The sequence below is a fragment of the Nymphalis io genome, chromosome Z (genome assembly GCF_905147045.1).
Source record: "Nymphalis io chromosome Z, ilAglIoxx1.1, whole genome shotgun sequence".
Classification (NCBI taxonomy): Eukaryota; Metazoa; Arthropoda; class Insecta; order Lepidoptera; family Nymphalidae; genus Nymphalis; species Nymphalis io.
Window position 1 is genome coordinate 4369391 of NC_065918.1, and position 58505 is coordinate 4427895.

Sequence of the window (58505 nt, forward strand, 5' to 3'; positions counted from 1 at the left end):
AAGTAAAACATTTGGGACACTTGGGCGTAACATAAATTAAATAAATGAATTAATTGAAATAAAAATAATCATTAATAAAATAGTTAATAAGCAATCCAAATTATATAATTCACGCAAATAAAATAGTTAAAAAGCAATTCAAATTATATAATTCACGAAAATTAAATTTAAAAATAGGCAAACATTAAGAATAATAAATATTGTAAATAAATGGCTAAGTGCTGAAGTAACATACCGCTCTTTACTTCGGCACTTAACTAAATACTTATTATCGAACAGAAACATACGCATACAAAGTTTAGATACATAATACAAGAATTTTTGTAAGGAAAATATATTTTTCGCCGAAATCTCAAATGTTATCTATCCCTAGCCTCAATTTATATATTGAATATTTAAACATTCAATATCTGGGTATACGAAACCAATAAAACTGAAGTAGTAGCAGAGTGTTTAACATGTATAACCCGTACGAATAAAGAAAAATTTTAAAAATGTCGAAAAGTAAAGTATAAACTGCCTACAAGTCTAAAATATATCTATTTACTATTATTAATTACGTAATAAACGAGATGGCCTAGTGGTTAGAACGCGTGAATCTTAACCGATGATCGTGGGTTCAAACCCGGGCAAGCATCACTGAATTTTTATGTGCTTAATTTGTGTTTATAATTCATCTCGCGCTTGACGGTGAAAGAAAACATCGTGAGGAAACCTGCATGTGTCTAATTTCATTGAAATTATGCCACATCTGTATTCTACCAATCCGCATTGGAGCAGCGTGATGGAATAAGCTCTCCAAACCTTCTCCTCAAAAGAGAGAGGAGGCCTTAGCCCAGCAGTGGGACATTAACAGTCTGTTACTGAAAATTAATTCGCACTCGTTTCAGGCGTTATTAAAATAGAAAATGCAAGGAAATAAAAGAATTTAATAATCAAATAATGTATTGTTACGACTGAGGTGTAATTTTTTTCTTCTTCAAATTATTTTTAAATCGTACTTTAACGCGTCACCGCCTAAATATTTAGCCTTCCTGCGAGAAATTGTATAATGATACCAATTAACGCTTAATTCAATTGCGCGCAACGTTTTTTGTTTACCCGTAAAGATTTAAGCAGAGATGCTAATAGTGTACGAATGAGATAGCAGAAATTGAGCCGCCATTTATAAAACTTTTCTTTATTGATGCCAATACAACCAAGCATACTTAACAGTTTGCACAAATAATAACTGCTAGTGGCATTGAAAAGTTAACACAGGAAACCGATTACATTCCTGTTGGTTAATTCTTAAATAATAAAACAGTAATTGGTATTAGATATAAATCGAATTTGCTTATTTCCTCCTGGTGTATGCACTTCAACTGTTGGAATAAATAGTCTAAATGATTGTGATTTAGGTCATTTAAGTCTAAATATGGCTACTAACAATTACAAGTAATGTGTCCGTATATGTGTATCTAAAAATGTCATTCTTTAAAAACGTTATAGGAGTGACGACAAAACGTAAACCTGCCTATATAAAATGAATATTAAGTATAAAAAATTAAAAGTACATATTTTTTAACTACTAAAAATATTAAATTATATATATCAATAATCCTAATACTAAATAGATTTGTACTCTGAGATTAAAAATTAAAATGAGAGGTATTTAAAATGTTATAATTACATTCATCAATTGTAATAATTATATAATTAATAAATATATAAATGTATTAAAAAAATATATTGTTTACTATGTAATAATTACTACTTACTATAAAGGAATATATCCTTAATAGTGAGTAGTAATAATATAACAATATGTCGATTTTCATTAAAATCCGTAGAGCCACTCGTGACTGAAAGTAGTCTGAAAAACTTCCATACTTCTATTATATTAGTAATTTAATGTCCATAAAAAACTTTATATTATAATTAAACACTTAAAAATTGGCGATAGATTACGATGAAATTATCTTTTAATACCCCCTTATAAATGTAAAATGGGTTTCAGAGATGTATTAATTTATAAAAAAAAAGAATTAATTATTAAGTATAAAATCTAATGTTATATCACAAACTATCGCCAGCATTGGTTTAATTATACTGAACTTTTTCCTGTTAATTGCTACTTTAAAACTTAAAAGAAAAATAACTATTCATCATCTACATTTTTACAGGACAAACACAGACCATCGTGAGAAACGCTACCTTGAATAAAAATATGAATTTCACCTATAAAAAAAGAAATAAGTAAATAGAATTTTAAGCCAAGCTAAAACGCTCCTTCATTTAAGTTAAATCGTATGGTGTAGTTATAGTTTTTCACGAAAGCATCTGAGGAGCCATGTCCATGGGTGAGTGTATCGCGGCGAATCTCGTCTTGCCCTCAGATTTAATAGAAACGAGAGAGAAAGATGGATACGTCACGGATTTTGGCGAACAAAATGTCACGGGTCCATCACGACTTGCGGCGATACGTTGTTGAAATCATTTGTGTGGTATAGCTTACTCAATATATAAAAAAGCGACCCGCCCGTTTGTCCAAATTAAAATAAATTTCCTACTTCTTGCCTGCATCATAACCGGTTAAAATTGCACGTAATGCTGTTTTTAAGTTTTCATTTGGTTGCAATTCCATTTTGGAAAGGTTATGTCGACAACAGGGACAGTTTTGTGATTCATTCGATTTGAATGCCAACTTCAAACAAGCCTGTAACAAAAATGGACAAAAAGTTAAATGACAATACATTGTAACATTATTAATTATTATAATATGTATGTCTATATCACATATACTAAATTCATTATATAATATATAAGAATCTATTTTGTAACTTACCATACAAAAGTTGTGCAAGCATGGCGTTGTCACCGGACTGACAGCCACTTCTTGACATATAATGCATAAGAAAACTTCTGTGACATGCTCTATAAACTCCTGTAACAAATTAATTGAAATTGAAATAACAAATTTAAATTTTCACGTAATAGTACAAATAAACAAAAAAACAAACATTTTAAATTATTTAAGACCTAAAAAAATGATCAAAAAGTTAAGTAACAGCCTGTCAATGTCCAACGTCTGGGCAAAACCCTCATCATCTCCTGAGGAGAGTTGGAGCTAATTCAAACAAACTGATGATACCCACACTTTAGTGGGTATACGTGTGACAAAATCTCATCCAACACGTAGATTTCAAAGCCGAGCATGAGATAATTTATAAACATAAATTAGTCAAAAGACAATTCAGTAATGCTTACCTGAATTGACCCCACAATCTTAGGTTAAGATCAAATTCTATTTAGTGAAATTGTCTGTATTTTTTCACCTTTTTATTGCACTACCATTATTAACAAAATAAGGCATTTACTGTTTGTTAATATAAAAAGAAAATTAATTAAAAGACAAAGCGATAAAGTCTTATGATCAATCTTGATCATGTTTTTCTATAACAACAATTTATAAATTAACAAGTATATATTATATATAAATAAATAAATGAATAAGTTACATAATAAACAGGTGTATAACATACCTTTTTGCCTTGCTTTTCGCAAATATCAAGACATTCTCCCCAGAGTTTAGCATTTAACATATCAGATTCAATAGCTTCCTTCTCGGCTGAAGTAAGACCAATTTCTTTTTTCTTTTTATTGGATTTTGGACTTATACTAAACATACTTGGTATTTTCATCTTTGGACTTATAGGCTTATTTTTTACTTCTGTAATACAAAATATATATAACATTAATATTTTCAATATATTACCAAAGTAATAATAACCTAAGATGTGAACAATGTAATAACATGAAATAAAAGTAATATGAGATTTTAAAACACAATGTAATCAATTTATTTAAAATATTATTCAGTCTACTCCTCTGCCTTACCCCAACTCTTTGGGAACAAGTGTATATGTGACTGAGATACTAAAGTGTTCGATTATATATATGGTGGATCACTAAATTAATTTCTCAAAGTCCGTTCTGACAATGCCCACTAGTTAAGATGGAATGACTCAATTCTAGTTTGCCAGAAGTGAAAATAATAATATAAGACATAAGAAGTACCTTTCTTTTTATTCTCCTGTGCCTTTTTACTATCCTGAGTCTTTCGTTTTTTATGAGGAGGAGATGGTTCTGATTCCGATGAACTCTGATTACTTTCCCTTAGAGCTCTTTTCTTATTGCCTCTACCCTTGCTACCTTTCTCCTTAAGAGCTTTCTTTTCAGCCTCAGCTTCCAAGTACCCATCAGGATACTTAAATTAAAAAACATGAAATAAATATAATTTTATAAGGCTCTTAACTAAAGATTAAATTAGCTAATTAAAATGGACTTAAAAAGCTTTCATAGTTTCGGAAGTTTTGCTCCTTGTAACAATTTTGAATTTTAAATTACGAAATCATTATAAGCTACAATACTCGATTTACCACAATAGGGAATTGCTTAGCGCCTGGCTCCCAAGGAGCTGGACTTGGGTCATCTCGCCGTAACAAGTATTTCCATACACGATAACCGGACAGACCCTTTTCTGGGTAATACTTCACTACTTTGTAGATACCATCATACCTGATACAAATGGAATAAAAAAGTTATAAATAAAAATAATTATTTGTATGCTTGTCCTCTATGTAAATCGTTCCTAAGCAATTAATCCAATTGTGATATAACTTTAGAGAGGTGTTTTACGTAAGAAAGGGAAATGCATTGGCCCAGAAAACAATTTTTTTTTTCGTATGTTTGTTCTTGGCTTATTGTTAAACAAGGAAGTGATTTTATGTATAGCTAAAAGGAGTTTATTGGCGTTAATTATAATGAATAAGACTAAGTTATATTTTACTTCTGTTCGGTAGATTAGCTAGTAAAAACAAACAGATTGATGTCATCATCATCATATGGAAGCTTTATTACAGCCAAAAATCTGAATTCAAAACTCCGTATGAAATAATGTCTTACTAATAATTTCTATACCACATATGATAGGTTTAGTAGTTTAGCCAATACACAAGTAAAATGAAATTATAAGAGGAATGTATAAAATAATTCAAGTTACCTTATGCCTTCTTTAGGAGCATACTTTGGGAAATGTTTAAGCATTTTATAAGATCGTACTACTCGCACAGGTTTGCCTTGCCGCCAAGCCCCTTGTGCATCTGCGCCTTTCTCACTCACATCTTTCACTGCACAGTTGCGTGCCAAGGCTCTGATAAATAAAACCAAAAATTTCATACTAAGAATGTTTGTTTGATGCCTTAATTTATTTATCTAAGATTTTATTGCACAACATTGAATATGAATTGTACAAAAGACGGGCCTAATGCTAAAAGCATTGTCAATCAGCCAAATTGTGCATAGTCTGAGGTACAGAGAAGGGACATACAGTATGTAACACCTGCCACTCCCTCAGACACGAACGAAACCGCGGGAGCGTTAGTTAATTATACAGCTAACTTACTTATTTTCTCTAGTAAGGGTTTGATCACAGGATTGTTCCGCTGTGCGCTTGTTTCCTGAGAGATCTCGGCCACCACTGCCCGTATATGTAAACTCATTCCCATAGTCCACGTCGTCTTCATAGCCACCTATAAAAAAGAGATGGTTGATTTGTTGATTGAAATCATTGCTGGCATGTCAATTTTGGTATATTGTATAAATACAATGTGAATTATAATCCAAACAAAACACATGAATGAAGTATGAACTAAGTTAAAATTATTATAAAAGTATATCATATAAGTTTTTACTAACCGGATAATACAATACTATAGGCACCCTCGACGTCACGACCATGTATACCAGATACGGGTGGCCTGTGTACACCGGATTCCGATAGCTAGAATAAGAAAATTTAACATAATTTAAATTGAACAATTTAATGTGATTATATATTAAAATTTATTTAGGAAAAAATACTACAAACTTTAAATTATACATTATGTCAATTGTGAAGTATCTCTGTAATTTATTCTTGTTCTTCTTAAAAGTAATTAAAATAACAGCAGCAAGAGCTTGTACTACTAGAAGTCATACAGATGACCCCGAAAATTTGTAAGTAAATCAAACTTATATTAGCTTAACAAACAAAATTCATAATAAACTTTTACAAATACTTTTGAATTCACAGAATATATATATATATATATATATATATAATTGAGTAAGTATACTCAGGAAACATACCTGTATACGAAATCTCCAGCACATTCCAACTTCTATACCAGGAATGGGGCCAAAATGGTTCGGTGGCATGGCACAAGTTTTAGTTTTACCTTGAAAATAAGACTCAAATAAATATTTGAATGTGGAACACCTTAACAGGAAGATATGTTAATCATAAGTGCTTTTGCATTCAAATCCACCAGCCTTTACATGCTTTATTTGTGTTAGTAATATATGGTCTTGTGCTCACTCTATAAGAAACTTAGATACAAACTTGCATTCAATTCTTATTAATAAAAAGAAAGTACTTTGCTTAGAGTGGGGCATGGATTGACAGTTATACCTTTTTACATATTTCTTAACTATTAATTGTAGTTACTTACCAACACAAGCCATCCCTCTTCCCCAATCACGATTGGTTTTAGAGGCATTACCCTTTTTTGTCTGTTTGGCTGCACCAGGGGCTATAACGTCATTGGGGTCACGTTTACAAGATGGACAGTACCAGTCCTCTTCAGGTAGCTCGGTAAGTGGAGGAGTAAGACACTTCATGTGGAAACCATTGTTACATTCATCACATAAAACTATCTGAAGGAAGTAATGGTAATTTTCTTTATTTATTAAAGTAGTCATATATTTAAAGATATATAAATAAATAAAAATTATTATTCTTTTCTGTAAAAGGATTATTTACGTCATAGAAATATTACTCAAGGTATAATTATAATAGTTTGATACAAAATGATATCATACATTGATTTCATTTATCTATTTTTTTTCATCTGAAGCATGTTTTTACAGCCACAGTACAGTATGTTATGTGAGTAACTGTTATTTGATAATGAAATTATATTTACTATTGTATAAATTGATATTTTTACCTTTTCCGGCGATTCTTTTCCTGAACACAGATAACATCCACATTCTTTACAAGGTGCATTCTCATTGTCCCGACATTTTAAGCAATTCAAAGGTTTTGATCCTAGTATTAAAAAAGGAATTCTTTATATTAAAAGAGTTTTTAGTCTCCAGAATAACCTCTTTAGTTCCTCCTTAATTCTCCAGAATAAAAGAACTAACTTAAGAGGCTTAATAGATAAAAAAAATCTTAAAACAAATAAGAAATAAATAATGCTTTAATATATCTAAGTTTTTTTTTTTGGAGAAATAATATAGAAGTGTATATCATAATCTTATTTTTAACACTTCATAATTTATTATAAGGTATTTATTTCAAATTGATTTTGAGATTTTTTATGATTATTCTTATTTATAATAGATAGGTAAGACTGGCCAAAAGCGCCACTTCATCATAAGTGGTAACCACCACCTATAGACCCATGTCCATGCACTGCAAGATATATTAACCATTCCTCACATTGCCACCAACCTTGGGAACTAAGATGTTATGTCGCTTGTAATTATGCTGGCTTAATAACTTCTCAAATTTCACAATAATACTAAGCAGTGCTGTATAGCAGTTACTTAGCAACTTACTTTTATTATATATATTTTAGCATCATAATATCATTTTTTAAAGTTTATTTAAGATTATATATATTGAGTTATCTTACTTTTTTCAGGAGGTTCTGATACAAGTTTTCTATATTCAATATTCCTTTCTGCAACAGGCACTGGTTGTTCTATAGCAAATATCTTGTCATGAACTCTAACTTTGGTGTCATTTTGAGGTACTGAATCTGGCCCTAAGTATAATGTTCCAACCAGTTCATAATTTAAACGTAGTTTCTTTACTTCATCTAATTTGAAGTCATACCTGAAAAGTTATAAATAAATAAATATGATGCAAGATCAATAATAAGAAAAATTGCATTTGAAAATATATATTCTCTATTTTTTTTTTATAGAATAGGATGGCGGATGAGCATATGGCCCACCTGATGGTAAGTGGTCACCGATGCCCATAGACATTGGCATTGGAAGAAATGTTAACTATTGCCTAAATCACCAATGCACCACCAACCTTGGGAACTAAGATGTTATGTCCCTTGTGCCTTTAATTACACTGGCTCACTTACCCTTCAAACCGGAACACAACAATACCAAGTACTGCTGTTTTGCGGTAGAATATCTGATGAGTGGGTGGTACCTACCCAGACAAGCTTGCACAAAGCTCTACTAGCAGTAATCAAAGCTCTACCACCAGTGACAAAGCTCTACTATGAGTATTTATTATCTCTATTTATTATTTTGATTAATTTGTGTCTTCTATTACTAAGATGATTTAGTACAAGTGGTCAGGTAATATTGTTAAATTATTTAATTATATGTGAGAATTTGTTACATACCAGTATCCCTTTTCTAAAGGATCATCAGTGTTATGATTTAACATAATTGTTTGTTCTGGTTTCAAATCTTTGATATTGATTTCTCGCCTAGCTCTTGGTCTTATTTCTTTTAATTTACAATATAAATCTGAGTCCTCTTCACTGTAAATATATGAAATATTTATTTTGAGATAGTATTAATTTTCAAAATATAAAATATATCTTATAAAAAATTTGAAATGTCTAAAAATAAAGTTTGATAATTTTGATTAATTGGTACTGCAAGACAGTCTAATTTCAAATTTGATATTCATTAAAAAAAACATTCAAGAAACACTGTAGCTTGATTTATTTCTATCATTTATTAATAATGTGATATTTAGAAAAGTAAAAATTAGTACTTAGTATATTTTTATATAGGTTATACAAAAATGGTTAATAGAAAATTATGTTTTGGTTTTTTCACCATAGTTATTGGTGCAATTCTAGATTACAGAATCCCCGACCCTACATGTAATGATTAATGTTTGTTGTTGTCTATGCGTTCAAACATCATTTATGCAGTTGGGTTGAAAATTGGTTATCATTGTTAGCACTTGCGTGTAGGGCTCTGATTTATTACTATCAAAGCCTAATAGACACAGGTCATATGCATTCATTCATACCATACCTACCATACCTTTTAGCTTATAGTAAATACAACTATGAAACAAAATTAATACATTTAATTGTAGGTTATCTTAGGTATAATGAAATATGGATGAAAAAAATTGTTTAAAATCTTCATACATACAGAAGTTTGAAATAAAAATACTAACTCATCATCTAATTGCACTTTATACAAGATATTGTCATCTGTAATTTTAACTGTTTCCACTTTTATTTCTTTTGTTAGTCGTCTTCCTTTTGCAGCTTTGGTGAAATATTTAGCAATACCTTTCTTCTTTGACTTTGTGTCTTCTTCAGAACTATCACTTGGTGGCTTGTTTTCAACATCACTTTCTTTATCATATTGTATATCACTACTGTTCAAACTTTCTTCTGTTTTTTCCTCACTCTCATAATTTATATCTGGATCTAGTACTATACGAGTGATTTTTCCTTCAAACCATGCTCCATGTTCTCTATCTTTCATATCTACTAGATCACCAACTAAATATAGTGTACTTCCCGTATCTAAAATTTTTTAGAATTGTTACTTAAATTTTTATTTTTTTTTATTCATATTAAGGTGTAATAGCACAATAAGATAATAATAATAACAATTTAACAAGCGTTGTTGTACAAACCTTTATAATTTTTTCCTTTACTTTCAATTTTGTCACTCGGTTTTTCATCATTTTCTTGTTGTTCAGGTGCTTTGTCATCATCTATACGTTCTTGTGGTTGAACTCTTATCATAAGTTGAATAACATCATTAAGTTTAATATTGTAGTCATGGAATGTGTACCCATCCTCTAACTAAAATAATAAAAATTTGAAAATCATATAACATGATTTTTATTTTGTTAATATATCTTTTATATGAATATAGACTTTTTTACATATTAAAGTCTGTTTAATTCGCAAAAGGCTTGAAATTTATCAGAAACAATAATAATTGAAAATAAAATTCACATAATAAATAATTTCACAAAAATACATTGCTAGCACGCTCCAGTAACACCTATCTATCATGCACATGTTTATCAAATAAAAATTCTAAGAATACCGTAAAGTACTTATATATTTCTTATTCTGGTATTCTTAGAATATACCAAAACCTACCTTACCATAAACCAAAACTTTACCATAATAAATAGTCAAAATAAATAGTAATAAATAGTCTTATTAACAAGCAATATGAACATTCACGCAAAATTGGATTTACTATATGATAAAAAATTTATTTTGAAGAGAAAAAGACTCAATTAAACATAAGCTTAAAGAAATGTTGTAGAAGTGCTAGAAATTATTCAAAAGAACATTAAGTATTTATGCTTAACTTCATGATAAAGAAAAACATAAAATAGGTTATGGATGACTTTTATATATATTAGACAAGCATTTAAATTACTACCTAGTTTAAATATTAACCAAACACAAATATCACACAACAGACAATAAATTATTATGCTAAGTTATGAGGATACTTTATATACACTTAATTCGATTCTTATATCAAAGTTATTTCATTACAGAAAAAAGACGCGAGCAAAAGTATTAAAAGAAGTTCTATAGTTGATGAAATTGTGGCGTAAAAATAAATTATACACTTAATTTAAATACTGAAAAACAAAACTTACCAACTTTCCCCCGTAGAACAACCGTTGTAACTTAGGTTCAACGTCGAATTTATTTCTTATTATGCGTCTAAATTGTTCTATTTTAGTAAGTTTTGATTCAACTACAACAATAGCATCTGGTTTGCCAAATATTCGTACTCGCACATGCATTTTAAATGTATTTAAATTGATTTATAAAAAAACAGCATGTTTATTTAAAATATGAACTTTTGAATGTGGCTTGTCGAAGACGACAGATATATGTTACTGACATTGACACAAAAAATAGCGCGAAATAGTAACAGAACAGATAGAAGTAATTTAATAATAATTAAAAAAATAAATACCCAAATATTTTTTTAAAGATTGGGTTGACTGTTCATTTATTGGCATAATAAGGTTATAGTAAAAAGCAAGGATGTTTTGAAAAATATTTGGTACCTTTGTCAATAATTGGTGCCGCGCACACCACGTATAAGCAAACGAATTTTATATATCAATATTAAATATACATTGAACAAAAAATATGCTTCACAAAACGAACTAATGTTAAGAAAATTAAAACATATATATGTCGGAGGAAGAGACGGAATGAATGACTGACCCTTATATTCTTAAATCCTTAATTTAATTTAATTTGATTTGTTTTAATTTTTGTACCTATTGTTTAAAATCTTACTTTTTTTCTACGTGACCGTGTCTTCGTCACGACCAATCAGAGTAGAGGTTAGCCTCGAGCGGGGTCGAGGTGCCATCGTAACGGTCTTTTGGCGGGAATTTTAATATGACGCGCATCGGGATCGGCATGCATTTGGTTTGGAAGATGGAATAATTGTTTTGAGTGGTGTTAGATTGGTGTCGCAAACCAGCTGCTAGATTATATTAATTGTTTATTTTATTAGTAACTTTAGGTTGATAAGAACTGTGAAGTGATAATTGGGAAAATTAATTAAATTATACGAAACAGTGTACCTTGAGTTTGTTTTGTGCTCGCATATAACCCAAATGAATTTAATTAAGTGCTCTTCAATCATATAATTAAAGTAAAAATCAATCTTCATCAGATTTAATATCACCGTTTTTATTACACCAAGCTCATTTTTTATATTATATCTTCCGAGTAATTCTATAAAGTAAATAAATTTATTTCGTGTTTCTCGGTAATGGCTTTAACGATTTGGCTCAAGTTTTGTGGTTAGATAACGTTTTGCTTTTTAAGTTTATCTATGTAGATGACTATCCTGAAACACGCAATTTTTCATAAAAAACGACAAAAAAGCCGAGCGAAACTCAAACACACCCGAATTACCTAATAAAATTAATATATACATAAAAACTGTATTTGTTTTTATACCTTCGCTTTCTTTTATTTCTTACTTTTTACTATTCTGCTGAAATTTGTTTTTCCTAGCACTTTAAGAGCACCAAATATCATTGTCATAAGCTCAGGATCTCTTTCATAGGAACATCATCAGCTATGCTATACTATGATTGAAATAATTTGGGGCATTGTAAAAATATTATATACCTACTCTTATGACACTAATCTGAAAAGTAATATTGACGTTTGTTGACATATGAACATATTTGAAAAAATAATAATAAACATTAATCGATAAAATTGCATATTATTAGTAAAAAAAAATATTTACCGCCACCTGTGAAATGCCGCCTCCGCCCAAGTGCCGCCCGGTGCGGACCGCACCTTCCGACCCCCAACCTTGCTACGGCACTGATGCTATAGTTTTACCTAATTCTTCGTTCAATGAACATTATTTGTTTGTAATTTTTTTAAGAAAAAATTATCAAGTGTCAACAATTCGATAGATAGCCTTAATTTAGAGCAATATAATATTTTAAAGTTCAACAGATACCTTTATGTATTAATAGACCGTATTGAAAACAAATAAAACCCATAATTTATTTTGAAAAGTGTATTCATACTATTAACGTTAACATATTATTATGTTTCCGACGAATTTTATATACTATTCTAATTCTAATAAGAATAATATATTTTTTCTGTGTGTGTTTTTATTTCTCTCCCTTTTTTGTTGCATTCAGCTTGTTCAAATGGTCAAAGGGAGGTCAAATATTACAATAATATACTAATACTATAACAATAATAGACAACGGCGTAAGGACCTGCCTGATTTTCACACCTCTAAACTAGTGAGCCTTTGACTACAAACAATATAACAAAATACATATATATTTTTAATTATTTTTTCATCTCGTTATGACTCAATTTTATTATTAAAAAAATATATATATTCCATGCAATAAAAAAATTAACGAAGCATTCAATTAACACTGAGGAATGAAAAATAATGACTTTACGTTTCAGTTATAGAAAATAAAAATCAGCAAGGTTATTTTAATTTGATTTTACAAAAATCCACAATGTTAACCAGTAAATTGTTTTTGTTATCTTTTGTTTTATACATAAAACAAATTAATGCAAGACAAGCATCAACTGTAAGTTGAAATAATATTAAATTAGATATACATTTATAGATACAATACTTATATTTGTTTGTTTTCTTCGATCACTAATAAGAACTTTTAAGTTTTTATTTGTGATCGAAGTTTGTTTTGTAAAAATAATACTTAGCGGAACCTCTATCAAATCAGTTTCTTTAAATGTTAAATCGAACATCCAAAACTAACGTTTACTTTAAGGATTAAACTGGGTATTTATAATATTAAACATCCAGAGGTAGGTCGAACTATGTTACGCTAATTTGTGAGAAAACTATGTTTTGTTATTTTAAAAAAATAGATTTTAAGCTTTCATATAATTGTACACATTTAACAATAGGCAGGACTAAAATGTTAGACTTTTTTTTCTAGCATCCAGTCTTGGTTGCTCGATCATCATTGGATTGGATGCCAAGTAGAGTGAATTCTCTGTACTCCGATGTTGGAGCTTGGAGTGGCAAATTCGTAAGTGATCCTATAATATTATCGCTTAAACTAACTTTTACTCTGTAAATATAATTGTAAATAACACATTATATCTTTTCTAACAACAACAATCTACAGAGACCAGTAATGGATGAAATAGAATCAGATGAAGCATTAAGATTTTATCAATTTTTAAATTATTTGGATGGAGGAAGTTTTGGAACAGGTAAATGATTTTTTTAATTGGTTTTTTATATTTGGGATTAAATTATTTTAAATTACAGTAAATGCATTATTTTATAAAACACGTAATAAAATTAATCAGTGTTTATTTTGGAATCATTAAATTAGCTTATTCAAGTAAATCAAAAAAATAATTATCCTGGTGCCATTCCGAATTTCCAGGCCCTATAGACGAATTTGTAGATGCAATGAATAGATTGGCAACATATATGAAACAGCAAAATAGTCGAGAAACTCAAGTTAGGGGTATGCGTGAACTAGAAGCGATAAATGGAGAAAAAGGTAATATTTTGAATTTCATATATAATATATTTTTACGAATAAAATGTACCTACACTCAATATTTTGCCGCAGGCAACAGCATAAAAACTGTTTTGGAAATAAGCACCGTTATCATGAGGAAAAAACGTAAGTTCTTCTGTACGGGAGAAGTAAAAGAACCTATTGTTAACAATAAAATTATATGTAAGGTAATTTTTTTTCTTTGTTTATAACAACAATAAATTTAATATTCAAAAAGAAGAGTAATGAAAGTATTTTAACAAATTAGGACAGAATATTACTTCCAATTGCTGGATCGTCTTGCAGAGATGCTATTATGTACTGGCACCCGAGTCTCACCGAGGAACATTATTGTGTAGGAGCCCTTGAAACAAAAAGTTCGGTTCACATAATGTATGTAGAAGGTGAGAAAATAAAACGTGCTTAGGCAAGCCTAAGCTTAGTATGTGAAAGTGAAAGGGGTTGGGAATTTAAAAAAAATGTTTTTCAGGTGAACTATTTTGCAAAGGAGACGACTACTCAAAACGCGAGTATTTATTAGCGTGTGATTTTTATGAGGATCAAGAAGCTCCAGTTGCTGATTTACTGCAATATTATCCGGATCCTGATCCGGAAATATCTCCAAAATTGTTTTAAGCCTACTAACATTTAAAAAAAATAAACGCATATAAAGTTATGTTTTAAATGACCTATATTAAGACTACAGACTATTTTATTTGTTTAAAGATAACCTTGGTATTTGATCGATAATTAAAATATTCTTACGCAACTATTCAAAGTTATTGCTACATGCCGATTAAACATTTTAAGCTTATGATTGAAATTACGTGACTCTCATAGTCCATAGATAACTTCTTAATAAACTTAATGAAATATCACATGCTACTAATAATACTACGTCATCATCTATCTAAACGTTTTATTAAACGGAATAATGCATCAATAAAACAAAAGAACTTATGTGTTTAAAATAAGATATTAATTTACGTCTATATTACAACTACAAATAAACTTATAACATAAAATAGGAACATATATATAATAGTAGATGTATAGCTGTGAGTAAATCTAAACTAATCAATTATAATTTAAGAATAAAAAATATTACTTTTTTTTGATAATTTCGTTACAGAAGATGCATATCTCCTGACATGGTATCGTTGAGCTCAATAGGGTTTGGACATCTACAGTGTCCAGGCAAGCTGGGGTGCTTGTTAGCAGACGAATTTTTAGGCTATGATTCAGGTGTTATGTCTTCACTGAGCCATCTCGGCTCAGTTGTTCGCGTTTCAAGTGGAGTGGATTAGTCACGTTGGGTATTTAAGTGTGCCATGCCCTGTAGTAAAGCGGGCATGGAGTCGCATCCTTCCAAAGGGCATTCAGTACTCCTTGGAGAACGAAAAAGGATGTTTTTACGACGTCTTTGTACTTGCCAAGGGGCGCTTTTTAAGCCTAAAGACTGCGTGCTCTTTGAGTCAAAAGCAGCTTGTTGTGGGGCGCATTCTGGTGCCTCTTGGGACTTGGCCATCGAAGTTATAGGCATGTTGGCTATTCTCTTTTTATTGCGTTGTTTCTTAATTCCAATACTCAAGCCTTGGGCAAGGGGTACGTTTGTTGGAGCTGCCACTGAATTGCTCTCTGGATATACTGCTTCGGAAGGATTCACTGTGCTCTTAACCTTTTTCCGTGCCATGGTGGAGAAAGCCATAGTGCCTGCATGACGCCTTATAAATTCCCATTTGTGTATCGGGCAAACCGTGTTATTGGCGGGGTTCGAACCTCTGTATTTGGCGCAAGTTGGTACGTCTTCGTCTAAGCGTTGGTAGTTCTTTGCAAGGTGCGTTCCCCCGTAACGGACGCACACTGGTGGTTGGGAGTAGTGATAGGATGAGTGCCTGAATTGCAGACAATGGAAGCAGTATGCTGGTCTTGTATTACATATTCTTTTCGTCGCAGCGTTGAAAGGTATACCGCTAATGTCTAGCTTTAGGCTGCCTTCTGCTGGTAACGAGTATGAGAACCACGATACCTTCTCTTCCCTTTCTAACGTTGTAAGGTACCGTTGGATGGTACGATACTCGTGCTCAGATGATGGTTTAAAGCGAACGCCCTTTTGGTAAGGATGTCCGTTTGGCGGTCGGCCGAGTTTAGCTTTAAGTACCATAAAATGATAGGCCCAGTTCGGGAAACTCTCTGCTACCAGTGATGGGTATTTCAGTTTGCTTGTTGCCGGTTTTGTAGCTACAGTAGGCATGGCCACCACCGGTCCCACGTTTTTTATTGTGTTAGGACTAGGGCTCGATACGTCGATGGGGGCGAGTGCTTGGGCGCGCAATGCACCCGCGTAATTCCTTTGAATGGGTGTGCCTCTTGACGTGTTCTTTGGTTCCTGGTACATTTGTGTCTGTGTTGTAATGTCCTTATACGACAATGTCGAGTGGCTCATTATGAGCGAGTAGCTGCTTGTCTTCTTCGAACCTTACTTGCGTAGGACTTTTCTGAGAAAGAACTCTAAATAATCAAAGTTACACGAGCGCTGGTGTTTGCTTTAGAATACTCGCCAGGAACTCGGTTGTTGAACCCTAGGAAATACCACCTTGGATAACATCAAACAGCAAACGATGTGGGTTCACCTCTTCTTTTAAGAGATCCTCGAAACCCCGTTTCTCGTTTAAAGATAACCGAGAGTGTTCACGGCTATTTTCGGTTGGCGATTTCCTATGAACAGAAAAAATATTCTTCTAATTCGTATTACAGCGTTATTGGCGTTGGTTCAGTTTCTAATTGATCAGACTATACCGGCAACCACCTATGACATAATTGTTAGCAGGAGCGACGAAAAGGCCTTACTGAATCAGTTAAGTGCGAGTGAAAATATTCCGCAGCTTCAAATCGCGGTTGAAAATACGGGGCATTAACGCGAGCTCTGGGATATAATTTCAGCTTAGAGTAATATAAGTGCGTACCTAACGCTATAAAAAAAGTAATTACGGATCCGTTTTAGTTATATTCTGTTTAATTCTGACTACTGATACTTTTACCGATGTCCGATTACCGAGTGAACGTCGACTGGCGAGTGAAACTCGATACTCGATAGTCTATTTTAGTCTGTCAAATATATCTGTGTATAATAGGTACCTAGCGCATTAACAAAATATTTCGTATTTTTTGAAACCTGAAAATGTGAATAGCGTCTTTAAAAAAAAAACTTGAATGTGAGCCCGCACCCTATGCTTCAGTTTTCTCATACCAATTAAAAAGAGTAATTAGTCATGTGAGAGGTCAATTACTAGTTTCCGTTATATTATATAGGTTAAGTTCGTCTAGTAACGGGAAAGAGTGCGTTCTACTTCTTTAAAATAAAGCTTAATGTCATTTTTACAATTAGCTTGTACAAAAGCTAAGTAAAAGTGAATTTTAAAATCTTTAAAAATGAGCGACGAAAGGGTAAAAATGCGAAAGCAGCTGGGGTTATTAGAAGGGGTTGCGATTATTCTTGGTATTATATTTGGCAGTGGTATTTTTATATCTCCTAAAGAAGTCTTAGAAAAAACTGGATCAGTATGGGGTGCGTTATCGGTGTGGGCTGCGTGCGGAGTATTAGCGACTCTCGGAGCTATGTCCTATGCAGAACTAGGTAAATATAAAGAAAGGAACATTACTCTGAACATTACGTTTCATAAGAACATTACCCAGATAAAAAAGTCATTCCTAATTTTTTTTTTAATAAAGACTTATTTTAAATATGTAACAATATATATTGTGTAGTCATGTATACATGAATGATGATGATTTGCTGTCTTCTAGGTAAAAATGCATGATGAAAAAACACATTTACCTTTAATATTAATATATTATATTAGTAATTAGTAAGAACTTGATAGTCATAGCATAGCATATTATTTATGCTTTAATGGTTTCTGGAAGCAAAATAAACTTTGATTTTATTTAAATAAAAATTAGTATTTAAAATTAAAGTAGTTCATATTGATTCTAGCACCTATTTCTAACTGTAGTATGATATATCATACATGATATTTTTATATGTCTTTATCTTCTTAGTACTTTAGTTTGGTGGGTTTTTTTAAATTATGGATCCCAGTTCTTATCTTTTCAGTATAAAACATAATTAAAATATTACTTTAATATAATGATAAATATTAATCAACCCTTGTATAGGTACAACTCTAGCTCAGAGTGGGGGTGATTATCATTACATCAATGAAGCCTTTGGTCCATTGCCAGCTTTTCTGTACTTATGGGATGCTAACTTAGTGTTTGTGTAAGTACCCAAATGATTCTGATCAAAGTCAAATTAAATTTTGCAATAGCTTAACTATTCTTAAAATATTTTTTAAAGTATAATTTGTTTATTATATTATTCAGTCATTGGTATTATTTAAAGCAATCATTTATCTTTTCAGACCAAGTACAAACGCAATTATGTCCTTAACATTTGCAAACAATCTTTTGGAGCCAATCTTTCCAAATTGTCCAATAGACCCTCTTAGTCGAAAACTTATAGCAGCAGTAACAATTTGTAAGTATTTTTCTTTATCATAATATAAGTGTAGAAAAAACTAGTGTTAAGAATACATATTCTAAATAATGTTATTTATATAAATCTCTTATATAGGATTAAATTTAATGTGGTTGTTAAAATTAAAACCAATGTCGGACAAAATGATAGTACTGTATGTATTATCATATCATTATGAAATATGAAATTCAATACTTAGTGTTTATTAGTAAAAACCTATGATGCAAATTTTTAAAAGAGTAGTAAGTAGAAAAGACGAGCATGTTTATTGTGTATAAAGAAGTTTTTGATTAACGTAAATTTGATTTAGACGAAGGGAAGTGAAATGACTTTTTTTAACTTATACTGATATTAAATAATACAGGGAGTATTATAACAAGGTTGCTTAAAGGATTTCTTTTATCATAAATAGCAACATCATATTGTTGTGAATTTTTTCCATGAACAACTGATGATGGTTGTTGGAAAAAAGGTTCGTCCCTTGACTTCTTGCTTATATAATAGTTCCATATAAAGTATATAATACAAATGTTTTTAAGAAAAATACAAAATCAAAAAACTTTTTTCTTGAAGACTTACAAATTAACTATAAGTCATTCTGACTTCACATGGGTTAAATTAGTACACATTCTTTAAATATAATACAATCAGAAACAAGCTAAGAAATTGTTTTGCACAACTGCGTTTTTCTTGTCCTTGTTTAAATATCCTTTTATATAAATAGTATGTTACTTCTTTTTGATAATGAATCTTGTGTGCAATCAGATTGAACGAAAAGTCGTGTCATTATTTAAACATAGAAATAGTAACTGTGACTTTTCTATAAGAGATGGATTGAATTCATAGGCATAGACTATGTGAACATTGCACAGTAAACATTTGCATATGATACCAGATTTCTCCATAATTCTTGACAACTCAAAAGAATGTTGAGTAGTAGAGCCAGTTTTGTGTATTTGAATATAAAGTTTCACCTATTCTGCATAGTTATTATGTTATCATCTTTGGAAAGTAATATAGCTTGAATGATATTTGTAATATTTAAATTTAGAAATTAGCATATTTGTTTATTTTCTTAGCATTTTTGTTAGTGTTGATTTTTGTATTATTGAGATGTTTTCAATTTCCTATCTGATTTTTTCACTAGTTATATCCGTAACTCTTTAAATGTTTTCATATTACTTATATTAACTCATATCATAAATAAATATTTTGACTAAATAACATATATTAATAACTCATTTTCATAATATCTTGTTTCTCACATCACTTCTTATTATAATCTTTCTTTGTTTGCAGGTTTCCTAACATTCATAAATGCCTATGATGTAAGATTCACAACCCGCATACAAAATGTTTTTATGTTTACCAAGATCTCAGCACTAGTCATTATTATAATTGGTGGTATTGTTTGGATGGCAGGAGGTAATTCACTGTTTCATATTTTCAATTACTTTCATTGTGGTCATAATTAATTTAACATAGTGGTAGTAAGTAGCAACAGCCTCTGAATATCACACTGCTGGGCTAAGGCCTCCTCTCCTTTTTTGAGGAGAAGGTTTGGAGCTTATTCCACCACGCTGCTCCAATGGTTGTTGGAATACACATAATACATAATTCAACATGTTTTACAATAAATTTTAATAGCATTCACAGATGTTTTAATAAAATTTTGTTTTGTTTTTATATTAAATGCCTAAAATGGTCTTTTTAAATGACACTAACTCAAATTTTTTTTTTTAGTTAAACTTTCTTATTAAGTAAACATTTCTAACCAAAAATAATTTTCAGGAGGAGTAGAACATTTTGACAATGGATGGGTTGGAACAAAAACATCTGTGAGTGACTGGTCCGTTGCATTCTATTCGGGAATCTTTTCTTATTCTGGATGGTATGATTTAAATTCAAAAATTGCTTTTTATTTCTGTAATAAAATATTTATGCAAGTAAAATGACTTTTAAATTTTATATGATTTGATTGTTTAATAATATGCAATGAATTTTTCAGGAATTACCTAAACTTTATGACAGAAGAGCTGCGGGATCCGTTTGTAAATCTTCCTCGAGCTATTTATTTGTCATTGCCATTGGTGACAGCTATCTATCTCTTAGCTAATGTATCATATCTTGCTGTATTAGGACCCACTGGAGTTCGAGCCACTGAAGCTATTGCAGTTGTAAGTAATTTTTAAAGTCAATTATTTTTGTTTATCAGTGAGTTCTTAAAAATACTTTGAATATACATACATGCAAATGTATATAAATGAACCAGTAAAATTATATTTCTAGGAAGTATTCTATTCACTCTTACAAAATATAAATAAGCATATATTTATTTTATTTTATTAGGGAAACAAAAGGTACACTAACACATTATAATATGTAATTTTACGACAGTAATAATTAATGCAAAGAAAAGTATAAGCCTTTATTATAGTTACTAGTGAACGAGTAATATTTTATGAAAAAATAATAATAATGTGGCAAAGATGTACCATCAAACAATCTTTTAATTATTATTATTAATATTTCTTCTTTCTTTTATTTATTGTTATTTATTATTAGCGTGCCCGAATTGCTTTATCGCTTGCCACCGCGTTGCCACAAAATTTTTAATTGCCACAAGTGTTGCGTTGATTTGTTATCTTGTTATAGTTTGATTATAGGTTTAAAGATAGATACACAAAATCTTTATGTTAAACTCTATTAATTTCACGTCCCTTAAGGTAATAATTTTGAATAATATTTATGGATTTGTGCGAAAAAAATTATAACGTCACATTTCATTTATATACAGTACAATTTACTTGAATGTCTAGTCAATTATTAGAATAATGTTTACACGTACAATCTGAATTATTTAATAATAATAAAGAAATTATTTATATTTGTTGTGTTATTTTGTTACAGGATTTTGCCGTGTCCGCTTTAGGCTGGTTGAAATGGGCAATGCCTACATTAGTGGCTATCGCTATACTAGGTGGATTATCTGTGCACATTATGACGTCATCGCGTATGTGCTTCGCAGGAGCCAGAAATGGCCACATGCCAGAACTGTTGGCTCATATAAACATCAAATGTATGTCGCCGCTACCGTCGCTTGTGTTCCTAGTAAGTATTGTTAGATGTTGCTTCTTGAAGTTGTGTGTTTCATGTAAACTGTGTGCTTATTCTAGTCTTTGTTTTTATTTTCCGTTGTTATTGTTGCGATTGGTTTAAACGTTAATATTCGTGTTAATACTTGAAAGGTTTTTGGATTAAAGATTTGTCGACATTATTTTTTTTCCAGACAGCCTGAGAAGCTTATAGTAGATAAATTTTTCGTAACCACGTATAGGTTGCATTATATATTGGTATTTGTAACTAAATTTAAATGTAGATTTTGTTAACTTTGTTTTGAAGATCACCGATGACCAATTTTAGGATGCTTAGATGTAGACATATAACATATTCTTTGGTACAAGTTGGTTTGGTTAAGGTCGCTTATTTATCTGAACCTCGCTTGATTATAGCTTATCTACACCTTCATGTCTTCGCCTCTGTACGCTAGTGTAAAGATATCTTCATTGTGAACTTCATCCGATCCCTCTATCATAGACAATCTGATCCGTGCTGCACGCGTGCACTCGTTGTCGTCAATTTCACGCCTATATACGTGAACGAATGTCTGTTTTCAATTCTCATATCAAATGCTTTTCTTATCACCTGATACTATCTCAAAGTACTGATAAACTGGCTCTCTTAGGGACTTTATCATTCGGCAATCTACATAGGAAGACAGCTGGTATTAATTCTTTGTGTAACTTTCAGATGCTGATCTCACTATTAATGCTGATTCCGAACAACTTGACCTCGCTGATCACATACTGCACAGTAGTGGAATCTTTTTTCACGACTCTCAGCTGCAGCGCGGTGTTATGGCTGCGATATAAGAAACCGCACTTGGTTAGGCCCATTAAGGTAAATTTAATCTTTCAAGCCTATCTTTGCAATTTTATTACAATTACAGTCGTTATTTGTTGGCTGAATACCAATTGTATATAAATATTTTTTTTTCTTTATAACATGGACAGAAGAGTAGAATGAAAATTTAGCATTAGAATGTGATATTGAAATAAAAATTGTTTTATATTTGTAGGTGTCTCTATGGATGCCTATAGTGTTTGTGACGGTTTGCGTGGTGCTGTTAGTGGTACCAATTGTGAGCGAACCTGTCGCTGTCGTGGCTGGTGCTCTAATGACCCTCGCTGGAGTTCCCGTATACTTCCTGTTCGTGCGGTCCAAGCCAAAAGTTGTTACAGAAGTATCGAGTAAGTAAACTTCATTGTTTCACAACATAGATTGCTTTAGATACAAACAATATCCGATCTGGGTCTTTTGATAGTGGCATGTTTTGGTTTTACATAATTTCATAAATTTTAATTTTTGTTAATTGCTAAATAATAAATGTAAATCTTACTACGGCACAGATAATCAAATATAAACACATGTTGCACATAAATATAGTAAATGGTTCATTGTTATATATTTGTTGCAGCTAAGTTCACTCATTTATGCCAGAAACTATTTCTCTCCGCAGTCGAAGACAAAGAAGAATGATAATCGGGTATGAGTGAATAGAATATATTTAATATGACCGTCTTATTAATGAACATAAAACCGTGAATTATCAAAACGTTGTGTCTAAATAGACTTTGTATATTTTATAGTAACAAACACCTATGCTAGAATATAATGTAGGATGTACTACAAAAGTCCGGCAGCTGATATAATGTGTTGCTGACGTTTGTCAATTGGTCATGACTAGTAGTAGACTTAGCCTGGTAGCAACATAATATAGGTTTAAAATAAACTTTCTTTTTAAATTTAAATTAAATTCAACTCTAAATAAAAAGGTACTGTATGTTGACATAATTAGCAATGTCCATTCAATAACCTTTCATAAAAACAGGTCATATAAAAATACTATGTGCCTACACACATCACAGATTAGTATTAACATTTCAATAAAATTCAATTGTTTATTCACATCACAGCACAGATAAAGAAAAAATACAGATAAAAAAGTTTATTAATAAGGCGGTTAGTTAGTAAAAAAAAAATTTTTGTACTTTTGTATGTAATACGTAGTTATAAGATATTCTCTCGAATCCATGCGCTTTATATTATAATTGTCGTAATATAGTTGCATAAAGAATATAAGAAAAAATATATGAAATGATAAAAAAAGTTAACAGTTATTTATTGAGTTAGTAAAACGGGTTGGCTTTTGTAATACAAGTTGTACATGAAAGTTGAAAAAAGAAAGTCGGTAAAATGAATGCTTTAAAAAGCAGATGAGTCATATATATGTACTTTAAGTGAAAAATAATAATGATAAGATCATGTTTAATAAAACTGTATTATATATAATTACAGGCAACATTATATCTCTAGACAAGTTAAAAATCAAATCAGTCAATATCAAAGTTTTTTTATCTGATTTACACTTAAAGATTTTAAAATTTATTTTCAATAATGAAAGCGTATTCAGAAATGAAATACTTTGCTCAATCATAGTATAAATCTTATTAGAATATTAAAAATGGTGAAATCCAGTTTCAGCCTCTTTTTCTAAGGAGAAAGCTTGGAGTTTATTCCACAACATTTCTCCATTGCCGGGTAGCGGTTAAAAAAATGAAAAGTTTTGTCCATATTCTTTACTACGCGTCTAGAAATATAACGTTACTTATAGGATGTTTTAAGATGGGTCAATATGGTATTATATAGATTGTTCTAAGGATTATAAATAATCAATTAAATTAGACAACGGTAAATTGTTTCCTTCTTCTTATTCCGTATTAAAGAAAATTTTAATAATATTATTTATTTTATAAATTTTCAACCTTTAAATATTTTGTTTAGAACATTTTATTTCTTGTATTATATTTATAAATGTTTAAAATGTTCTTCAATGACCTAACTTATAACATTACTCTATGTTTATCGCTTATATATTTTTCAATTCACGTGTTTAATAACATAAGTATATAATATACTATAAATTATGTATGTATAAGTAATATTTTAAATATATTTAACAATTTTTATAATAACTATTGTATGTACGCTATATATATTAGCGGCTGATTCGTTTTAGAAATATATACGTCTGATTTTTATTATATCACTCAATTGGTACAGAAAAGTATATAGGGTTTATAACACCTACCCCCCCCTCCCCCTCATACGCAGGCGAAAGCTAGTAAAATATAAACGTTAAATAATTTATTATCTAATAGTTATTATTAGAATAACTCGAATAAGTTATGATTCTTAGTTTCAATTAGAAATTGATCGTATCGTACTAATATAGATCAACAACAGATTAGTATTTTAAGATCTTGCCTGTGAGAAGTATTGTAGTTGCGAATATGTATGCACGCATTCCCTGTGACCTTAAAAATAATCTAGTTTAGATATAGCAGCGTGAGAAGCAGGGGTAAATGGTAAATGGATAATGCCTCTTGCAACCCACGTGGGTTGTAAAAGCCTACTTAGACCACTTCTAGGAAATTATAAATAATATATTCCTGTGAACTAAAAGTCTGATATTTCTTAGCTAAATCGATATAATGGTCGATATGAATATTTTCATAAAGACTCTGATTACATTTATTTTAACATATTCTTATCTTGAAATACTCTTAAAAATATAAGCACTCTCACAAAATATCTTATAATTACTCGTAAATTTTCTTTGATATTAGTAATATTAATTTCTATAATATTAGTATACAAGTGCCATATAAACTGTAATTCTAAAAAAAGTAACCTCGTCAATATAATGAACATATAATTCCTATGTACATTAAATATATACATCATTATGTGTAAGAATATTACAATACATTGGATCTGAGTAAATTCGTACTTAATTTTTTGAATAACAAACGTTAGTCCGAACAGTGTTTGAAAGATGGAAATGTTTTATTAAGACTTAAAGTTATCATAATATTTTTTACCAATAATTATAGTGCTCAAAATCTCTGATAAGATATTTTCATAAGCGATTTAGACAATAAATAAAAAAAAATTAAAATTAAACTTAGGAAATATATAATATAACTGCATAATTCTATAGAGGCTATTGTACTATAACACTTATATTATTTCAATTTCATATTTATTAACTTTATAGAGACGATATAAACTAAAATTCTTAAACATAATAATATGATTAATATTTAAATGATTTCTTTAAAATATATGGATACAAATATACTCGGAATTAGAATTCGGAACTGGTGATGAAATAAAAAAATACCTTTTCCTATTAGAGGAATTCATCGTTTCATTCGTCATTCTGTTTTGAAATATATTTGCGACTTTTGTTCATCACGAACGCAAAAGATGAATTGTCAATGCAAATAAGACGATGGAAAAAAAGGCTAATTAGCTTGTCAGGCTTTGAACCCATGTAAATAATCACGATATCTATTTATTGGCACACCTCGGCTTCAATGTAGACATTTGAGAATAGCATTTCGTAAAGTAAAATTATCAGTTTAAACATTCAGCTTGCTTACGATTTGAACATATAAGACTATAAACGTTTACACTTTCTTTTTACGTTGATTTATTTCCAATAGTCTTATATAAATATTTTCATTGAAACTATATATGATAAAAATATAATCTCCTATTAGGTGATTTACGTCATGTTAAGTATGTTTTGCTTACTTTGTTATTATTATAAGGTTGTTGGGTTATTAAAACATTTTTTGGTTATTATGTATTAGGTTTTTATTACATTATCTGTATTACAGAGTTATTTTAAAAAGGTTAGTGTCTGTGATTTCCTATTTATTATCAATTTTTTTATTTAGGGAAAGTTTTACTTTTTAAGTTTATCTCTATCGAATCTCGGTAACCCAGTTACTTGACTAATCAGTGTTGCCAACATTGTACTCCGTCGGAAGAACACGAAACTAAGTATGTGTTCCCTGCATAATAAAAAAAACTTATTGTGGAAATAAAAAACGAAAGCACAGACATGATCTAGTGTTTTTGATATTTTTTAGTTTTTGGTGCTAATATCGATTTAGAATTTGGTTGTTGTGGAATATTGTTGTTATTGTTTTACGATTTCCTTAAAAGTGTGAAAATATTAAATTTAATAAAGTGTTAACGTTAACAAACTTAATTTATTTAAAACAAATTAAATAGATGCGCATTTTATACGCAAATATTTGAAACAGCTTATGTGATTTATGAATTTAAATTTAATATGATTTTAAGGTCACATAAATATAATACTTTATTAACTTTATAATGTTTTAATTCGTTAAAGCTTAATATTGCTTGTCACATTTCATTTTCTAATAAATTTATATAATAAAGGTTTTTATAATAAATTTTTGAATAGAACAAAATACTAACAAGCCTATTGTATTTGTTTTTATATGATATTGCCTGTAAACAACGCTGATATGTTTTTTATGCCAAATAGATCTGGAATTTGTAGCTATTTTATAAAATAAACTTTTTCTATGTATCCAAATCAAGTTTTATTTATAATAATTGCCCTAATTTGCTTGATTCGTTAAATCAATATAATATTGTTATTAAGATATATATTTATAAAACACTAATAACCAATACCAGTGATTAAAAAAACTCCATTCGAGTAAATAATCCGATTTTGATCCGCGTTTGCATCGTTTGCAGTTTTTATGGTCCGAAAAAGATTAGCATGTTTAAATGTAACCAACATTTCCAAAACCTACTATTAAATTAATAATTCTAAATATAAGCAACTAAAAGTAAATATTTTTCAATTGTTATTATTTTTTAAATAGCTTGGAGATTGATCGCAAAAACAGAATGTCAATTATATAAAAGAAATGCTTTTGCTATGAGATTTTTGTGTAGCAATTTTATGCACCATCATACTACCTCTTTCCTATCAAGGGTATCGTGCCTCAAGGTACATAGTATCCTAGCTAACTTTTTATCTGCTTTAAATAAGTCGCGTAGGTACATTTTCAGATAAGTTTTTATATTTACATACACATATATACTATTTGCATATGTCTCCACTAATAATGATCAAAATCCTACTAAAAACGAAGAAAATCGAAATAGAGAATCTTAGAGTTATCATTTTATTACTGGACGTATATGTAAAAGTACAATAATTATGTCATAATATTATGGTAATAATAAAGAAAATATAAATTGTAATATAAATGTGTAAATCTCCCCAAAAAGAAACGACAAAGATTTTTTTTAAATACTTTAATTATAAACTCCATCGGTATGGTTCTGATTTCTTATAAGTTTTTATAGGTAAAATAATTCATTTAAAATGAGTGAACTTATAACTTAAACAACAATTGAAAGTGGAAGAAGCAGAGCGCTTGCAATATTTTGTCTAGAATTAACTTTATCTAATAGCCCAATTTGCTGTAGTTAATTGCAATTTTTCTTTTCATAGGCAATACATAGGCCACATTTAATTTTTATATTTAAAAGGCTATGTAATAGTTACTTTTTCATTTAATAAGCAAAACGAACGAAATCGCGTTGTAAAATATAACTATGTAGATATGGTGTCGGTTGTATCCAATTAGTGTTTCATTTAAAAACATTTGCCTAACAAGTTACTTTTATTACTCAATTATTTTAACTAAATTATCCAAAGCATTTTGTTTTCAAAGCGGCATTCTACGAAATGTGGTTTGCGGCTTGTTTACTAACAACATGGATTTCTATGGTAAGAGAAAAGTCAATTAATTGAGAAAAATTATATCCATTACTATAATTTTTAAATTATAAATTTATTATTTAAATAATTTTATGTACGTTAAGAAAACTTTGTTTGTTGTTTTCTTTCTGACTGCACATTAAATCAGAGCGATGCGTCTCGCGCTCACTACAGCAACATATCCCACGAGTTTACGACTCCAGTGGACGAAATTGGTCCAATGCTCCATGACGAGGGCATGCAAACATCTACCGTTATAGCAGGTCTCATGCCGGATTCGTTTGGAGAAATGTTCAACTTCCTAGATGGAGACAGCTTCGGAATTGGTTTGTATTTCTTCTATAATTGCTATACTACGGAATATATATTTTTTATTCCTGAAAGTAGTGTCACTTTTAGACGCTTAAACACTATCTTGGTGACATATGAATTCCTAAATCTGTTTAGTGTTTTTTTTTAATTGAAACTATCATCCCCTTTGTCGTCTATATATTATGTAGGTCCAATGCATGAGTTCGTATACGGATGGCAAGCAATAGTTAACACAATGAGTATGAAGAATAACGTGGAAGTACGTAAACGCGCTGGTTTACAGCGTTTCGCTTTAGCGGGCATAAACGGCATAACTCTTATATCACATATTGGCGTAACGGAGATCATGATCAATGGAACTCGCAGTTATTGTTTCGGAGGCGTTTCTAGGCCCCCTGGTAGAAGAAGTGTAATATGCAAGGTATTCTTTTTTTAAATTCTATTAACTATTTATTAATTCCAACAAAAGTATTAACACTAATTTTTATTCTTGGTACCCAAAAAGCTTGTCAGTTTATTTAGATGCTTCGCAATCTACTGAAACTGTATTTGATTACATGCTAAGGCATATGATAAGGTATGATTTTGATTTTAGGGAGCTTTGTATCAGGAAGGACGGTTCACGTGCAAAGTGCCTTATCTCAGATACCCTACAGTTTTGGGATACAAATATTGCATTGACTGGTACGCCGCCGTTGTATCTACCAACGATACATACAAAAGTAAGTTAGAAGTTACGCGAGTCTAAATTATCAACCTTGTTATTATTTTAGAAGAAAAAGAAATGGTGAATAGGAATCAGTATATAGAAGACCCGATAGAAGTATATTAGTCTTTTTTTTAAATTTTGTTACTTAGGAGACGGGCAAAGGGAGGTATGACGTAATAGTGATTGTTTACCACAGCTCATGAACATTGGCACTGTAAGAAGTATAAAGTGAGATGGCTGGTATATGTAAGATGTTATGTCCTTTTTGTCTGTAGTTACAATGTTGGCCCACTACCTCATTCAGAGTAGAACACAGCGGTATTCAATTTCTCCGCAGATATGAGTCCTTGCCTTGCCACATAGGTTTCTCAATTTTATTTCCAATTTTGTTCAGAATTAAAAATTCACAAATAATTAACACCGATTATTACGCTAAATAGCGTCATGATGCTTAGCAATATGTGGGCTTGCCGATACCTCTACCACTAATATACTTTATCTACCTATCTACATATTGCTAAAATTTTAATAACCATTACTATTTTGTGCTGTTTCTATGTTTTTTTGCTCAACTTAAGCTTGGCCAATATGAAACGCAAAATTAGATCCATCTTATGTATTTTTGTTTCTAAGGTAAATCAATTTATTTTAAAGTGTAGATAAGTAATTTTAAACAACTGTGAATATATTTAATGTTTATCTTTATTCTAAATTAATTAAATGCCATTCATTATGTAATTTACAGCAACATATTGTGCCCGCGGAGAATCGATTCCTAAATTTCATTACGACTATATTTGCGAAAGAAGAGACGTTAAAATAAAACGAGTCAATTTAACTGATCCCAATGAGAGATTCAACATTCGAAATCCCGTAGTACGACGAGCTGAATATTATCGCGCCCCGTATGACATATTGAAGGCATGCCCGGATTGGTAAGATAAGCCTACATTCGAAACTATGTATATTTAGAAATGACATCGTTAATGTTTTAAATTGCAACAAACTAAGTATATTATGCGAATGTGTATATATTTATATTTTATGCTAGAAACCTTAAAATATAACGTAGCCTATTTGGGGTGAAAGTATGGATCATATATATTTTTTTTATTTAAAAATATTTAGGTATGGTTGTAATCTTCGTATTGCCCCGGAAACATTACATCAACCCTTGCCGACGGGTCTTTTGGACGCTAACGAAACAGCTTTCGTCGGACACGGAGGGAAATACTGGCTCGCTCTTTATTATACTCAGGTAAACAAAAACTAATTATTAAATTAGAATAATTTAAATACGCTTTAACAAAGATTTAAAGCGAAAGACCCAAGTTTGCGCATTGGCAAACTCTCAAGGTTACCTCGTCTATTCTATGCGTTCTCTAAATATTTTTAGAAATAACACTATATAGGTATATCTCTAGAAGACATATATCAATTCGTACGCTCTAAAAAATTTTAAAAGGCAACTTTCGTTTTGACTAAGTGTGAGGTCGTGATCAAGCCTTATTTGTATCATTAGACCATTGCCAGAATTACGAATATAACCTTTGCCTTTATATTTATAATAAATAATATATATATATTTAGATTTTAAATTTTAGAATGCAAGGCGCATTCTTATTATTTCATTATTATTATTATTATTTTAAGAATGCATTAACCAGATAAATAAATCTTTCCATATCTGATTTTAATTTCCTTATTGTGTGACTAGTGAAATTTCACGTGTTTTGTTAGCCTACCGATCCTAAAATCGAGAAGAAAAAAATAAATGTTCATTTCTTTGAGAAACATTATATTATTAATGTTTTATAATGTAATTAGTTATTATTAATGTACTAATTTTCTTTAATTTTAAACTTTAGCTCTCAACGTACGCAATATATTTCCAAGCTCATGGTGAATACCCTTGGCAGTCCAGCAGACCGGTCTTGTCTATTGATAAGGGTAAGACATAATTTCCTAAATATCAACAAATTATACTACAAGTCAACTGAAGCAAAGATTAAACAAAATTAAAATAAATGCCATAATATTGTTATTATATACTATATAATAAAAAAGAAATTAGCAATTTTTTGTGTAGACTACGTTTTGGATACAAATACAAAATACCATGTAGGATACATTGATTAAATTTGCTTAATTATGTACCTTTATTACAATATTATAATTGATTTTTATTTCATTTAGGAGGTATTTGGGAACAGCTGCTCAAAGCCAACATAGGTCCCGACATGAACCTGCATTATAATTTGAATGGTATCTACAACAGGTATCCAGGAGGTGTTGTTATGCCTGATCTTATGAGGAACGATGGTCAGGTAAATATTAATTGTTATAGGAGTTTATAGTAGTATGAACATATTCTTTTACTTTTATAAGTATATATTATAGATTCTAACTGTTCTTTGTTATAACATTCTCTCCCACAAGCTACTTCAACTCTAAATGCATTCCGCTCCGTTTAAGTGTTACTAAATGTACGTAGATATTGATAACTAATACATCGAAAATATAAATCTAATTCGAAATTATCAGCCGTAGCGAATATATAAATAAAATACTTTAATTAAAATTCAAACAACGTTTAAATAAAGCCACATAAAAATATCTTGATGGAAAATTAACTTTACTGAAATCGGATAAAAAAAGTGTAGCAATTATTTTAATATAAACAACCCACAGTGGCTTTTCGATCACCGATAAGTGGTATAAAGCTATTTTTTCGTCATAATTAAAACCATGTAATTATGCCTAATAATCTAAATAAGAATAGCTTTTTATTCCCATACACGTGAAGCGAACATAATTTATATAAAAAAATGATACTTCAGGTTCAGCCAGCTAACTTTAGATCTGAAACTCGAGATAGTGCTCCAGAAGACGTTATTGTTGGTAACGCTCATCTCTCAGCTGAAGGTCCAGGTAGAAATTTAACAATTTCAAATTTAATATTACATGTTTTACTAACTTTAAGTTTGATTACAAATTAGATCCTCAATTATTTGTGGAAAATATTAGTATATATTGATTTTCAATTTAATAGAATATTTCTATTTTAGGGGCTGAGCCAAACGCTGGAGATTATAAGTTCATTCACGACTCGCAAATCCAGCCAAGGTTTGAACACGGGAAGAATTTATAACATACATGTTAATATAATAACTTTGTTAGGTAGACAAATAAAAGTTATGCTTATCGTTGCATTTTCATTAAATTATTAGTTAAATATAAGTTAGTTTACGAATGGAAAAAAATAAATCTATCGTTGTTTTATTTACTTCCTTAAATTTAGATTACATACGTATTTGTAATTATTAAAAAAAGCAATAAATATGTTTTGATCAAATATTAACTCTATAATATCATAAACACATTAAGGGAAATTAATCGCTTTAATTGTTTTTTTTTTCAACACAATGATATTAAGAAGAAGGTTTTTCGCTTTATCTTATTGTTTAGTCTATAACTAAAACTAAAATAAAATATGCATAATACATTGACCACAGATAATTGTAATCTGTGGTCAATGTATTTATTATCTGTGAAATATAATATCGAATCGTCTATCATCTGTGTTTCAACCTGACATTTTCTTTGTGCAATTTACTTAGATCGCTCATGTAAAGTCCCGTTACTTTACTTTCGTAATTCATTTAACAAAGGCATTTATTAACTATCCTCAACGGTGAACCACGGCTTGTGTCAAAGCCCGTGTCGGGAATCATCAAGCGCCGTGGAGTTCAGTGACACCGTTACTGAGTCGAACTTTGTGATTGTATTTTATCGATTTTAACTTTCTTGTGCAACACATTGTTTTTATGCTGTTTATTTATTAGTGTGGTCGGGTAGCTGGCCAACAAGCAGGGGGGATTTTCGTGTGGAAGGTCCAAGCAAGGTGAGTCTAAACTACAAAGTATTGTCAGGCTCGAGGTCATTTTACTACGTGTATTAGAAACATATTTAGTTATTGATAATTGTTATACAGTCTAAAAATATCCTAACGATTATCTTCCTTATGATAGGACCGAGGTTTCTTTCCAGGTCACAATATGATAAAATGTTACATGAATTATTTTTGGCTGTGATTCATCTTGTATCAGTATTGTAACTGTTGTTGTACATTGTCTTGCTAGCACTCCTTGAACCGTGAAATTTACGGGTACAGTACAAGCTTTCATTCTGAATATTATTTTTTCAATTATATACCTATACAAATTAAATATCTTAGTTTTGTGATGCATCATAAATTTATGAATATTTATGTATGGAGTGCATATTCCTAATATTATGTATATGTGTGATTTATTACATACATAAGGGGTTTTTTAGGTTTTTTACTTGTTTAATTATTATAAATTATACTCTATATAAATATAGTTGCAATTGTAGAGTCAAAACCTTTGATGTGTAAAATTTCTTATATTAATATTATCTATACCTAAATATAAAAATATACTCTGTCAACATGATTTATAGAAATTTCAATTACCATAAATAATAAAAACAAATTGAATAGCATATCCTAATCATCATACTTATAAAAATATTAAGTAAGAGGGCTATTTTAATTTTTTTATGTTTAGCCTATTAACCTACCTTTATAAAACATGATAATGGTCCAATGTGTTAACTTTGAAACTGTTTAAAATCTGAATTAGATTATATTGTAGGTACATGATAGCAGCTTGGGTTTGTTCGACTGCCTATTCCCAAATAGTGGTACTTTTTACTTACAGTATCAGTATAAGTAAGTGTAATGCACAGTTAAATTAAATGAAGGTATTATCTAATAATATACTGGTAAAGGAAAAAATAATAATAAGAGTAAAGGAACATTCATTGAATTATATGTTCATACTAAAACACATTGTATAATTAAATAAAATATATATCTTACATTGATTTGCTTATAGAACAACATGTATATATTTATAAGAATAAATATTTGCTTTTTTGATTATAAATTGGGTTTTTTCACTTTGGAAAGTATTAATTTCTAAATCAAAACTATAAATAAATTAATGAATGTCCAGTAGTGGTTTGAAAATTAATACCACTACTGCTAATATGATTTATCTTTTTTATTTATTTTTTAAATATTTAGTACTTTAGTTTTTAAAAGATAAATGAGATGAATGCACAAGAAACAGCATGAATAGATTCTATTTACATATTTTAATAACAGTCTTAAATTAAAACCAATTTCGTAGATTGAGTGGTCCATAAAAATAGATGAATAGAAAATTGCACAACTATAATTCATATCAATAAATATTTTATTGCTAGATCATCAATCATATAAATTAGTATTTGTTATTTATGTACATAATGTAAGCAAAGATATGTCCTATTCTTTTTGTGACACATGTGTTGTGTTAAATGACTAAATGTCATATAACACAATACTTTTCTATTCTATTATAATGTATTCATACAAATGTATATAACATGGTATAATTTACAAGAACCACTTGAATTTTTCATATAACATTAGTAAAAATTCATACTTTAATATTTTTGTTTGTAAATAGAAAGACAGTTATTTTAGAATATAGGTCACTTTATAGTAATAGTTAGTTACTTAAGCTAAGTAAAAATATTTAAATTATAGACACATTTAATAGTGTCTGTGTAGAATGTGTAAGGTTTCTTATGAATTTTACTATTGATAGCTAATGATATAAATGAGCATATATAAATAAAAACAATAATATTACACTTGAAAAAATATTGAGAATGTTTTTTTTTTTAAATTATAGGTATCATGTGTTACAAGTAATAGAATATAACTTTCTTATTCTTATGTAAGTAACATGATAAGTATATAATGTGAGTAATTGGCATAAAACTATTTAAATAAAATTAAGTAGATAAAAAAGAAATTACAATATATTTATTTATAAACTCTTTTTTCCGTATTATGTTAGATTCCACCTATAATGATCTATTTATTATTTATTTATATATATATTTTTTCTTATGTAAAAAATATGTAATATACATAATACAATTTTCATTATATTTTTTCTTAAATGTTGGTTTAGTTTAAAAAGATTTTTTTTTACTATTTTTTTTATTAATATATACATATATAATATGTAGCTTTTCTTTCCAAACTAAATAGGTACTTAATAAAAATGGGAAGTTGTTTAATTTCTAAGACTATCCGTTGTATGATGTCCAGTTGGTAGGATGTTTGGTCACTTCCTTTCAGTGTTATTATTAAGTGGATTCTATTGTGTATAATAATTTGTTATGTCATTTTAGAACAAAAAAAAAGAAGGTTCAACATATTTATATAATAACGGTTATGATACATAATACTTATGATTGTAATTAAATGGAATATATTTATTTACTTACCAAATTTTAAATTTCTTATGAGCATTCTAGCTTTCAGTTCTTGCTCAATTTAAAACTGCCTTTCATTTTACAGAGTAAGCCGTGTCTTGGGGTAAAAGCAACACGGGCACTACGGTGGCCCCTGACACCCTAGCGCCAGCGCCCCAGCCCCCGGGTAAAGTACTTTTATTATTATATATTTTTAGCTTGTAGAATAGTGAATATACTCTATGACCTTAGACTATTTAATGACCAGTTCCCAACGACTTGGTCATGTCAATGCGTATTTACAATAGCAATGTTAGGTATTATAACAAGCTATACATATTTTCAATGAGTACCCAACCTTTTGATTAGAATTGTTATGATCCTAATGCCATAATTACGCTGTCCAATTTACGCCTTCTAATCAAAACTCAACAGCCTTTTGTTATTTGATTGACATCCATGTCCATATGCTTGCGGAATCTGTTGTCACTAATTATGTTCATGTGATTATAGTTACAGTATATAAGGTAGTTAGGTAAAGTATCAGCTGTATAAGTTATGCATGATATAGTATAATTAATTTATTAGTATTCTCTTAAATCAAATGTAATGCAAGAAAACATCCTAAAGTTTAGTTAGGTACTCTTATAATTAAAACAGTCATAAAATAAATTATTGTCAATATCATATAAATAAATTCGCTTACTAGTAGCTAACTAAATCTTAGATTAACTGCTATCATTAATCCTTAGAGCAATAAATACATTTTTATTATTAATTTATCATGTCACAATAAATGCACATTTTTTAAATCATGATATAATGCTAATTTATTTTAGTATTTTTTATAAAAATATATTTAAAATATATTTGTAGTTTCCTACACTCTATATTCAATATTTTGAGAATTTCCAAGAATTTTGAAGTATCATAACAAATTAAGTATAAAGATAAACTATACTAATGTTATAAAATTTGAAATTTTTGTGTTTGTTTGTTATGGATAAACAAAACAACTACGAAACCGATTTTAAAATTTCTTTCACCTACAGAAAACTACATTATCAGCGAGTAAATAAATTATAAGCCTACGTATAATTTATTTAAAAAAAATAAAGGTCCATACGAAAATTACAATAATGTAACCTAAGGTATTATTTTTTTCCTATAAAAATCATTATTTGGCGTGCTCTGCGAAAACTATGAATGATATGTAAAATAAAGTTTTACATGTCTATAATACTTATTATTACTTACACAAAGTTAAAACACAACAACTGTCTTTTTTTTTTAAATTAATCAATAATAACACGGGTAGATCGAAAGATGACGATTCGATCTACCCGTGTCATTATTAGGATAAGGCGTCATCTTTCGATCTACCCGTTAAAAAGCTTTATAATAAAGTTTTAACGTGTACATGTAACTTCCTTTTTATATTATTCGAAACGGACTTTTTGTCTAGAAGCTAGGACCCGATATGAGCGAACCACGGATATCAGGAGCGAATAGCGGTAATACGCTTTAGTCTATTATTCACATACATCTTTTATCATTTTTAAACTAGAAACAGTTGAATAGTACGTTTTTTTAATTTTTATATATTTTTTATTATTTAAAGTTTTATAACACTTTATAAAAAATTAAGCAGCCGCGGTGTCCTTTCGAACTTTGAACTATAAACTTAATACATAATTTAAATTAATATCTTAAGAGTTACGGCAAAATTAAAATACTCGCACAAGAAAAAATACTATGGTGGTGCCTAACATTGCGGTGGCGAAGTACCAAAGGTTTCCTATGTTCCATTCGTATGTACCATGTTCATCACATATTCTACCGCAAAACAGCAATATTTAGTACTGTTGTGTTCCGATTTGAAGGGCGACGGAGCTAGTGTAACTACAGGCACAAGGGACAATTTAGTTCTCCAGGTTGGGAATTGGCGATGTAAGGGATGTTTAATATTTTTTATAGTGCCACACAATCACTTTAACGATCAACAAATTATTTATTTATATAGATTTTCGTTTATTTTTCTAAAATATATTACATATTTGTAGGTTTACTCCTGTAAACATGACATGAATATATCAGTTATGTTAACCTGACCTAAGAAAATTTGAAAGTATTAAGCGATTATTTCTCGAACATAATTGTGCAATGGCTAAGATTTATGAGGAAGCTCCTAAAAACAATGACATCATAACCTTGTACTCGCTTCTGTTTGTTTATTCGCTCAATAAACACGTTCCAATGAAAACAAGCTATACGTATTATGTAAATAATGAAATATGTCACGATTCGTTTTGTCCATACTTACAAAAACCATTAAATTTATTTTATTCAACACCAAAAATTGCTTTGCAACGCCACTTCCGCGTTACGTTTGAATGTTCAGCTATTTTTATCGAAATCGTAATATGGCATTGAGGATTTTTTTATTTGATTAAATTTTTATTACAATTATTTAATTCGTCATAAGTCTTATTCTTTGATCAATTAAATAAAATACGTTCTATAAGTAACTCGCTGAACCGAATGCAAAAGTCGACATTAAGCTGCCAAGTGCAAGTACACAGCGGCGCACGACTGCGCACGAGTGCGTGCGCTTGACGTGTCAATTTTTCTTTATGCAATACAAGTGTGGTGTAGTAGTGTAAGCGAGTTGGCAAATTTAGGCTAAACAAGAATACGCATATAAATAAATGTTTTATGAATATAATAAATACTTTTAAGTGAATATTTATTATGTATATGTATTATATAAAAAGTAATCAAGAAGACACCCTAGTATATTTTAACTATTGTGTCTTATAACAACGTGTCTTTGTTTAATTTAACTTTATAATGCTTATAGCGAATATTTGGTGACACACCTTTCATACGTTATCTACACTTGATTTATCTATAGAGTAGTTAAATAAACTACAAAATTATTTGGTGCGCAATATTGATAAGTACCTATATATAGTATGTTATAAGATTAATACTTGAATGTCTGTTACTTCTGTAATTCGTGAAATATAAGTGATGATAGTTTCTTTGTTAAGAAAAACACATATTATCCGGTCGTTAGTTAATATCACAATATTTATAAAAGTATTCTATTTCACGACCTACTTAACTAATAGCACAAAAGTTCAAGGAATGAAAGGCTCTCATTTCATTCATCATTTCTTTTACCACTTTTTCAATAAAGCGTTTATTCCAGCTTCTTCGTCAGCCTTGGGAAAAATTCCAACTTATTATTTATTTAAAATAGGTAGACAGATTGGCATAGGACACTGGCCACCTGATGGTAAGTGGTCGCTACCGCCCATATAAATTGGCACATTAAAATATATTACTATCTATCCCTTACATCGCAAGTGCTCTACTAATCATGGGAACTAAGAACACGGGCTAACATAACCTTTAAATGGGAACGCAACAATAGTAAGTACTTCTTATTGTTATTTAAATATTTATAAAACCTAATAGATTAGCCTTACCTACGTTTAGCGGTAGAAAACGAGTCGTGTGGCTAGTATCTACCCAGACCACCAAGTAAATTTTCGTCAAAATGTGTTATGAACAGCTTTCGTTTTCATTTGAAATGCTTTTCTATGTGTTAATTATAAATTAATTTGTATTTATCTTGAATCATTCTATTAAGCGTATTTAACAAATGACTTTCATTATAAAACAACCGCGGGCCGCGGGTTCCTGACCGCTGATTCAAAACTCCTTTGTCTTTACTGAAAATTGATCAAGGCCTACTTGAATTTATTTTTGTTTGAAAATTTCGGACCCATCTTAGATCAGAAGTTCAAGGAAGTCAGATATTGTACTAGGACGTAGTGACCTCAACCAACCGTCCAGGGCAGGCGTCGTCTAACATCGCATGTCGCCCTTGTTTAAAAAGACTATGCCACTTGTAATTCTTGGGTTTACTAGGGCCATGGCTTCTATTCACGGCTTCCATTTAACAAATTTGGAAAATTCATGTCTGGTCGAACTTTATTACAACGCAAAACTGTTTATTCTTCTTCTGAATCGCCCCGTTGACATGATTTATGACGTAAATGAATGACGTCATAAGGTTAAAACGTGATATATACAAATTCATGTGTTTCCAGTTGATACCGTTTAATTGTACCGTTGGAATTGAAAGAAAGGCTGACAAATAAATTGAACTAAACTTATCGTTTTTTTCATAACTTTTTTTCTATCATTCGTTACATAGATAATAAATTCAAGAATGGTGTGTAATCGTCATTTTAAAGTTATGTATTTTAAATTGGCGATAATATATATACAAAATACACTAACAATAATAATTTAAAATATAACTCGTTCTAATTTTTGTGAGTCATCTTATTGGTCACGTCGTGTAACAAGTGTAGTCGAACTTCGGTTAAATTAAGTGACGTAGATACTATTTTGGAGGGTCCGTTTTTGCGTTTGTTGTAGCGTACCAGTAAATAAATAAATAAACGAATAATTCATTTATTTTTATTTTTATAAGTAAGTATACTTAATAAAAATGAAAAGTAATTTGTTTTATTTTTTAACATTAAACTTGTTCAAAAATGTTAGATTAAAACAGTATATTTTTATTATACTTTGTGATGGTTCTCGCTCCGCATCGAATAATTAATTATAGGCAGTTTAAAGTTCACCGATTAATCAGTCTTGAATAGTTGATGTATGCTATTGATTCCATTTATTCATGGCCATTATAAAGTTTATTTATTTCTCTCTATACCTTACAACTGTCAAGACAAAAGCAAGCTCTTTGCTGCGTCATTTGTATTAAAATGTTCATCGCAAGCTTAATCAATGTTATTAGATGTGAAAGTTAATTTCATGTTAAAGCAATTGATTTAATGAAATCGTTTGTTTTATCTAAAATGTATAAAAATAAAGACCGTTATCATAATACTTAATTCATATGTGTAATGAACGTAATCTATTCCGTTTATAAAATAAAATGTTATAATTACTAACAAAACAATAAAAATCACTTCTTTATAATATATGCCTGTATTTTACGAATTTTATTGCCAATATTATGCCAATATACAACGCCACTTTTTTAAGAATACACTTAAACCTATAAGATATTATACTATATCCGCCATTCCATCCTTTTTTATGCTTGGCGAAATCCTCTACGAATACTTCCCTTCCCAGGGAGGCGAAGGAGCTATGTCGGGCTCCTTCTGACTAAAACCCCGAGGTGTCCTAGAACCCCTCTAGTCGCAGCTATATGGCGCAGCCGCGAACTCCAATGTAAATTTTCGGAATTCCTCCAGTGGTCGCCCAGACAAGACCCACATCAGGAGTTACTCTCTTCGCAAGGCACGCCGAAATACTTAGTGTGCCTCAAGCATTCAGGGCCACACTCCGGATAGTATTCGTCCCCGTGCCAGCTACTTATAAGTTAATCGTTATGGGGACAGTTGTCTAATGTTCATTAAGTTTGCCAATGAGAGTTCTCGTCCAGCGACTGAAATATTCTCGCTGTCCAACTTACTTTGGACACTCAACTAATGTATATTCCGAGGTATCCTCGAAATGTCCGTATTCATGACACTTGCCACTCTGCACATATACCTTCAAAATAATCGGATCCTGTAATGATCTGTCACTGACCGCTACTTTATCTTAAATAAAGCCAATCCAGTCCACCCAACATATTCTGTGTTGAATTAGTAAGGTTGAATATTTATTCATTGAATTATATACATTAATCGATGTATATACATGTCTATGTCTAATGCGAATCGAAGATGCAGTGTAGACCAATCAAAATGGCTCATTACTTCTAGTGTTTATGGAGTAATTATCACTGATACTTTCAAAATGATCAATGTTATTGTAAATATACAAAATAATTTTGTAAATATGTCTCTTCATGACATATTTACTGTTTCATGCGGACCAAACTGCATGAAACAGCGGAATTTGTATGACTTTAAGTGACATTTTGCCGTTACCAGTGATCGGTTGAATGTTGGAACGATACATTGCAATTATTAATTTGTTCAAAACGGTTATTTTTTCATAGAATTCAATTTATTGCATATTTGATTTTTGTCGATCTTAACTAAATTAAAAGCATTCAACCTTTATTAAAACTCCATCTTAGCATTAAGTTTAGGTACTGAAATTGTTTTTTATAGCTCACAGCTTCTCTGCATTGCATTACATTACATTCTTTGCATTTTAAATGCAAAAAGTTTTATGACCTTTTTAATTACTTTATAAAGAGGAATACTCCATTAATTCTGATGTTTGTGCAATCTTTTTCAATGTAAATGAATAATTTCGATTGTATGTATTTATTTCAATGTTTTGCAAAACTCAAGATCAAATAAGCCAGGTGCGGGGCGTTTATAACGCAAAAGCGGATTGACTTAGACCGCACCTGGTCTGGAAAAGAAAAATACACCGATCGACGGCGCCTTTTTTACAATTCGCGGCGGCGAATTTAAATAACGAAATAAAGTAATTGATTGCTATAATTTATTTCATCATTCACAATGATTATTTGTTGGCTTCCGATACGATTCTGTATTTCATTCAAATATTTTAGCAATTCATATATAATTAGAGAACTAGTAATTCATTGGTAGTTACAAAAACTAGTAATAACTAAACGTATAATTTGGGTTTAAGTTTTGGAATTCATGAGAAAGCTTGGATGCGCCGTCACAATTTTTTTCTAAAAATTATCTTTTTTGCATTTTATATTTAGATAAAAATAACATAAACTATTTGAATATAAATTAACTAAAACGTTCATTAAGTTTTATAAAAAAATATTTAACTTCTACTATCCAAGATACTAGAGCCTACACATCGTGTAGGCTCTCAAGTATTGGTTTTATTAACGTTTTTGAAAAATGTCAATGTTAGGAAAAATAACACTAAACCTCTAACTTAAATTCGCCCAAAATGTTGATGTTCCATTTAGCATCAATAGTTTCAGACGAAGGTTTCAAGCGACTTAATATATTCAGGCTATTATTATTTTAAATAATAAACAATTGTGCTTTGCCGTATACTCAATGTAATTGTGTAGATGCCGCTGCAATTATTATTCTATGTGAAATTCAACTGTAATAGCAGCTGCAGAACGTGACGTCAACTTTTTAATGTGGTATCTGTTAAATAAAAATACAGTCCACATTCGTGTCTTCTTTTCTGGAGAACATTCTCTGCTTTCAATATAGTTCATTAAATCATTCAAAATGTCTCTATGTTGCTTAAGAGCTTGCTTCCCGAATAGAGTTTCACATCACGATTCGAGACTACATCCAGAACCAGAACTGTCTGGTTGGTTGAGATTTTTTAATGAATATAAAGCATATAAAGTAAAAGTTTGTTGTTATTAAATGAAAACATATAAAACTGAATAGGAATTTGTTCGTATAAATTATTTAATATACTTTCATTCAACTTAAAGAGCAAATGTCAAATATGTCATTTTACATATTAAAGTTTGTTGCGAGAAACTTTAGACACAATTTTGATATTTTTGTAAAGTGTGTCCGTGAAGAGCGATACAATAATCAAAGTGTAATTGCAGATGTTGTTGCAGGGGTGCTGGAGATGACTGGCACCGACAACATCCGCTTCAGCGGGCACACCCTCGACAAGGCCACCAAGGCTAAGGTGACCTTGGAGAACTTCTATACGAATCTCATCACACAGCACTATGAGAGAAAACAAAGGTACGTTTAGTGCGGCGTAATACGGTCTGATGAAAATCGACAGTGATTTAATTGCTTTATTAATAAATTTATAAGTGATTCCGATCCGTACCGATTTGTTAAGGAAAACTTAAGATGATATGCTAAAAGTTTATAACTTTTTTTGGGCGCCAACCAAATAAAGAGCTGTTATACATATTTATATGAAATGGTTAGAAGATTTTTCTCAGTGAAATTAGTTACTGTAGATTAGTATCATAAGTATCTTCTATCTTAAGATCGAATTATAATTACCTTAAGTCGCTGATAAAGTCATATATTTATAAACATCTTATAAAAAAATAAAAAATGTGTACCATAAAAAAATAGTAGTATTGCTAGTCGCGAATAACTTGCTCCTTGAATTTATTGTAGATTGAAATCAATTATATTTTCATTAGACTGGAGAAACTTGAGGATTCCCTCAAGGACGAGAGTCTATCTGAGACTCAGAAACAGGAGAAGCGTCAACAGCATGCGCAGAAAGAGACGGAGTTCCTAAGGCTTAAGCGTTCCAGGCTTGGAGTTGAGGACTTTGAGCCTTTGAAGGTCGGTTGGATATTGAAGTTCGTTTTAAATAATATATTGATGATATTTAAAATTTTTACAAATAATTACAAAGCCACTCACTTAAAAATTCATCTGCTATTTGCATTCTATGCATTTAAGCTTTTTGTCAATATCGGCTGTTAAAAATAATTTCTTATTGATATATTTTCTAATACTTAATTATAACAATTTCTTTAACAGGTTATAGGTAGAGGAGCGTTTGGTGAAGTTCGACTAGTACAGAAAAAGGATACCGGTCACGTGTACGCCATGAAGATACTCAGGAAAGCAGATATGCTTGAGAAAGAGCAGGTACCTAAATTAAATATCAAAATCGTGTTAAATTAGGACCGATAACAGTAAAACACCCGCAATAGTTACACCATTTAATGTAGAATCTTCGCAAAAGCTACCGATATACCTGTGCTGCCAAACAAGATCAAGTCCGATTTTATTTGGTCGTGTACGCGTAAGGTATTTAAATATCCATATACGCAAAACGTCTAATCATTAATATGCCAATATAGCATAACGATTGAAATGTGTTGAAACTGAAAAAAAACTATAAACATTATGATAGAATATTGCCTATCACTAATTCGTATGCGCGTGTGTGTGCGCACGCAACAGCGTATGTAACGCAAACAACTGAAAGATTGTTTTTTAATAATATTATAGTTTTATTCATTTACATTTTTTTAAAAGTTATATCGCGTAATATTTATTATTTGAACTTTAAATCAAATATTAATAGTTTTACTATTGTTATTAACTAACCGAATTCCTCAAACTATAGGTCGCTCATGTCCGAGCTGAACGCGACATTCTCGTCGAGGCGGATCACCAGTGGGTCGTGAAGATGTACTACAGTTTCCAGGATCCGATGAACCTATATCTCATAATGGAATTCCTTCCCGGAGGCGACATGATGACACTACTTATGAAAAAGGATACATTGAGCGAAGAGTGCGCTCAGTTCTATGTAGCTGAAACAGCCCTGGCTATCGACAGTATACATAAACTTGGATTTATTCACAGGTTAGGTTTTTAAATTGTAATTGTTTTAAATTTTAATTTAAATTGTAATCTAACGCGTTTTCCGAACAGTTTTGATTTTAAAAGGGTAGTTGATGAACTCAAACTCAACTCAACTCGCCTAGCCCAATAAAAAGCTATTGGGTTTTTGTCGAGAAATTATCAGTAGCTCGGCGATAAGAGGTTAGCTGTTTTTATACTCCCTTGTTTCGGAGAGCACGAAAACTCATAGCCGAGATGGCCCTGTGGTAAGAACGCGTGAATCTTAACCGATGATTGTGGGTTCAAACCCGGGCAAGCACCACTGAATTTTCATGTGCTTAATTTGTGATTATAATTCATCTCGTGCTTTACGGTGAAGGAAAACATCGTGAGGAAACCTGCATGTGTCTAATTTCACTGAAATTCTGCCACATGTGAATTCTACCAACCCGCATTGGAGCAGCGTGGTGGAATAAGCTCCAAACCTTCTCCTCAAAAAGAGGAGAGGAGGCCTTTAGCCCAGCAGTGGGACATTCACAGGCTGTTACGGTTACGCAAAACTCATAGTCATAGTCAAACATAAAAATGTTCAGTATTATTGTGTTCCGGTTTGAAATGTGGGTGAGCCAGAGTAACTAGAGACTCAAATGACATAAGGAGTTAGTGGCCAAGGTTGGTGGCGCATTGGCGATGTAAGGATGGTTAAAATTTCTTATATCGCTAATGTTGTTGGCCACCCACAAGTTTACCGTCAGGTGGCTCATTGTCAGTTTGCCTACTTATTTCATAAAAAAATACAGCAGTTCGGTAATGCTTATCAAACGTTATGATATGGTGTATTTTGTTTGTATTTACAGGGACATAAAGCCAGATAACCTGCTACTAGACGCCCGCGGTCATATAAAGTTGAGCGATTTCGGTCTTTGCACGGGCCTCAAGAAAAGCCATCGCACCGATTTCTATCGAGATCTTTCACGAGCTACGCCTTCTGATTTCAGTAAGTCTCAGTTTTTCTATTGTTTTATACGCAAACATTACACATGAGGAACATTATACTAGGGATACAATTTGCCCCGTCGTCATATGTAAAAAAATTATTATAACGATAATTAAAGCGATCCTTAACTTTTGAATCGGAATACAATAATCAACATTTTATTACACGTTTATATTGAAATTTATTTTCTAATAATGTATTGTTTGATTTTTTCAATAAGTGAACTAATTGTTATTAACTGTTGTTACAATTCGCATATTTTTATTTAATCTGTGTCATCTTAGTAACACGTTACTTAATATAAAGGACAGATTTCTTTTCAGTAACGACGTCGTCGTCGGCGATGGACTCGAAGCGTCGTGCCGAGTCCTGGAAGCGGAACAGAAGAGCGCTCGCGTATTCGACCGTCGGGACGCCGGACTACATCGCACCGGAAGTGTTCCTGCAGACGGGATACGGACCTCAGGCTGACTGGTGGAGCTTGGGAGTTATTATGTAAGTAATTGAACCAAAAAACTTTTCATTACTGCCTCGAAATGTTGTTAAATATTGATTCTTCAAGTACTAAGTGTTAAATTTGTATTAATATAACTACTGTATCATGATATATAATGGTAGGGATCAGATCTGCGAATAATATTTCTGGGCTATTGAAATTTCCTTCATGCCTGATTTGATTTATTTGCCACTAGAGCCATATAAATACAAAAGAACAGCAAATACTGTATTTAATGTATAATTAAAACAAAATAAATACTTACGCGACCAACATGCTATTTTCAAATGACGTATTTAAAACGTCAGCTTGCGAGTCTCTCACGGTAGGTCAATTTTCTTTGTACATTTCGTCGTAGCCAGTTATTATACAGATTGCAGGTAATTTCACATTTTCATAATTATTTGTGTCATGATATACACTTTGCGAATTGATATTATTGGACTGTCTTTACTTTGCTCGTTTTGTTGTCTTTAATTTTTACAATTTCAATTTCTATTGGATATGTTTTGGTGTGATGTTGCTTTTGCGAATTGCGTTGTTGTTTTACGATAAGTTCATTTCTCTGGATACTTATATAATCGGCGTTGACGTAGCTCATAATAAAATTTGCTTTCTAATATTAGATTTTTTAATCTTTACAATAATGCCAATGAAAAAATTTAGCAGATCATGCGAACGATATAATGATTTCTTATAATATAATTGTTTAGAAATAATCCGCACCGAAATGTACTGCAAAAGTATTGCTCAGTGAATGTTTATTATTAACAATTGGCGAAATAATTTATAAAATATATGACAAGAGCCTCGAGACACCCTTTGGAGAAAGATTGAAATCGATTAAGAAGAAGATTAATATTTACAATCGGCAAAAGTTATAGAATAATATATTTATAGTTATAATTTCTATTTTCTGGATAATATGAGTAACGATGTGCTTGCCCCGGTGTATATCTGATACTGCAACTATCTATAGCCTGTTCAGGCTTATATCGTCATACTTATAACTACATATACGCGGCTAAAGTAAAGCTCCCAGTCGACATGATTTCTTTCGAAATCTACAACATCAACTATTTTCACGTTTCAATCAAATTAAGCAAAACCTTAAACCTTCGACATGAATCAATCCGTCTATAAGTGAAAAATGGATGAAAATCCGTTTTGTAGTTTTTGAGTTTATAGCGTCCAGACAAACAGACAGACGCAGGGATTGTTTGTTGTCGGACTAGCCAAATGCTCTGGAGTAAATGCACGAGATTATGCACAAATACTCTCTCTTACTCTCTATTCTCTTTCTCTGATTCGATGACGCTGCCATTCGATTCGAGAGACTTAGGCTACGTTACGACGGTCTTTCCCGTTTAAAATACATGAAATTTTAGCGAATAGAGTAGAGACAGCAGAACATATATTAAATTCATCACACGGTGGGGTTTCGAAACGATTTTATCAAACAACTAAACAAATTAATTCTTTTTAACGCACGTTAAGATCGAAATGAAATGGTCGTGCGAATGTCTCTCGTGCAAGTGAAAAAATCAAATCGAATGGCCACCATGTGAACGTAGCCTTAGACGTAGGAATGCAACTTTAAGTACCTTACATTCCGTTGAAACTTATCAACTATTAATCTCTGGGTAGTTACTGCAGTCCTTAAGAGCTATATATATATAATAAGCTAAGCGCGCTGGACCAACTGTATTTGAAAATAGATACAGAAATATTATGGAGCGGTTTATGGAGGGGATTTAGAGTGATAATTAAATAATTCAATCTATATATATTTTTTCGCAATGTTCGCATTCACATTTTTTCTATTTCAAACCATAGACAATATTGATCTGATTTTTGTTTTAAGTAAAAATGCATTGTAAAATGAATACGTCCTAAGTGAATAGTTTATTTTAAAATATATATTTATTTGTATTTGACGCTCGCTTAGCAAAATTCGAATTTGAATTGATAATCCTAATTAATAATAACTAATATTTATATGAATAAGAAGCCGAGGTGGCCCAGTGGTAAGATCGCGTGAATCTTAACCGATGATCATGGGTTCAAACCCGGACAAGCACCACTGAATTTTCATGTGCTTAATTTGTGATTATAATTCATCTCGTGCTTGGCGGTGAAGGAAAACATCATGAGGAAACCTGAATGTGTCTAATTTCACTGAAATTCTACCACATGTACATTCCACCAACCCGCATTGGAGCAGCGTGGTGGAATAAGCTCCAAAACCTTCTCCACAAAAAGAGAGAGGACGCCTTAGTCCAGCAGTAGGACATTCACAAGCTGTTACTGTGAATATTTATATTAATGCGAAAGCGAATTTGTCTGTTTATTAGTTTGCTTTCACGTTTTAACTATTTTCATAGCGTTTCTAACACTCCTTCTCAAAAGTGGGCGAAGCAGGGGGAGGAAACTAGTTAATTAAATAATTATAGTATTATGAATCGATATTCTTATGTATAAACCATAAATATTGTTGCCTCATTTTTAGTGTAAGATTATCTTTACAATTTGTCTTGATTTTTTAATTTTCGAACGATACGATTTTTCACATATTTTTATTAAATTTAACGAGTATTAATAACTACCCCTAACGAATATTATAAACGCGAAAGTAAGTTTGCTTAAATTAAGACGCGAAAAGCGTTATGCTTTCGCGTCTTAATTAGTCAACCGATCATTATGAAATTTTGCATACACATTGTCAGGAGTACCGAAAAATAAGTAGGGTACCTAACACCTCGTCCAAATACGCGGGCGGATTAGCGGGCGTAAACTAGCTAATTAATAATATATACACTTTGATCACAGGTACGAAATGCTGATCGGTTATCCGCCATTTTGCTCCGAGTCGCCTCAGGAGACATACAGGAAAGTGATGTCTTGGCGGGAGTCCCTCACTTTTCCACCCGAAATACCGATCAGCGAAGAGGCACGGGAGACAATTCTTCGCTTCTGTTCCGAACCCGATCGCCGGTAAGATTGGGCACGATAACTATTTATTCCATTCAGGAAAACAGACGACAAAATGGTCCATTTGATGATAATTTGAAGTAAAAACTACTCATTACACCATCAACGGCCCATAACCCATGATATATTTGCCCTTCGCTTATAAAGAGGCTGGTCTCGTTAATCTTTAAACAGAAATAAAGATGCACAAAATATGAATATCTGTATACTGTTTGATTTTTCTTTATATATCGAACTTGAGAAATCTAATACAATAAATACATTGGACATATACAGGAAGTCTTTATCGATAAACTAATAATTCATCTTCATTTAAGAGATGCTTCTTCTTGCTATTTTAGAGGATCGTATAAGATATTTTTAATCATCCCATTCATTTATAAGAAATACCTGCTAAAGATACAGTCGCCCTTTAAGTTTCTGTTTTAAAGGGCAACATGTTTGTTTTTTGGCTGTTGTATGATTTAATACGATTCCCTGCCTAGTTTATACCACATGCTAGGATAGCGTAGACAATAAATTATATCATTTTGTTACAAAATATATTGTTGTATATATAAGGTAGAAAAACGTACAAGAAGGACTTCGTATTTTTGTGTGCCGGTTTGAAGAGTGAGTGAGTGTCTTAGTGTAGAGTGACTCAGTGTAACTACATGTACGGGGGATGTAACACCTTTGTTCCCAAGGTTGATGGCACATTGAAGATGCGAGGAATTGTTAATATTTCTTACAATGTCAATGTCTATAGGCGGTGGTGACTACTTACCAGCAGGTGGCACATTTGCCCGTCCGCCTACGTATTTTTTTTCTTTTTCAGATGTTTTTTTTGCGGAGGTTTATGTTATGTAATGTTAACATAAGTATCTCAAAACTGTTTGTAGACTTGGTTCACAAAGAGGCATCGAAGACGTGAAGTCGGTGTCGTTCTTCCGCGGCGTGGACTGGAGTCACGTTCGCGAACGTCCCGCCGCTATCACCGTGGACGTGCGCTCCATCGATGACACGTCCAACTTCGACGACTTCCCCGACGTCAAGCTCGAAATACGTGAGTGTAATCGTTACAAGTGTTTGCCTCTGGCTTTTTTATACACGGTGGAAAAAACATCAATTATGTGTTTATTCATTTATAATTATTAATTAAAACTAATATATCTAACTATTTATATTAATCTATAATTCTATACGAATAAATGACACGACGTTTTTCTTTTTTAAAAACTGAAAAAACCAATATAGATAACTTATACCAGACCATGCCGCAGGAAACGTAAAATTGACTGACTGCGTTGGTCTAGTGACTATATGTAAGGCCAAAGACCCGGAGGTTCTGGGTTCAAATCCCATGTCTGGCCAAAAAAAGTTATTGAGTTTATCTGTCGAAAATACTCTGGTCGTGTGGTATTGCCGTCCCATCGGATTATGAGAGTTAGTGAATAGAGAGTGTACCTGTGTTTGCACACACACACTTGTCCACTATAATATCTCCCGCGCAGTTGACTAATTTCTCTTGAGATTGGCCGCCGCGGCCGAAACCTGTTTGGAGGATATTATATTTATATAAGTAACCGTTTTTAGCAGTTTTCCCTTTTTTAATTTTTGACTATGGACAAGAGTGGGTTTTATGTTCCTGTAACAGCAACATTTAATCGGAAAAAGCAATTACTTTTACGAACCATAAACAAACTGAATCTATATATTCAAGTTTGTTTGTTGTTGTGTTTATTGAAATATAAAACATAGTAAAAATACAATAATTACTCGATTAACTTTTAATGTCAAAAATGAGATTATTGTGACAAATAGAAACTAAATAAACCATTGAATGTATAACCTGTAATCTTTTTTGTCTTGGACTTATTATTGTTTTATTTCCAGCATCAGCGCCCATATCCCAGGAGGGTGAAGTCGCTTATAAAGATTGGGTGTTCATCAACTACACGTTCAAGCGGTTCGAGGGTCTGACGCAGCGCGGGACGCCTACCAAGAAATGAGTATGAGAACAGCCTATTCCTAGGCCGGTGTACGTTGACATACCACGTGACCGTACACCAATCAAATGTTGCACCATTGTATAAGTTCATGGACACAATAATCACATCTCCATTGTCTTTGTATATATAATTAATTTCTTTCAATATTATAAATTATCTGTTTAAAAAAAATTAATGTAAATAATTGTTTTGATTCCGTTGAAATTGATTTCTTCGATGACTTTAGATTAAGTTTGTTTGTTTGTTTTTATTTATTTATAAATGTACTATTTACAGTGGAGGTTGATGATGTATACTTATATCAAGACAATTAACGCGAAAGTGCAACATTAAAGTTATGATAGTAAACAGTGTACTGTCCAATATATTCGGCTTACAATTTGTGATCCCTGGGATAAACATGTAAGCGGAAGTTTATTGTGCATACCAAAGTCTCAAGTCGAATGTATGTGTGTCAATATGTACCGGTTGTTTTTGTATAGGATTGAATGAATAGAAGGGTAAAATTCAACAAGCGTAGAGCATTACATCAAATGAAACTTGGCCCCATCAAAAGGAATAGTTTTATGTACGAGTACATAATTATATTTAACCGAGAAATATATATATATATAAAGATATTTTATAAACAATTTACTATCTCTAAAACAACGATGTTCAGATTCAAGGGATCAGTACGTCCGCAGAATAATAATAAAGTCGAGAGTATTTTTTAATATTTAAATATTAATTATGGAAAGACTATTTAAAAATTCTTGTATTTGCTCAAAATATTTGATCTTTAAAAGTGTACAATTAATTCGAAATTTATTTTCTAAAATAAATCGAATCGCACAATATTTATATTTTTAAAATTCTAAACAAATCTTTAAAAATAAATTACGTAATTTTCTATTTACATGAATATATATTGGAGTAAAAAAGTACACAGTTACTAAAATATTTTTTGTACTTAATTTTGTTTTTGAAACATGTCTTTACTTGAGGAATTCTCGAATGTGATGGATTTATGTAATAATAAATTAAATTCTGATAAAATCGCTTAAAGAAAAATCGTTTGTTGTGAAAAGCTGAGTTTCATTTGAACAGTTCTTTGCTCTGCGCTTCATGTAAAAATATTACCAACAGGAAAATAATACTGAGTGTGTTTAACCGAGCTCGTACATTACTTCTGAGCTTACCCAGGCAAAGTTAGGTTCTTCATTGTATTTGCTCATATTAAACATCCATTTCATAACGAAAATGGTTAAACTATAGTTCGTAGTGCTTACATTCGCGTTTCGCTTTAATTATATATTTATTTCTATACGCCAAAAATTACATAGAAATTCCTTTTTGAAATTTGGAAATGCATTATATCTTGCCAAGTAGTTATTTTATACTCACGAGCGACCACTGATCACACGTCGAACGTGAACCGACTAAATGCGTGTCCATATCTTCAATAATAATTATAAGATAATTCGCATTTAAAAAATAATTTTGCTTTGTTTTTAATCAAATGTAATTTCGAAATACACCTACAACGTAAAGAATCTACACGATACTATAACGAATGTATTAAAATACCGCAACATATTGGGATTAGAGTAATATTAAAACATTTCGTCAATGTGAAAACGATTTTATATTTACTAGTCCAAAATGAACGACACTGTTCTAATATCAAAAATGTTTGTCCCTATATTAAAGTATTCCAGTCCCCTCTACACAGATATAACATTAAATGTTTATATTAAAGTATTTATGTATATAAAAATATAATGTATTATTACTCGAATGTGTTGGAAAATGAAAATGCAATATAATCCGTCCAAAACTTGAGTTACTATCGAATAGCAGGTATTAAATGAAATAAAATTAATTAATTATATCAACTTGTAATTATTATTAATTTCGAAATAAATCCTTATTTAATATAAAAAAATATTTATTGTAGTAGGGACGAACATTTTTGATTAAAAATATTCACTAAGTATACAAACAAAATTACATTATTTAATTGCACAAATTATATCATTTTCGAATTTAAAAAAAAAAAAAAAAAACAAAAGCACAACGAACTTCGTCGTATTGCTTCTGTCTAATAATTATTCGTTTTCAGTTTTCACCTCGTTCCTGACATGAAATATGAAGTTACCAAATATAAATGTTGAATTCGATAAGATGAATGTAGCGGAATAATTTTAATTGAACAAATTAGAGCTTCTACTTCTAATAAAATAAGTTAATGATTATGTAAAGAAATAACTACGAAATTTTCTATCACATTAGTATTACTGTAACTTCCTAGCTAAAGATTAGCAGTCTATATTACTTAGTGGTAGCTCTTGCCTGCAGCGTAAGTACAAAAGTAAGATATTTTGGATTTCTTCTGCCGATTGAAATACCGTATTAGGAGCGAAAAATATTGCCCATCTCGTCTGAACATTTAATTCTGACGTTAAAGCCCTTTCCACACTGGCCGAAAATTACATAACACGTTTTGTGTTAAAAACTATAAAAATCGGCATTTATTAATAATATCGTCACTGTCATCACACTATAGTCCAAAGTATATAGATTTATACGTAATATTTATCTAAAGATTATTCGATAACGTAGATAACTTACCTGTAACGATATTGTATTTGAGAAGTAATTAATAAGTGCGTACACAACGGTCTGTTGTTAAATGAACTATGTAGATAATAATTAATTGTTTATTGTAATACAGTAAGCACGCATAAAATACCTTCAGTAATATAATACAACTTGTCGATGTGTGCGGACTATACATTTGTGAGGTTGTTAGTGTGAAACAAGCCCAAAGTTTTGCATAGAGCCTATGTGAGATTGTAATTGCTTGTAAAATCGAAGAATATTACAATAAACGCTAACTGCCTTACATAAAATACATTGCCATGTATTTACTGTTTTACGTAATGTAATATGAATGTCCATTCTATGTATTCTGTATATCAGTGTTGAGGGATAATGATTTGTAAATTTAAGTTATTTTTTTTTTGTATAACTTCCTATAAATAAGCATAAAATCTGCATGTACACGTTTGTACGAAACCTATTCCTGTTTTATTTCGCTTTGATAATTATTAATATAGTATGTTGTAGATGTAGAACGTTTGCGTAGTTTACTAATAATATTATGAAGCGATGTTGTATAATTTCTAACTGTATCATTGGATTATTTTCATTATAGAACTAATTAATTATATTGTTTAGTTAAATTATTTAGTTAGTTTAATAGATGTATTCACGGTTAATTTGTCGCGTTCGTTACGTACCTTTGTATACGGCGCTTCGAATTAATGTTCTATGTCGAAACGGATAGATAGACGTGATGAGTATTGTGGTTTTTCTTACAATAATAACATTTCAGTGGTATAGAAATTTCGACATTATCCTCACTTAAATAAGGTTTGAATTAAAATATCCTTGAGCTTACAGTAACATTAATAGTACCACTGATCTATCCTCAGTGTTGTCCCATAGCATTAACGTTTAAACATTATCTGTGTAAGCGATGGTTAATTATTAAGCAGATTTCGAAAGTTTTTTGATATGTATGTGTTGTAGGATTAAGGCATGCTGCTATATGGAATGCTTACGCAGTTTTGTTATTTGATGTTTTAGGGAGACACGGTTATGTAATATTATATATTGGCTTCAAGGTCGCGACACGCCTGCGCGGTCAAGCGAACGGTACAGCTAAAGTGACCGTCGACAGAACAGTAATTTTTTAAAGTTAATATTATCTTCTGCTATATCTACTATCAATAAGAACCAGGCTTAATACATTCTTTATTAATAATAAATTTGAAGTTAATTTCACAAGACAAAATTCTTCAAATCATTTTGTTGATCTTTGGCTTTGTCACACACAGCAACTCTTATATTGTACACATAGCCTCGCAGGTTTGTCCCTAGCTTTAGGGCGCCTGATTAAGACCAAAATACAATTGGTCACTGGATATGTAGTGTTTGCAAATTATTTATGTAAGATGCGCTTGTCGATTTTTCAATCGTTTATCAAAATAGAGTTGATAAACATCGATTATGATAAATATATTATTAAAATTAAATTTCAATTTCACAATTTAATTTGTTACAACTTATTTATTTACTTAGTTAAGATGAAGTCGAGTTAAAGTAAGATATGCGCTTATATAAATGTCGTATTAGAAATTAACTTATATTTTGTCAGTTTAAAAAGCGAGAGCAAGATATCTTCGCTACGTATCCATGTACAGTCGGCATAATAATGTTTATACATAGGTATGTTACGTGCACTCATTACAGTTCAATGTTCACACTTTCAATGGAATATTATCGCTTTGGTGTACAGCGTCCACGGTCGCTTGTTTATTCATTGAATTTAAATGTTTGCTTTGTTATTGTTATAAATTAAAAAAATGAATTATTTAATTTCTTAAATTGTAAGTTTTGAACATATTTTGATACTTATTGTTTCTTCCATGTGATTTAAGAAAGTGGCAATACAAATAATCATTAAAGTGATATGTGTTTTTTTTTTTTAATATATTTGATAGACCTATTACTGTAGACCTATGAGTATGGTTTTGTTTCTTTACCCGTGTTTATATTATATTATACGTATGTAACTACAGGCATAAGGGACATCACATATTCGTTCCCACGGTTAGCGGCGCACTGGTGGTGTGCGGTGTGGGGACCACTTAACATCAGGTGGCCCATCCGTCTACCTATAACACAAAAAAGATACGTCTAGCTTTACCACATTGGACAAACTTACCTGTTGTTAAAATGTAAATTTTATTTTTTAATCAGTGTTTTTCTTGACAAACTATTTATTTAGCAACCAGACGTGGAACTGATTGTACAAAAATCTCGAATTGTTCTTTATAAAAATAGAACACCAAATCATATAAATTGATGTAAATTACTCACTCAATTGCTCTTAAAAAATCAAATAACACAATTTAACACATTCAACAAATCACAAGTCGCGCCAATAATTAATTTATTACCTTACCTTTCTGTCCACTAACAAAATGGCGGTCTAAAATTTTAGCGCGCCTTTTTTTTAACAACGCAGTTGTACTGATCAAGGAGTATTTTAACAATATTATATATCATGGCTATAATATATTTGAATAGGTCAACAAAATTACATAAAACTTATACCGGAAGACGCAGCGTGTTTCGGAGAAGGTTTTTTTATTAGAGGTTTTATTTATCGAAAAACCATTGCACAATACTTGAATAAATATTTAACATGAAAAAAAAAATGCGAACGATAGATAATAAAAATAATACAAAAGTCTAATAAGATTAGAATAAATAATATTAGGTTTTTTTTAATTCTATAGCATACATGTAAAAATGTTTACATTACTAAATTTTTTATTGTAAACAATTACAACAGCGATAAATAAAACTGTTTTGCTTGTAATTACTTCTTACAATTGGTAAATTAAGGAGATTCTGGTTTCGTGTTATTAAGGAGGAACACATGAATTCTAAATATTTTGTAGCTTTTTGATACGAATCTATACAAAGTTGCAGTTTTATTTCATGCAACAGATCTTGTCATTATGAGCGTGTTAAGTAAGGTAATAAATAAAATTTTTTTTTTTTTTTTTGTATTTCAAGTATAGCAAATCATACAGTAATCAGATCTTTAATAGCAGTGACATTACAAAATAATAACACTACAACTAATCGTATGTCGCAATACATTAAAGGGAAATCAAAAACCAGATTCGATAGAATATTTAAGGTATGAGAGAAGTTCATAAACATAAATGCATATATATTGACTGTTCCCTTTACGTATTACAATATTACGGACCACGCTATTAGAATTATCAAATGTAAGCACGCAGCTTATCTATCTAAAACAACATAAGAAAAAGATATAAATCACTCTGTCAGCATGCAAAAATGTAACATTTCTTACAATTCGTATACTATTTTTTTTTTCTAAATAAAATTAACTTTAACGGAAAAACGAATTACTTGGTATCAATATTTAAACAAATTTTGAATTCGTTTATCTCTAAAAATATAGACTTATGCGTTTGCGCATAAAATTAATACATATTATAACCAAATATATAAGACTATATCAATATTTCACAAGTAACATGTACCTAAATATTGTCATCTAGGTGTGAAAATAATCGTATAAACCGCGAGGCAATTCTTGCAATTATTTCATTTGTCCTATATTGTCAAAATAAAAGAGAGGTTTGCAAGTCTTGCTCTGTATTTGGTTATTTTTATTTAAAATTGATTTTAATGTCCAGCGGCTTAGTTACGATTATTCAATAGAAAATCAATCACTTGATTTCAAATCGACAAATATTATAAATGCTTCAAATCTATTTGAATAAAAAAAACAAAGTGATATGATAAATAACTTAAAAGTAATAATTTTAAAAATTGGATTGATATGTATGATGTCTCTGGGACAACACCTGTATAACCGAATTTAAGTTTAGTAGAATCTTAAACAAAAATTAGTACAAAGTATAAAATTTTCATATTAAGTAAATAAAACATCAAAATTTAAGATAAATATAGGTATTATCTGTCCTGAAAACTTATTATAGTATTCCTTAGAAATCAAAGTCTTAATATACAGATTGAGACTTTAAAACGAAACGTCATGTATATCCTAATTTATATTTAAAAAAACCCACAGATAAAAATCTTATAAACTTACTTAGAAACAGAAAATAAACAAAAACAATAAAAACTCATTGCAACTTCCCAAACGATTTAAGAATAATTTTAACTAAAAGAATATACTTTTATTGGATAACAACTTAATTAGTAATAATTTTGATAAGGGATCACAAAACATATCAAAAACAATAATTATTAAGGCAATAGAAAAAAATAATAAAAAATAAACCAATGGTACGGTAACCCTTGAAATTTTTTGATCAACTCA

At 30.6% G+C, this 58505-nt stretch overlaps 5 protein-coding genes across 9 annotated transcripts; 4 read left to right on the forward strand and 1 right to left on the reverse strand.

Annotated features, from left to right (window-relative positions):
- Positions 1 to 1791: 1791 nt before the first annotated feature.
- On the reverse strand, positions 1792 to 10919 carry LOC126780557 (E3 ubiquitin-protein ligase UHRF1-like). Its single transcript, XM_050505142.1, has 16 exons — positions 10724 to 10919; positions 9728 to 9899; positions 9257 to 9614; positions 8460 to 8600; positions 7725 to 7927; positions 7032 to 7132; positions 6534 to 6738; positions 6172 to 6260; positions 5740 to 5824; positions 5447 to 5573; positions 5045 to 5194; positions 4422 to 4560; positions 4060 to 4249; positions 3525 to 3712; positions 2828 to 2926; positions 1792 to 2698 (listed from the first exon to the last, which is right to left on the reverse strand). Exons 1-16 carry the CDS (start codon positions 10871 to 10873, stop codon positions 2549 to 2551), a joined length of 2547 nt encoding a protein of 848 aa, XP_050361099.1. The 5' UTR covers positions 10874 to 10919; the 3' UTR covers positions 1792 to 2548.
- Positions 10920 to 13023: 2104 nt separating this feature from the next.
- LOC126780577 (uncharacterized) lies at positions 13024 to 14837 on the forward strand. Its single transcript, XM_050505174.1, has 7 exons — positions 13024 to 13180; positions 13556 to 13648; positions 13748 to 13835; positions 14015 to 14134; positions 14207 to 14322; positions 14403 to 14538; positions 14625 to 14837. The coding sequence occupies exons 1-7, from the start codon at positions 13106 to 13108 to the stop codon at positions 14768 to 14770; spliced, it is 774 nt and encodes a 257-aa protein (XP_050361131.1). The 5' UTR covers positions 13024 to 13105; the 3' UTR covers positions 14771 to 14837.
- A 2435-nt stretch (positions 14838 to 17272) lies between these two features.
- Positions 17273 to 24489, forward strand: LOC126780460 (large neutral amino acids transporter small subunit 1). Its single transcript, XM_050504960.1, has 10 exons — positions 17273 to 17771; positions 18314 to 18416; positions 18559 to 18674; positions 19974 to 20099; positions 20466 to 20565; positions 20683 to 20851; positions 21585 to 21785; positions 22485 to 22634; positions 22813 to 22984; positions 23212 to 24489. Exons 1-10 carry the CDS (start codon positions 17567 to 17569, stop codon positions 23271 to 23273), a joined length of 1404 nt encoding a protein of 467 aa, XP_050360917.1. The 5' UTR covers positions 17273 to 17566; the 3' UTR covers positions 23274 to 24489.
- Positions 24490 to 28270: 3781 nt separating this feature from the next.
- Positions 28271 to 32649, forward strand: LOC126780564 (uncharacterized). The gene is made up of 10 exons (XM_050505150.1): positions 28271 to 28431; positions 28571 to 28748; positions 28923 to 29155; positions 29330 to 29456; positions 30189 to 30378; positions 30572 to 30701; positions 31312 to 31393; positions 31640 to 31770; positions 32284 to 32374; positions 32512 to 32649. Exons 1-10 carry the CDS (start codon positions 28390 to 28392, stop codon positions 32592 to 32594), a joined length of 1287 nt encoding a protein of 428 aa, XP_050361107.1. The 5' UTR covers positions 28271 to 28389; the 3' UTR covers positions 32595 to 32649.
- Positions 32650 to 33045: 396 nt separating this feature from the next.
- On the forward strand, positions 33046 to 56097 carry LOC126780595 (serine/threonine-protein kinase tricornered). Of its 5 annotated transcripts, none has more exons than XM_050505201.1 (11): positions 33046 to 33347; positions 35889 to 35969; positions 43362 to 43506; positions 43926 to 44073; positions 44275 to 44385; positions 44870 to 45111; positions 45948 to 46087; positions 46399 to 46582; positions 49413 to 49577; positions 50456 to 50619; positions 51450 to 56097. In XM_050505201.1, exons 3-11 carry the CDS (start codon positions 43385 to 43387, stop codon positions 51563 to 51565), a joined length of 1392 nt encoding a protein of 463 aa, XP_050361158.1. In that variant the 5' UTR covers positions 33046 to 33347; positions 35889 to 35969; positions 43362 to 43384; the 3' UTR covers positions 51566 to 56097. The 5 variants fall into 5 exon arrangements, with proteins under 5 accessions (XP_050361158.1, XP_050361160.1, XP_050361155.1 ...); XM_050505203.1 differs by having other exon boundaries at positions 43374 to 43506; XM_050505198.1 differs by lacking the exons at positions 33046 to 33347; positions 35889 to 35969 and adding an exon at positions 37228 to 37296 and having other exon boundaries at positions 51450 to 51565; positions 53670 to 56097.
- Positions 56098 to 58505: the final 2408 nt, after the last annotated feature.

Excerpts from the sequence above, each read along its gene's own strand:
- LOC126780557 (XM_050505142.1), bottom strand. The coding sequence starts at position 10,873 with ATGCATGTGCGAGTACGAATATTTGGCAAACCAGATGCTATTGTTGTA. Across the intron at positions 5,195-5,446 it reads ACCCTTACTAGAGAAAATAA|AGCCTTGGCACGCAACTGTG; the intron begins GTAAGTTAGCTG and ends TTTATTTATCAG. Across the intron at positions 4,250-4,421 it reads CTAAGCAATTCCCTATTGTG|TATCCTGATGGGTACTTGGA; the intron begins GTAAATCGAGTA and ends TTTTAATTTAAG.
- LOC126780577 (XM_050505174.1), top strand. The coding sequence starts at position 13,106 with ATGTTAACCAGTAAATTGTTTTTGTTATCTTTTGTTTTATACATAAAA. Across the intron at positions 14,323-14,402 it reads ACAATAAAATTATATGTAAG|GACAGAATATTACTTCCAAT; the intron begins GTAATTTTTTTT and ends TTAACAAATTAG. Across the intron at positions 14,539-14,624 it reads TCACATAATGTATGTAGAAG|GTGAACTATTTTGCAAAGGA; the intron begins GTGAGAAAATAA and ends AATGTTTTTCAG.
- LOC126780460 (XM_050504960.1), top strand. The coding sequence starts at position 17,567 with ATGAGCGACGAAAGGGTAAAAATGCGAAAGCAGCTGGGGTTATTAGAA. Across the intron at positions 18,417-18,558 it reads GATGCTAACTTAGTGTTTGT|ACCAAGTACAAACGCAATTA; the intron begins GTAAGTACCCAA and ends TTATCTTTTCAG. Across the intron at positions 22,985-23,211 it reads AGTTGTTACAGAAGTATCGA|CTAAGTTCACTCATTTATGC; the intron begins GTAAGTAAACTT and ends TATTTGTTGCAG.
- LOC126780564 (XM_050505150.1), top strand. The coding sequence starts at position 28,390 with ATGTGGTTTGCGGCTTGTTTACTAACAACATGGATTTCTATG. Across the intron at positions 28,432-28,570 it reads TAACAACATGGATTTCTATG|AGCGATGCGTCTCGCGCTCA; the intron begins GTAAGAGAAAAG and ends ACATTAAATCAG. Across the intron at positions 32,375-32,511 it reads TCTCTCAGCTGAAGGTCCAG|GGGCTGAGCCAAACGCTGGA; the intron begins GTAGAAATTTAA and ends TTTCTATTTTAG.
- LOC126780595 (XM_050505198.1), top strand. The coding sequence starts at position 37,263 with ATGAGCGAACCACGGATATCAGGAGCGAATAGCG. Across the intron at positions 44,386-44,869 it reads ATATGCTTGAGAAAGAGCAG|GTCGCTCATGTCCGAGCTGA; the intron begins GTACCTAAATTA and ends CTCAAACTATAG. Across the intron at positions 46,583-49,412 it reads TGGAGCTTGGGAGTTATTAT|GTACGAAATGCTGATCGGTT; the intron begins GTAAGTAATTGA and ends CTTTGATCACAG.